This window comes from Somniosus microcephalus, chromosome 8, assembly GCF_052327205.1.
Source record: "Somniosus microcephalus isolate GS21.2 chromosome 8, FLI_Smic_1.0, whole genome shotgun sequence".
In the NCBI taxonomy this organism is placed as follows: domain Eukaryota; kingdom Metazoa; phylum Chordata; class Chondrichthyes; order Squaliformes; family Somniosidae; genus Somniosus; species Somniosus microcephalus.
The window spans coordinates 23,808,336-23,880,424 of NC_140994.1; the positions used below are offsets into that span (position 1 = coordinate 23,808,336).

At 45.7% G+C, this 72,089-nt stretch overlaps 1 protein-coding gene across 1 annotated transcript; it reads left to right on the forward strand.

Annotated features, from left to right (window-relative positions):
- Nucleotides 1-15,797: 15,797 nt before the first annotated feature.
- Nucleotides 15,798-17,712, forward strand: adra2a (adrenoceptor alpha 2A). The gene has a single exon (XM_085994368.1). The coding sequence runs from the start codon at nt 16,303-16,305 to the stop codon at nt 17,593-17,595; it is 1,293 nt and encodes a 430-aa protein (XP_085850494.1). The 5' UTR covers nt 15,798-16,302; the 3' UTR covers nt 17,596-17,712.
- The last annotated feature ends 54,377 nt before the right edge of the window (nt 17,713-72,089 follow it).

Consider the following 72,089-nt stretch of genomic DNA (forward strand, 5'->3'; position numbering starts at 1 on the left):
ATACCTATCAATTCATCCAATGAAAAGCGACGAGTTAAGAAAGTAACTATAGGTTTTTATTGGCTAAATAACAGAGCCCACCCTCGTGGGTGATCGGATCCAACAAGGAGGAATACCAGCCAGTCGACCACCTTTATACCTGGGCAGGTAGGTGGAGCCATGGGCGGAGTCAGCAGTGGTCAGCCCAGGTATAACAGCGTGACAAGAGGCGACCTCGTGTAGTGATACAACAGTGTAAACAGTGATAACCATAGTGTAACGATATAACAGTGATAACCATAGTATAACGATAGTGAACGATAAAAGTGGTTTACCACAGCGGTTATCTGGCAAACGTTTCCTTCTGGCTATGAACACACAAGAGATAAAAATAGAGACAGAAACACTCACTCACAAGATTCTAAAGAGAAAGCTGTGAGGGCAAGCTTTCACCAGGCTCAGAAGGAGAATGCAGGAGCGTAGTTAGGAGTTATTTTGTTTAAGTCAAGCAACAATTATGCATTGATGCAGTGTAGCGTGTTCATTATCTTGTATTATTACATAAAGACAAGTTGCATTGATTGAATTAAGTGAATTTGTTCATAACTGTTCATCTGTATGTTCATTTGTGAAATAAAGCAGCTTATTGATTCATATCTGGCCTTATCTTACCAGATGATTTCTCAGTCCATCTTCAAAATGTTAGGAGAGCTACATGGGAGGCATATACAAAAGACATGAACATCCAGTTCAGATCACAAGGAGATACCATTGTTGCACGCCTGGATTACACTGTCGTATGAGTAGATATTGGGCAGTGAGAGTTTACAACAGCTATTCAAGACAAAGCAGCCCGCTTGATTGGCACCCTATGCACCACCTTAAACATTCACTCCCTCCATCACTGGCGCACCGTGGCTGCAGTGTGTACCATCTACAAGATGCACTGCAGCAACTGACCAAGGCTTCTTCGGCAGCACCTCCCAAACCCGCAACCTCTTCCACCTAGAAGGACAAGGGCAGCAGACGCATGGGAACACCACCACCTTCAAGTTCCCCTCCAAGTCGCACACAATCCTGACTTGGAACTATATCGCCGTTCCTTCATCATCGCTGGGTCAAAACCCTGGAACTCCCTCCCTAACAGCATTGTGGGAGCACCTTCACGACATGGACTGCAGCGGTTCAAGAAGGTGGCTCACCACCAGCTTCTCAAGGGCAACTAGGGATGGGCAATAAATGCGATGCCCACATCCCATGAACTAATATAAAAAAAGCAGTATAGGATATATTTACAGGGGTGTCTGACACCGCTGAACCCAAAAAGGCACCTACAGTACACATCAAACTTCTAACACTCTTCTTTGCAAATAGAGTGATCAATATATAGAGTGGACTTGTGAACAAAGTGACAGTGGAAGCTGCAGAATCATTTGAGAAACTGCAATTGGAGGACTTCATGATCTTTCTGAATGGATGAAGTAAGCTGGATAGTCGCCCTCATCTGTAATTATCTTGTGATGAGGAAAAGAGGCAGGAGGCAGGGGATTGAGATCAATCAAAAATAGATGGGATTGAAAGGCAAAATGGTCTTTTCCTGTTAATAACCTTTCTGATTTCTATTCTAATATTCAGAGACCCTCTGCTGCTAGTGCTGTAAGGCACAATTAAACCAGGCTTGAATATCACAAACAGACGTAATCCAACACCATTGATACTTTTGCTATAAATAGAAGACAGGAATATTTAATTACAGAATGAGAGTTTATATTTTATTGATGCATTGTGATGGATCATGAAGTAGCACTAATGATTTTTCCAACACTGTTAAAAATAGTAACATATTTTTGTGAAGAAAATAGATTATGGCCCGGATTTTGCAGTGGTAATGATGGCGAAACTATTAGTGTTTGCTGTCATTACCCCTCTGAAACTGACCGTAACTTCAGGATTTAGCACATGTGCAGATAAACGTGGAAATCCTGAAGTTGTGGTCAGTCATTCCCTGCTCCACCACAAGCTGTGCTGTGGAACTCCCCATAGCCAGCAATCACTGAAATCAGTTGAACTGACAAAAACTTCCCCTTTTCTGCTCTAATATTGCTGTTAAAAACCCCATAAAAAGTTAAGCCTTGTTCAATGAGGTGTAACTGGGTTTTTAAAGGTGTTCTGAGTAATAACCGTTCCTGAACAACCATTCTGGCCCTGAAAAACTGATTTTATATTTGTGGAATGTCAAAGTTCTCCATTATGATAAAAATGACTAGATTTTTAAAATAATAAATGTTTAAAAACAATTTTTTAAGTTTGTTTATAATATTTCAGCTTCTACCTTAACCTCATGGGTACCTCCCAATCTTTATTTCGCTCTCTGTAAAAAAAATTAAAAAGTGAATGATAAAAGCTGATTTTTATTTCCTGGTTTGCAGTTTGTGAGAATTGTTCAATGTGATTGGCTGCTGAGCCAGCTTGATGACATCACTGCTACTGTACACTGGAGATCTAGTTGGTTAAACAAGCACATAAAATGTTGCAAGTTGATAAAAAAAAGTTTTCACATCACAGACATCAAGCAGATATCTTCACTACCCTACTTTGAAAAATAAAGTCAACTTTAAAAGAAATCAACCAAACAACAAGAATTCTGAGCACAATTCTGAACAGAATGAAGAAATAAAGGAATGATAATTCAGTGGGACAATTGGGAGGCAATATTTTTCTTCATGAAGATCTAGTTACTAGGGGTTTGTCCTTTGTTGGCCAGCCTCACTATTGTGGTTTTTGTGAGGATGAATAAACAAGAGCAGAGTGTGAGAGAGGAGATGCTGATAATAGTCCATGTGGGAGTGGTGATCTGGAATAAGCAGTCAGGTGGTCAAAACTTGGTTTAGGTGTGTAACCAGGAGATTCAAAGATGAAGGCTGCAAAGTTGTGTTTTCTGGGTTATGGCCGATCTTTTGCAGATGTAGAAAGTTCCTCGGTGGAATCATAGGTCCCTGTTGTTTAAATAGAACCTCTTCCACTTTGTGACTATTGGGATAGTCCCACTTCTAAATAGTCAGGGAGATTTACTGCTTTGGTACGCCCCATGTATCGGGAAATTGCGCTCCCCCAGCCCATTCGATAGACCGAATTTATTCCGGGGTACTGACATTTCGTGATATGCACCCTTCCACGTGCATTAGGAGCACCAGAGTGGAAAATCGACCCTACTATTGCTTAGAAGGAGACGGAGCCCCATCTCTGACAACATTTGTCTTGGGCGGACCATGAATGGATGCCCACAGACTTATGAAACAATAACTGGGACAAGGGCTGCGGATAAAGGGGAGGAGGGCCACAACCGGCTACTATGGTGTTAGGAATCATTACTACTAGGATTTGGTTGACTTTGTTAAAAGACAGATTGCAGAGGCCTTTTTATTGAATCATAGAATGGTTACAGCACAGAAGGAGGCCATTCGGCCTGTCGAGCCTGTGCCGGCTCTCTGCAAGAGCACTTCAGCTAGTCCCACTCCCCTGCCCTTTCCCCGTAGCCCTGCAATTTTTTTTCCTTCAGGTACTTATCCAATTCCCTTTTGAAAGCCACGATTGAATCTGCCTCCACCGCCCTTTTGGGCAGTGCATTCCAGATCCTAAACACTCACTGCATTAGCAGACCCTTGTTATTGGCAATATTGCAATTAGTCATTAACCCAACGGCGATGGGCTGAATGGCTTCCTTCTGTGCGGCACAATTCTATGATTCATTTAAGGGGACGCTAGGTGAGTACATGAGGGAGTTCAGGAGAAATGGCTTTACCCAAAGAATGGTTAGAATGTGGAACTCGCTACCACAAGGGCTAGTCCAGGTGAATAACAAAGATGCATTTAAGGGGAAGCTAAACACACGAGGGAGAAAGGAATAGAAGGATATGCTGATAGGGTGAGATGAAGAGGGGCGGGAGGAGGCTCGTGTGGAGCATAAACACCGGCATGGACTAGTTGGGCCGAATGGCCTGTTTCTGTGCTGTAAATTCCATTCTATGTCACTTCATTTTGTTCCTTTCTTCTCCTTTGTTACCATTCGCCACTGCGCTGTGTCTGTGTTATTAGTCCCATAAATTGATAGAGCGGTAAATCTGAACGGTTGTAAATAACATCCAGTTGAGTGGGTAAACATACTGAAGGCAATAAATTAAGCAGCACTGGATCAGATTATTGGATGCTGGTGGGGTTTGGGTTAAGTGTACAGAATTATTGTTGCATAACTATCGAAGGGTGCATTTATACGGTGACTTTAGCATCCCTGCAAAGCAGTGTCCCCTCTGTGGGTAATGCTGAAGTTGCTTTATAAATCGGAGTCCGGAGACAGGCGGAGTGACACCCCTTGGAGAAGGCAGCCTCACAGCAGTTGGGTCTGACGCCTGGTGGAGTGTAATTCCAGCGGGCGTCAGACCAGGTTTAAAAAGACCTTTTTAATCTCCCCTCCAGTTCATGTCGAGACTGCAGACGCTGCTACCCGTGCTCTGTAAACAATCCAGTTGTAACTATGGGGAGAGGAGAGTGACCTGGAGCAAAGCGCTGGGCAAAACAAGAGTCCCAGCCAGGCAGTGTAAACGGGGCACTGCCAGATTTTAACTCGCACTGCAGTTACCGGTCTCCGTTAAAATGCAGAATAAAGTGCTGAATGTGTGACCAACACTCCCACTTCTTACTCTGCACACCTATATTTAATCTGGGACACAGAGTCGGTATCTATGCCTTGCAACAGCCTTCCCCCTGAAACTTCTGCCCACACCTCTTTCAGCACGTTCAGTTTGCTGCTCCCAGCCCTGGTATTTACTGATTTCACTCAGCTCGTCTGTTACTCTTAACTGTAACGGGCTGCCGGCTGACTTCGAATCAGGATCATTCGTACCGGTATCGGCCCTTTGAGAGAGTTATCCAATTCGACTTGTATCAGTAGATGGCCCTTTCCCTTCAATTCACTGCAGCAGCGACCCTGTTGCTGGTGAACTGTATGTGCTCAGTGCCTCGCCCGGGGGGATATTTCACCTGCTGTTTTTTTTTGTAAAAGTAATTTAAATGAAGCTGATGTCAGGAGACAGCAAATCTCTTAATTCAGACAAACGAATTTGCCCAGCCCGCCGCTACTTCTTAATTTGTCTAGTTGAATTAAGACCATTTTCCGGGATGTCAAACATTTTAAAGGCTGCAATGACAGAATATCCCCGAATATAAAACATCCATTCATCCTCCTTAACCTGAAATCTCGTTTCCCGCACTGTGTGAAATTAACCCATCCTTTATTATAGAATTAAACAAATCTTTTAATTCACAGGATGTATATAATTTGCCACATTTTATTATTTGCCTGCCTGTCGGGTATTTTCGACTTCAAAGTTTCCAGCTGTACTTGTTTTTATATGAAAATAAAGGAAACACAAAGAGATTGTATCGTTTCTCCGCAGCAACTTGCTGTTATGGATACAATGGAGAAGGGGGGCGTTGTTCAACACTGTGCCCGGTAGATGGCGCTCTGCCTCCCCCAGTCTCGCCTGCACTGTCGCTGTTGGTCGCCAGGTGGCAGCAAACCCTCGCTCTGTCCGCGGTGCTGAAAACCCCGGTCAACGCGGCGCTGTTGGTTCATCGGAGTTTTAAAGAAACCGTCTAGAAATAATTAATGCAAGAACAACAAAGGAACCCCGCATTTTTTAAATGCAAAGGTTAGATAGAACAACAGGCTCGCATAATCTCTTCGCCCGTCACCGGCAACAGCCTAAATAACCTGCATGAACCAACAATTGGGGGTCTCTCATTCCTTGCAACCTCCCCCAGCGAGCCGGAGCTGCAGGGACCCAAACCCCAGAAAGGTGATTCAGGAGAGGTCACCGTGCAGATAAGCGGCCCCCGCCGGCCCACCTCACAAAGCACTGGGAGTCGGAGTGACAGCTCCGGCTGTTAGTCCTTCAGTTTGGGGCTGATGGCTTCTCCTGTCTGGGGGGGGTGGTTGGGTGCTCATTCCTTCTCATTTAGGTCTCCTTGTGTTTGGGGTGGGGAGACCCGGCTGGGGGTGAGGATACCCGGCTGGGGGTGGGGGCACCTGGCTGGAGGTGAGGACACCTGGCTGGGGGTGGGGGCACCTGGCTGGAGGTGAGGACACCTGGCTGGAGGTGAGGACACCTGGCTGGGGGTGGGGGCACCTGGCTGGAGGTGAGGACACCTGGCTGGGGGTGGGGGCACCTGGCTGGAGGTGAGGACACCTGGCTGGGGGTGGGGACACCTGGCTGGGGGTGGGGGCACCTGGCTGGGGGTGAGGGCACCTGGCTGGGGGTGGGGGCACCTGGCTGGGGGTGAGGACATTTGGCTGGGGGTGAGGGCACCTGGCTGAGGGTGGGGACACCTGGCTGGGGGTGGGGGCACCTGGCTGGAGGCGGGGGCACCTGGCTGGAGGCGGGGACACCTGGCCGGGGGTGGGGACACCTGGCCGGGGGTGGGGACACCTGGCTGGGGGTGGGGACACCTGGCTGGAGGTGAGGACACCTGGCTGGGGGTGGGGGCACCTGGCTGGAGGTGAGGACACCTGGCTGGGGGTGGGGACACCTGGCTGGGGGTGGGGGCACCTGGCTGGGGGTGAGGGCACCTGGCTGGGGGTGGGGGCACCTGGCTGGAGGTGAGGACATTTGGCTGGGGGTGAGGGCACCTGGCTGAGGGTGGGGACACCTGGCTGGGGGTGGGGACACCTGGCTGGGGGTGGGGGCACCTGGCTGGGGGTGGGGGCACCTGGCTGGGGGTGAGGGCACCTGGCTGGAGGTGAGGACACCTGGCTGGGGGGGGGTGAGGACATCTGGCTGGGGGTGGGGGCACCTGGCTGGAGGTGAGGACACCTGGCTGGGGGTGGGGACACCTGGCTGGGGGTGAGGACACCTGGCTGGGGGTGGGGACACCTGGCTGGGGGTGGGGACACCTGGCTGAGGGGTGAGGAGACCTGGCTGGGGGTGTGGACACCTGGCTGGGGGTGTGGACACCTGGCTGGGGGTGGGGAGACCTAGCTGGGGGTGGAGACACCTGGCTGGGGGTGAGGAGACCTGGCTGGGGGTGTGGACACCTGGCTGGGGGTGAGGACATTGGTTTACTGGGGTGGTGGCTCGGAGTTCTGAGTACCGGACCATCTCACTGAGCAAAGGTTATGACAATAATCTGTAAGTGAATCATAAAACATTAACGGCACAATGTAATCTTTTCATCCCACCTGTTGTCTGAATCATGACTCCAAAGGTGGACCTGAAATTTACAAACACAAACCAGCCTCCCACTTAGTGGCTGCTGTGAATGGGTCGAATCCGGAACTCCTGCCTAAAGTTTCGCTGTGTTTCGTTGCTCAGATCAAAAGCGTCTCAAACTCTTCAGTTCACATTTCAGCAGCCAGGACCGTGTGTCTAAAACTAATCACAGTGGCTGGAACTGAATAATACAACAGGCACTGGTTCTACATCCAGAACCCAGTGCTCGCTCTGTCCTGTACATCTGTCCTGTTAGGGCTGGAACGAGTATCTGGGGTTAATGTCTGGGGTTAGTGTCTCGAGTTAGAGTCTAGGGTTAGTGTCTGGAGTTCGTGTCTGGAGTTCGTGTCTGGGGTTAGTGTCTAGGGTTAGTGTCTGGGATTAATGTCTAGGGTTAATGTCTAGGGTTAATGTCTAGGGTTAGTGGCTGAGGTTAATATCTAGGGTTAATGTCTGGAGTTCGTGTCTGGAGTTTGTGTCTGGAGTTCGTGTCTAGGGTTAGTGTCTAGGGTTAGTGTCTAGGGTTAGTGTCTAGGGTTAGTGTCTGGGATTAATGTCTGGGGTTAGTGTCTCGAGTTAGTGTCTAGGGTTAGTGTCTGGAGTTCGTGTCTGGAGTTCGTGTCTGGAGTTCGTGTCTGGAGTTAGTGTCTGGGATTAATGTCTAGGGTTAATGTCTAGGGTTAGTGTCTAGGGTTAGTGTCTGGGATTAATGTCTAGGGTTAATGTCTGGGGTTAGTGTCTAGGGTTAGTGTCTAGGATTAATGTCTAGAATTAATGTCTAAGGTTAGTGTCTAGGATTAATGTCTGGGGTTAATGTTTAGGGCTAGTGGCTGAGGTTATTGTCTAGGGTTAGTGTCTGGAGTTAGTGTCTTGTGATAGTATCTAGGGTTAGTGTCTGGAGTTCGTGTCTGCAGTTAGTGTCTGCAGTTAGTGTCTAGGATTAGTGTCTAAGGTTAATGTCTAGGATTAGTGGCTGGGGTTAGTGGTTGGGTTTAATGTCTAGGGTTAGTGTCTAGGATTAAAGTCTAGGGTTAATGTCTAGGGTTAGTGTCTAGGGATAGTGTCTGGAGTTAATGTCTAGGGTTAGTGGCTGGGGTTAATGGCTGGTGTTAGTGTCTAGGGTTAGTGTCTAGGGATAGTGTCTGGAGTTAATGTCTGAGGTTAGTGTCTGGGGTTAGTGTCTACGGTTAGTGTCTGGGGTTAGTGTCTGGAGTTAATGTCTGAGGTTAGTGTTTGGGGATAGTGTCTAGGGTTAATGTTTGGGGTTAATGTCTAGGTTTAGTGGCTGGGGCTAGTGTTGGGGCTAGTGTCTGGGGTTAATGTCTAGAATTAATATCTGGGGTTAATGTCTAGTGTTAGTTTCTGGGGTTAATGTCTGGGGTTAGTGTCTGGAGTTAGTGTCTGTGGTTAGTGTCTGGGTTTAGTGTCTGGGGTTAGTGTCTGGGGTTAGTGTCTAGGGTTAGTGTCTAGGGTTAATGTCAGGGATTACTGGCTGGGGTTAGTGTCTAGGATTAATGTCTAGGGTTAGTGACTGGTGTTAATGTCTGGGATTAGTGTCTGGGGTTAGTGTCTGGGGTTAGTGTCTGGGGTTAGCGTCTGGGGTTAGCGTCTGGGGTTAGCGTCTGGGGTTAGCGGCTGGGGTTAGCGGCTGGGGTTAGCGGCTGGGGTTAGCGGCTGGGGTTAATGGCTGGGGTTAGTGTTGGGGTTAATGTCTCGGGTTAATGTCTCGGGTTAGTGTTGGGGTTAATGTCTGGGGTTAATGGCTGGGGTTAGTGACTGGGGTTAGTGTCTGGGGTTAGTGTTGGGGTTAGTGTTGGGGTTAGTGTTGGGGTTAGTGTTGGAGTTAGTGTCTGGGGTTAGTTCCTGGGGTTAGTGTCTGGGGTTAGTGTCTGGGGTTAGTTCCTGGGGTTAGTGTTGGGGTTGGTGTTGGGGTTGGTGTTGGGATTGGGGTTGGTGTTGGGGTTAATGTCTAGGGTTAGTGTCTGGGGTTAGTGCCTTGGGTTAATGGCTGGGGTTAATGTCTGGGGTTTGTGCCTGGGGTTAGTGTTTGGGGTTAGTGTCTGGGGTTAGTGTCTGGGGTTAGTGTCTGGTGTTAATGTCTGGGGTTAGTGTCTGGGGTTAATGTCTGGGGTTAATGTCTGGGGTTAATGTCTGGGGTTAATGTCTGGGGTTAGTGTCTGGGGTTAGTGTCTGGGGTTAGTGTCTGGAGTTAATGTTGAGAGTTAGTGTCTGGGGTTAGTGTTGGGGTTAATGTCTGGGGTTAATGTCTGGGGTTAATGTCTGGGGTTAGTTTCTGGGGTTAATGTCTGGGGTTAGTGTCTGGGATTAATGTCTGGGATTATTGTCTGGGGTTAATGTCTGGGGTTAATGTCAGGGATTAGTGGCTGGGGTTTGTGGCTGGGCTTGCCATCTGCTTTGGATTGTGACTACAATGACAGCTTCAAATAAAAAAATGCATTGCGAGATTGGTAATGAAGAAAGTAAAACTACATGTTATCTGTAACTATTTATTTGTCAAAAGGTTTAACTGTTCTAGTTTTATATTTTCATGGTAACTGTTTTACTGATATTCTCAGGAAGTTGCAAGGACCATCCACCACTGACTAATCCACAGCTTCTAACCTGTTTTCACAAGGTCTCAGCGTGTGTTTAACCACAGTCATTATTGTTTTAATGCAGGGTTTCTATTCCACCTCCCATTCTACACATTATGCAGCCAGTACACAGAGTCACAGCATAGACTCACTGTTATTACAACATTCACCAAATTAACTCCCTATACTAGAGCATAAACATTTACTACAATCACTATGCGTAGTGTACTTATAGATGCATTATACTGCTCTAATAAACTCACTGTATAGGCTGACTGGACTGTAATAGATTCACAATATAGACTTTGAATTGTTTTAATTAACTCACTTTGTGGACTGTAGCAATCTCAGATTCACTATTTAGACTTACTAATCTGTTACGCACATTATATAAAACATTCAAGTGGGGGGGAGTAAAAAGAAATGTTGTAGTGGTAGGGGATAGTATCATTAGAGGGATAGATAGGGTTCTTTGCAGCTGAGAGCGAGAGTCCTGAAGGTTGTGTTGCCTACCCGGTGCCAGGGTTAAGGACATCTCCTCTGGGCTGGAGAGAAACTTGGAGTGGGAAGGGGAGGATCCAGTTGTCGTGGTCCATGTTGGTACCAATGACATAGATAGGACAAGGAAAGAGGTTCTGCTGAGGGAGTATGAGCAGCTAGGGGCCAAATTAAAAAGCAGAACCACAAGGGTAATAATCTCTGGATTACTACCTGAGCCACGAGCAAATTTGGCTAGGTAAATAAAATCAGAGAGTTAAATGTGTGGCTCAAAGACTGGTGTGGGAGAAATGGGTTTTGCTTCTTGGGACACTGGCACCAGTACTGGGACGGACTTCACTTGGCCAGTGCTGGGACTAGAATCCTGGCGAATCGAATAACTAGGGCTGTAGAGAGGGCTTTAAACTAATTAGTGGGGGGGAGGTTTCAAGAGAGCGAAAAATAAAAATGTCAGCGGAGAAGGCAATAGAGCAAGGTGGCAGTGGGGGAATTAAAAACCAGAGCGTGTCAGGAAGGGACAGAATATATAAAGATAAAGGTAAAGTAGTAAAGGGGGTAAAAGCAGGAATAAATTGTCACAAAACATATTTAAAAGTTCTTTATCTGAATGCACGCAGCATTCGTAACAAAATAGACGAGTTGACGGTACAAATAACTACACATGGGTATGATCTGGTGGCCATTACAGAAACATGGCTGCAAGGTGACCATGACTGGGAACTAAACATCCAGGGGTATTTAACTATTAGGAAGGACAGACAGGAAGGAAAGGGAGGTGGGGTGGCTATGTTAATAAAGGATGGAATCACTGCAATAGTGAGAAATGATATTGGGTCAAAGGATCAGGATAGTGAAACAGTTTGGGTGGAGATAAGGAATAATAAGGGGAAAAAGTCACTGGTGGGCGTAGTCTATAGGCCTCCTAACAGTTGCAACTCTATTGGTTGGAGTATAAATCAGGAAATAGTTGGGGCTTGTAATAAGGGAACAGCTATAATCATGGGAGATTTTAACTTTCATATTGACTGGACAAATCAAATTGGGCAGGGCAGCCTTGAGGAAGAGTTCATAGAGTGCATTAGGGAGGGGTTCCTTGAGCAGTATGTTACTGAACCAACCAGGGGGCAGGCAATCTTAGCTCTGGTCCTGTGTAATGAGACAGGATTAATAAAAAATGTCCTAGTAAAGGGTCCCCTTGGAATGAGTGACCATAATATGGTTGAATTCCAAATTCAGTTGGAGGGTGAGAGAGTTGGATCTCAAACCAGCGTACTAAGCTTAAATAAAGGAGACTATGAAGGTATGAGAGCAGAGTTGACTAAAGTGGACTGGGAAAATAGATTAAGGTGTAAGACGGTACATTAGCAGTGGTGTACATTCAAGGAGATATTTCACAACTTTCAAGATAAATATATTCCACTGAGGAAAAAGGGGCGTAAAAGAAAAGACAGCCATCCGTGGCTAAGTAAAGTAATAAAGGATAGTATCCGACTGAAAACAAGGGCATATAAAGTAGCCAAATCTAGTGGGAGGATAGAAGATTGGGAAGCATTTAAAAGCCAGCAAAGAATAACTAAAAGATTAATTAAGAAAGGGAAGATAGATTATGAAAGTAAACTAGCAAAAAATATAAAAACATAGCAAGAGTTTCTACAGTTATATAAAAAGAAAAAGGGTGGCTAAAGTGAATGTTGGTCCCTTAGAGGACGAGACCGGGAAATTAGTAGTGGGGAACATGGAGATGGCAAAAACGCTGAACAAATATTTTGTATCAGTCTTTACAGTAGAGGACACTAAAAATATCCCAACACTGGACAAACAGGGGGCTATAGGGGGGAGGAGCTAAACACGATTAAAATCACTAAGGAGATGGTACTCAGTAAGAAAATGGGACTTAAGGCGGATAAATCCCCTGGACCTGATGGCTTACATCCTAGGGTCTTGAGAGAAGTAGCGGTAGGGATTGCGGATGCATTGGTGGTAATTTTCCAAAACTCCCTGGATTCAGGAAAGGTCCCAGCAGATTGGAAAATTGCTAATGTAACGCCCTTATTTAAAAAGGGAGGTAGACAAAAGGCTGGAAACTATAGACCAGTTAGCCTAACATCTGTGGTTGGTAAAATGTTGGAGTCCATTATTAAGGAAGCAGTAACAGGACATTTGGATAAGCATAATTTAATCAGACAGAGTCAGCATGGTTTTATGAAGGGGAAGTCATGTTTGACAAATTTGCTTGAATTCTTTGAGGACCTAACAAACAGGGTGGATAAAGGGGAACCAGTGGATGTGGTGTATTTGGACTTCCAAAAGGCATTTGATAAGGTGCCACACAAAAGATTACTGCACAAGATAAAAAAATCACGAGATTGGGGGTAATATACTGGCATGGGTGGAAGATTGGCTATCTAACAGAAAACAGAGAGTTGGGATAAATGGTTCATTCTCGGGTTGGCAATCAGTAACTAGTGGTGTTCCGCAGGGGTCAGTGCTGGGACCCCAACTCTTTACAATCTATATTAACGATTTGGAGGAGGGGACCGAGTGCAATGTATCCAAGCTTGCCGATGATACAAAGATGGGAGGGAAAGCAGTGAGTGAGGAGGACATAAAAAACCTGCAAAAGGACATAGACAGGCTAAGTGAGTGGGCAGAAATTTGGCAGATGGAATATAATGTTGGAAAGTGTGAGGTTATGCACTTTGGCAGAAAAAATCAAAGAGCAAGTTATTATCTAAATGGAGAGAAACTGCAAAGTGCTACAGTACAAAGGGATCTGGGGGTCCTGGTGCATGAAACACAGAAGGTTAGTATGCAGGTACAGCAGGTGATCAGGAAGGCCAATGGAATCTTGGCTTTTATTGCAAGGGGGATGGAGTATAAAAGCAGGGAAGTCTTGCTTCAATGATACAGGGTACTGGTGAGGCCACACCTGGAATACTGCATACAGTTTTGGTTTCCATATTTAAGAAAATATATACTTGCTCTCGAGGCAGTTCAGAGAAGGTTCACTCAGTTGATTCTGGAGATGAGGGGGTTGACTTATGAGGAAAGGTTGAGTAGGTTGGGCCTCTACTCATTGGAATTCAGAAGAATGAGAGGCGATCTTATCGAAACATATAAGATTGTGAGGGGGCTTGATCAGGTGGATGCGGGGAGGATGTTTCCACTGATGGGTGAGACTAGAACTAGGGGGCATAATCTTAGAATAAGGGGCTGCCCTTTCAAAACTGAGATGAGGAGAAACTTCTTCACTCAGAGGGTAGTAAATCTATGGAATTTGCTACCTCAGAGAGCTGTGGAAGCTGCGACATTAAATAAATTTAAAACGGAGATGGACAGTTTCCTAGCTGATAAGGGAATTAGGGGTTACGGGGAGTGGGCAGGGAAGTGGATGTGAGTCTAGGTTTGGATCAGCCATGATCCTATTGAATGGCGGAGCAGGCCCGAGGGGCCGTATGGCCTACTCCTGCTCCTACTTCTTATGTTCTTATATATTTATAAAAGCATCCTTGCAGACTCACTATATAGGTTCTTTGGACTATAATTGTAGATTCAGTATATGCATTTTCTATAAAGTTCTTATATAGACCCACTAGTGTTCTTATAGATTAACTATACTCATTAGACAGTTATTACAGATTCATTAATACTCACATTTTAATAGAAGCTGCCGATGGAAACTTCCATACTGTAATTACACTGTCTCACCAGTGGAGGCACTGCAGCGCCACCACAGTTGGGAGGGTAGAATGACAGTGTGACAAGTTTACATGGGGAGTCTCCAATCTAAATGTGGACAGAAGAATTTCTATAAAATAAAAACAGAATGTATGACTTTAGAATGGGGACTCAACTATCTACATGTCATTCCCTACCCTGTGTGGATAGACTAGAGAAGCTGGGGTTGTTCTCCTTAGAGCAGAGAAGGTTGAGAAGAGATTTGATAGAGGTGTTCAAAATCATGAGGGGTCTAGACAGAGTAGATAGAGAGAAACTGTTCCCATTGGCGGAAGGGTCGAGAACCAGAGGACACAGACTTAAGGTGATTGGCAAAAGAACCAAAGGGGTCATGAGCAAAAACTTTTTTACTCAGCGAGTGGTTAGGATCTGGAATTCACTGCCTGAAATGGTGGTGGAGGCAGATTCAATCGTGGCTTTCAAAAGGGAATTGGAAAAGTACCTGAAGGAAAAAAAATTGCAGGGCTACGGGGAAAGGGCGGGGGAGTGGGAGTAGCTGGAGTGTTCCTGCAGAGAGCCGGCACGGGCTCGATGGGCCGAATGGCCTCCTTCTGTGCTGTAACCATTCTATGATTCTACCCTCTAACCCCGTTTCATCTGAAGACTACACTTGGTCATGAATCCCCAGAAGCACACCACGAGAGATGGACTGGTATATAGAAAAAGTCTTTTCGCACATTCATTCTGCGGCAGATGCCACACTTCCAAGTATGAAAACTATCACAAAAACAGAAAGAAAGCCAGTCATTTCCTGATGGTGTTTCTCAACTTAGTAACCTGGCTTCCTTCCAAGGGCAGGGACAGAGATAAACAACTGGCAATTTACACACACTTCCCATAACAATTAGCACTGAATTAACCTCAGGATGTGTCTGTTTGGACTTTTTTTTCCTCCAGCGAGAGCCTTAACATCTAACATCAGAACTGCATTATAAATCCCAGCCTGCCCGCGAGCAAAGCCCTGAGCAATCAACTATACTGTTCCTAGAGACTCATTCTAGTGTCACCATGGACACACTATAGAATTGTTGTAGATTCACTACACCGACACTGTCATGGATCTATTATGCATACTAATCTGCCGTGGTGTTCTTACAGACAATACGTGGACATGCTATAGCCCTCTTATCAACTCACGATTCACACTCAGTAGACTTTTGTCAATTATTTACTGTCGCAGACTCACGAGACAAGCTCAGTCTGTATTGTGACCTGCACACAGACTCGCCAAAGTGTTACCGATTCACTATAGTACTGCTGTAGATTGGTTGTGTTAGGGACTCGTGTGGACTCGCTGCAGTGTTTCAATAAACTCCCCATATTGTGATAGAGTCACTACATTGAATGTCTACAGTGCTGTTTTAAACTTGCTACACAGAGTCTGTGGTGTTTTCTACACATAGCCTGTCCCCTGTCCTAAAGTCGCGCTGTGGGTTCCCTGGTGTTACTATAGATTCACTGTACGCGCCGCCTCACTACAATCACTGTATCAATACATGAAGTTACAGACCCATGAAACACGGCACTCCGGAGTTACAAGCTACACATTTTCGGAATAAGGTATAAATCCACATTTAACAAAACCTCTTTCCTCCCACCCCGCTGCTGTGCTCGAACGAACAAGATTGAAACGCGACTCCGGCTGTTTGAGACCAGCGCAGTTTGTGTTCACCATCCAGTTGAAGTCCACGCCCCACATGTTGGGAGGGCAGCGCCGGTTCAGGGTGGAAGGGACGGCTGTCACTCGCGGACTGAGCTCAATCTCCAGGCAGTAGCGGAAGGGTAAAAACCTCCTCCTCCGCCCGACTTTGCTCCTGTTTGAAGACAGCGAAGGAGCCCACGTGGTGCCCTGACGATCTGCTGCCCGGCAACACATCACTCGATGCGAGCGGCTATAAAAGGGGGCAGACGGCACGGGAGCAGGATGCGAAGAGGCTGAGCCTGGTCTCGCCAAGCGCCGACTGCCTGGGCTCTCGGCATCCGCCCAGCACAAGCGGCTGTCTTAACACCAGCCCCGAGCCGAGCCGAGCCGGCTATCCCAGCCTGAACCGGACTTTACTCCGCGACTGTCCTCTCGCAGGAGAGCAGGCGGTGCCTCCCCTGCCAGATATCGCCAGACTCTGTGGCCAGCTGGGCGCCTCGGCTCTTCCAAGGTTAAGCTGCACCGATCGCCAGTGATGGACTTCCCTTTTCCCTTTGAGATGCTGCTGGCCGCTGGTGTGTGATTCATGTTTTACCTCCTGGAGACGGATGGATTAGAGAGTGGGGCCATGGCCGAGCTGGCAGCCAGCCCCTGTAACTGGAGCTGTAACGGCTCCGACCCCAAGGATGCCCGTCCTTACTCCATCCAGGCGGCCGTCACCCTGACCTCGGTGGTGAGCTTCATCATCCTGGTCACCATCTTCGGAAACGTCCTGGTCATCATCGCCGTCTTCACCAGCAGAGGTCTGAGGGCCCCCCAGAACCTCTTCCTGGTCTCCTTGGCCGCCGCCGACATCCTGGTGGCCACCTTGGTCATGCCCTTCTCTCTGGCCAACGAGCTCATGGGCTACTGGTACTTTGGCAAAGTTTGGTGCGAGATCTACCTGGCTTTGGACGTTTTATTCTGCACTTCTTCCATTGTCCACCTCTGCGCCATCAGCCTGGACAGGTACTGGTCCATCACCCAGGCCATTGAATATAACTTAAAGAGAACTCCGAAAAGGATCAAATGCATCATAGTGACAGTGTGGCTGATCGCTGCCGTGATTTCGTTCCCTCCCCTCATCTCCATTGGGAAGGAGACGGGTTTGGAAGAGTACCCACAGTGCATAATCAGCGATGAGAAATGGTACATCATCTCCTCCTGTATAGGCTCCTTTTTCGCCCCTTGTATTATAATGATCCTGGTTTATGTCAGGATCTACCAGATCGCCAAATTAAGAACCAGACGACCCCCGGGCAGGAAAAGCAACGGGGAGCTGGACAACAAGCAGAACGGCTTGCGCCAGAAGGAATCGCCAAAGGCCATGAACGGGGACCAGAACGGGACCAAAGCGGCGGAGGCCAAAGCGGCGGAGGCCAACGGCTTCGACCTGGAGGAGTCCTCCTCCTCGGAGCACCGGGAGAACCACTGCACAGTGAAGAAAAAGAAAGCTCCGCCCCAGCCAAAGGCCACGGGGAAAGTCAAGTCGGTCCAGGGCAAGGTGGTGAGCAGCCTGGAGAGAGCTGAGGACGGAGGCAGCTCCAAGGGGGGCCGCTGGAAGGGCCGCCAGAACCGGGAGAAAAGGTTCACCTTCGTGCTGTCGGTGGTGATCGGGGTCTTCGTGGTCTGTTGGTTCCCCTTCTTCTTCACCTACTCGCTCAGCGCTATCTGCGCCGAACTCTGCGCCGCCCCGGAGAGACTCTTCAAGTTCTTCTTCTGGTTCGGCTATTGCAACAGCTCCCTCAACCCGGTCATCTACACCATCTTCAACCACGACTTCAGGAAGGCCTTCAAGAAGATCCTCTGCAGAGGCAACAACAGGAGGCAGAAGGTCTAAAGACGTCTAAGTAGGGCACCTGTACAGGGATTGTGTGGGTTATCGCTGTTCCACGCCGGTCTTTGTATATTTATGACTGTGAGTTTGATTTCAGAATAAAAGGGAACTTTGTGTTTTTTTTGCATCAAAGTCTCTTTATCATTTTAACGGTAGTTTTCGCACCGAGACCCACCTGCACACGGTGTAGACACGTAAGCAGGCTCCTAGTGGAGTGCTATAGTCCACCTTAAACCAAGAGACTCACGATCGACAGCCGCCACACTGACACCTTTTACCTGTAAATTCATATCGAATGATCATCCCCCCCCCCTGCCCACACTCCTATCTTTTTCAGTTCAAGTTGCACACAGCTTGCTCCCGTTTCCTAACCTGGATGGTGATGAGGGAAATGCAGTCACAGAGTCTGTAGCAGGAAGTCCGTTCACTTTCCCGATAAGAGGCTGTTGACACAGCAAGCTTTTTTTGATTTCCTTTTTGCCCAGACCTTTTACAGAGAGCGAGAATTTACAGTCCTGAAAATGGGAATTGTACCTTTAAGATCAATGGCCCTCAGATTGATCCCCCCACCCCCCTGTAACAACAGTCTGCCGGGGGTAAGGGCTGTAGCTGGGGGAGTTCTCATTCTCTACCTCGTGAATATAGGGCAAACATCTACCAGTCAGACATACAGCACCTAACACAAGCCAAGGATCGGTAAAAGATCTGACCATTAAAAAAAAATACACATTAAAAATTGGGATTAGTTGATGAACAAGCTTTCCCTAGAATGATTTTTTTTGACAAATTCAGTTAAAAACCCCAGCAATACTTTGCCCCTGGAAATCCTCCAAGGGTCACCTCTGGGACTGACCTTCAGGTGATCTGTTTTTTGTCTTATAGCACTCCTGTTTTTTTTAATTCGTTCCTGGGATGTGGGTGTCAATGGCAAGGCCAGCATTTATTGCCCGTCCCCATGAAGCGCCTTGGGACATTTTACTGTGTTAAAGGGGCTATATAAATGCAAGTTGCTGTTGTTGTTGCCTGGAGGGGAGTGTGCCTTGCTCGCTTTAACAGCATGTCATTTTGAACACCCACAAGAGAAAAAGCTATTTAAAAAGTCCTTTATCCTTCAAAAAATAATGCTTATACCATTGTGTTAGGTAAGGCTAAGAACCACGGAGTCAATATACAATATCAACTAGAATAGTTTGATCTGAATGTTGACAGTGGGCTCAATCCTGATCTTTTGGGCTTGTTAAACAACTTTTTGCTGCACTTTATTATAATTGTCAACAGTGGTATCAACCCGTAAGCTTTCGGTGAGCAATATGGCAGATTTAATTCCAGTCATTTAGTTATTTCCCTCTTTTCCATGCTAGAATTATACTGTGACATGCGAGTTAGATAGAACGAAATTCAACCCTGCGTTTCATTTGAAATGAACAAGCAATTTACAAGCAATTGAACACCCAGAGGTGACCCTTGGAAGATTTCCAGGGGCAAAGTATTGCTGAGGTTTTTAACTGAATTTGTCAAAAAAAAATCATTCTAGGGAAAGCTTGTTCATCAAGTAATCCCAATTTTTAATGTGTATTTTTTTTTAATGGTGAGATCTTTTACCGATCCTTGGCTTGTGTTAGGTGTATGTCTGACTGGTAGATGTTTGCCCTATATTCACGAGGTAGAGAATGAGAACTCCCCCTCTCTAATCCATCCGTCTCTAGTGCCTCTCACATACAGAGAGATATCTCCGAACACTTTACAGGGCAGTTGATACAGATTTGAACAACACGCAGAGAAGTTGGGGCAACAGTACAATTGAAGAGAAGGGTCTTCAGGAGGATTTTCAGGGCAGGGAGAACAGGTGACAAAAGAGGAGATGCTGAGGGATGGAGTTCCAAAGGACATGGGGATAGTGATTGAAGCTGACGAGTGTGGGGAACAAGGACTAAGCTGGTACTAGAGGAGAGTAGAGTCCCTGCAGGGACATAGGAACATTAGAAACAAGAGAAGACCATTCATCCCCTCAAGCCTATGCCATTCCATTAGATCATGGCTGATCTGCACCTCGACTCTATTTACCGGCCTTTGCTCCCTATCCTTTGATACCCTTACCTAGCAAACATCTATCGAGCTCAGTCTTGAAAGCTCCAACTGTCCCCCAGCATCCACAGCCTTTGGGGGGAGAGAGTTCCAGATTTCTGCCACCCTTTGTGTGAAAAAGTGTTTCCTGATTTCGCTTCTGATTGGCCTAGCTCTAATTTTAAGATTATGTCCCATTGTTCTTGAATCCCCCCACCAGAGGAAATAGTTTGCCTGCAGAGACACATGGCTGGAAGAGATCGTTGAGGTAGGGTGAGGAGAGGCCATGGAGGGATTTAAAGGTGAGAATGAGGATCTTAAAATCAAATTGATATAGGACAGTTTTTTATTTTTGCTCATGGAGTACTAGCACAAACCTAATATTTTTCCTTAATTGACAGACCAAAACAAGATGCCAAGTAGCACAGTGCAAAACACCATTAAAATTGAAAACAGTAAAGGAGGTGATAAATTCTAAAGTATTGATTAGCTAAGGCCAAACTTGGATTTAAAAAATGTGAGAATTGAAAGGAGAAGGAGTTTCATACTTTTTAGGTCTTGATTTTGACACAGTGGGGTGTAGGGCCATATAAGCGGAGCTTAGAATGAATTTGCAAGGGGAGGTTAAAAAAGCTCTGACTATTGACCTCTATTTATAAAGCACTGTATCATGTTTCTCAGTAACATATCAAAGCACATCACATAAAATTAACTATACTATAGTCAAACATTTGTGCACAGCAAGATTCGATAATTTACAGTAAGGTGAATGACTATTTTATTTATTTTGGGTGGTGGCGAATGAAAGAGGACATGAGGAGAACTTTCTGCTGTCCCTCAAATAGGGCCACTGGTAATGTCTATCTCAACAGGCAGATGATGCCCTAGGTTTAATATCTTATCTGAAGGATAGCACCATGAATGCAGCACTCCTTCAGTACTGCAGTGGAATGTCAGCCTGGATCCTATGCTGAAGTCTGGGCACTGGTCTTAAACCCACAATTCTCTGAATTAGGAGAGGGCTATCAACTCAGCCAAGCTGGCACACATAAGACCACAACACTATCACTTCAAATAGAGAAGGGAATGTTGAAGCAGATGGAGAGAGAGGTTGGAAGCTAGAGGTGAGAGAGGGATCACCCATCAAGATCAATTTTTTCTTGCATCCTGTACAGGAAACTGTATTCAAATCTTGGATAGACTTGGGCTTTCCCGCGAGTTGAGAACTATTGAGAGGAAACAAAGTAAGTGGTTTGACAGGAAAGAGGAAACCGGGCTTCTTGGAGGCAGCTTTAACAATAGAGGAGATGTAAAAATAATGCTTAAAGTCCTAAAGGATGGCGAGGCCAAGAGTGTTTATAGACAAAGAATTCTAATCATACATCAAATGCCCTTATTTGGAGATGTGCATTCAGAGTCTTTATCCCAAGCCTCATTCCTAAATGTATTCTTGTCAACCTTTTATATACAGATGACAGTAACATGGACTTGCCATTGTTTTGGAATAATATATAGAGAGAAACAGACAATGGAAATGGCCCAGCTAACAGATGTACATATAAATAACATCACTACCACCATCATCCTCCACAATATACACAATGCAATTTGTGCCTCTGGTAAATTCCCCTCTACCCATTCGATTCCATCCAAATAAATAATTTCTTACCGTCTCATCTTAACATATCTTTTTCTAGCGAAATGTGGGGGATTTGGTGCAAAAGCTGTTGAATTATTTGATAGATTTTTGTTGTTGTTGTTTTGATTGTTAATGGAGCTAGGAATCAAATGTGGAAGAAATGTATGATGTGTTCCACAGGAGCTCCATTCTCCACAGAGCTCACAGCTATATATCATACCTGTGTGCTGGGATTGGGATTTTATGAATTGAAGAGAAGAAGTAAAGATGTTAGAAGCCTAGTAACATCAATAAACACTTGACGAGGAACACATTGTGAAATCAGTGCCCCTGAGTAATGGTTACTAAAACCAACCAGTGTAATTGAGCCAGAAAAAAACTTGTCCCAATAGCTCACATCACTTATTTGGGGAAAAATTCTTTCCATAGTATTTTTGTTATCCAGAATGCCATGTTTGGAGGGTTGCAATTGTAAATTCAGAACAGAGGGAACGCAGAGCTTCCTGATACCTAAAGTTGCAGTAATACTGCAACTACTAATCTGAGACTGGTACTCACCCTGCGATACACATAGGCAGACCTGTGTTATACAGCAGACTGACATCAGGCTGGCTGGTGTCAAGGTGCAGTGGCAATGTTGCTCTCTGTAAGCATGGTATGACGGATACGCAGGGCTCTGTTGCTTAGGCCATTGTTAACGTTATGAGAGATTTGGGGGGAATGTCCTAACAAATGAAAGTTTTAAAAGCTTCCAAGCAGGCCTAGGCACCTTTAAAATCTGGCCAGAGGGAACTTGCCACAGTGTGAGATGACCTTTCGGAAAGAGTGTCGCACACCGCTTGTCTTAAGTGCACTTGAGTATCAGGTCCAGACCTGACACGTGAGATATGCTGTTACTTGTTACATTATGCATGCCCCAGACTGCTTTCCAATGACACGATAGTGGCAGTATAACAGCGCCCTAATATAACAGCGCCCTAATATAACAGCATCCTAATATAACAGCGTCCTAATATAACAGCGTCCTAATATAACAGCGCCCTAATATAACAGCGCCCTAATATAACAGCACCCTAATATAACAGCGCCCTAATATAACAGCGTCCTAACATAACAGCGCCCTAATATAACAGCACCCTAATATAACAGCGCCCTAATATGACAGCATCCTAATATAACAGTGCCCTAATATAACAGCACCCTAATATAACAGCACCCTAATATAACAGCACCCTAATATAACAGCACCCTAATATAACAGCACCCTAATATAACAGTGCCCTAATATAACAGTGCCCTAATATAACAGCACCCTAATATAACAGCACCCTAATATAACCGTGCCCTAATATAACAGTGCCCTAATATAAAAGCGCCCTAATATAACAGCACCCTAATATAACAGCACCCTAACATAACAGCACCCTAATATAACAGCACCCTAATATAACAGTGCCCTAATATAACAGTGCCCTAATATAACAGCACCCTAATATAACAGCACCCTAATATAACCGTGCCCTAATATAACAGTGCCCTAATATAAAAGCGCCCTAACATAACAGCGCCCTAATATAACAGCACCCTAATATAACAGCGCCCTAATATAACAGCGCCCTAATATAACAGTGCCCTAATATAACAGTGCCCTAATATAACAGCACCCTAATATAACAGCACCCTAATATAACAGCGCCCTAATATAACAGTGCCCTAATATAACAGCACCCTAATATAACAGCACCCTAATATAACAGCACCCTAACATAACAGCACCCTAATATAACAGCATCCTAATATAACAGCACCCTAATACAGTAGAACAGTATGACATCTGATTTAGGCAAGTTTTTGGGTTCCCACACCTTCATCACATCGCAGCTGACTGCGACAGTGGGTTATTCACTATTGGGCCTGAATTTGCGGTCGGCGGTAGCTAAGGAGTACGGCGCCGGCATTGCAAGGAGACTCCGCACCTACCTTGTGTGATCCTCCCTGCGGGAACTTCCTTTCAAATGTTGCCGAGTTCGGCACAGCGTACTCCCTCACGGAGCCCAGGAGTGCACCGTTGTGCATATGCGAACCTGTGATCACGTGGGGCAGTGCTCCTTTCACTTCCTGACTCTTAGCCAATTGCCAAGACAATACTTGCAAAGTGAAATTTTGGGTAAACTCCAGGGATGTTTCTTTATACAAATATACATGACTCAAAAAAAAATGCTATCATTCTCTCATAACAACAAACGTTTATTACAAGCCTCCTTTTAAAACAAAGTATTGCAAAACTTTCATTGTGCCAATTTTTGCTATTACAAACTTCTCATTATAACAATCAGTGCAGACCACTCATCATATTAAACTCTGTTATTACAAACTATTTGTTATGTAAAAATTCATTGTAAAAATATCTATCACTAAAAGGCTGCCATTATAATAAATTCTGTAACTGCAATCTTCCCAAGGTAATAATCTGTTATTGTAAATCTCTCATTAGAACAATGTATGTTTATTCAAAATTCACAAGCATCAGTTGTTACAAACCTCTTATAACACATACTGGCAATACAAGTCTCTCATTGCTTTACACTCTGATTATTAAGCTCTCATTAAAAAAGGTTACAAACCACTCCTATAATGCTTTATTCAGTGTACTTACAAACACTCCATTATGAGAACCTTTTAAAACAAAATCTCCCATTATAGCGTGGTCTTGTTTACAGATCTTTTTGTTATTACACTTTTCTCATCCGGTCCCCTTACGCTGGGCTTTCAGCGCATGTTTGCACAAGACTTAAAGATTTTCAGCGTAAATACCTTGCAGTAGGTGGGCAATTAGCCCAAATCTTCGCCAGAATATTGATTTGAATGGGGGGGGAATGAAAGACGCAGTGAAACCTACGTGTAGCCTGAACTTCACAGATTGCAAGTTTGGGATTAAGTGCAGGAAATCCCGAACTTGCGGTCAGTTTCAAAGGCGGTATGGCAGCATACTTTGAGAGTACGCCGTCATATCGACCGCAAATTCAGGGCCATTAAGTTTCCATCACCGCAGATGCTAAATTCAAATTGCTGTTCAAAAATGGTTGGAAATGTAATGAAGTCAACAATGTCTAATTTGGACAAATAGACATTAATCCCACTGTGTCATTTAATTAGAGACACCTATAAAGGTTTGAGGAGCTCCTACCGACTGTGAATTATGTTAATTAAGTGAGCTTAAGAACATAAGAACATAAGAAATAGGAGCAGGAGTAGGCCAATTGGCCCCTCGAGCCTGCTCCGCCATTCAATAAGATCATGGCTGATCTGATCCTAACCGCCAATCCACTATGACAGGACTATCTCCTGAATCTAACAGAATTAGACACACGAAACAGGAGCAGGATCAGGCTACACAGCCCCTGGGCCCGCTCCGCTACCCACAGGGCCATGACCGATCCGCACCTAAACTCATGTCCAAATTCCTGCCCGCTCCCCGTAACCCTTAATTCCCTTTTCTTCTAGGAAACTGTCTATTTCTGTTTTAAATTTATGTAATGATGTAGCTTCGACAGCTATTTGGGGCAGCATATTCCATGGACCTACCACCCTCTGAGTGAAGTAGTTCCTCCTCATCTCAGTTTTGAAAGAGCAGCCCCTTATTCTAAGACTATGCCCCCTAGTTCTAGTTTCACCCATCATCTGGAACATCCTCCCTGCACACACACTCTCTCACTGACAACTGTAATAGTCTTAATCTTCAGGGTGGTTTGGGAATTCAAACAACACTTCTAAATCTTCAAGGTATCTCTGTCACTGTTAGTTTGCTGTTTCCATTTTTTGGCTAATGTTACAGAATTCTATTATGTGAGTTGGAATTTGCCAAATTCTTATTTTTCTTCTGGAGTGACTGTGGCACACTAAACTTAGTGAATATTTTTGTAGAACATTTGCTTGGCCAATATTCAAGGTTATAAATTATTTGAAGTCTTCCGTTGCCACTTGAGACTTTGTAATTATGTAGTTAAGTCTTTCTGATGTTTATCTCAGTGGCAGATTTTGCAGTTACTGAAAGATAGGTTAAGAGTTAATGTTACTGTTTGAGAGTCACTGCACCATTTATTGATGTCCTTTCGCACTGCAGAGCCAAGCAGTGTATGGGGCTGACTGAGTCTGTGCCTTGGGATGGGGTACGGTTAAGGGGGTCCGTCTGGCTGAGGTTGAGGCAGGAATTAAGAATCACTGGGAAAATGGGAACAGACATTGGGTTTGATTGTGGCTTTGGGAAAGGGGCTGGTGCAGTGTTAGGAGTGCGGGGCAGAGGAGCCGCCAGCTGTTGGTGTTCTGTCTGTTGTCCACAGGCACGCAGTCTTCACATCAGGGCTTAGGCCACTGGTCCTGAGGTGGGCTGGTTACTGAAGTACAGAGATGTGGGTGCTGTCTGATTATGAGGGAGGGTGCACTGGATTAAAGCTTTAGCATGGCACTTAATATCAGAGCAGTTGGAAAATGCGATGGGAAAGTTTATGGATATATGTGTGGTTTCTACTTCTTTTTATTTGTATATTCTGTTATAAACCATATTTTTAGAGGTCTTTGGGGATGGTTGAGGTACCGTAATGGTTGCTATATACCACAGAATAATCAGAAATTATACCAGAGATGATTCTGGGATCTGATTGATTGATTGACGCGACAGTGGTTTGTGGCGTCTGACTAGTTGAAATTCTGGAAGGTGATTAGTTGATCTTTGGTTCTGTAATGTTGAAGGGATTCTATGACACTACTCACACTATGCAATTACTTTTGCACAGAAACAAGAATGTTAATATTATAGATGTGTGGTACAAGAGCACACCTAATTGAAGCCAGCCCTGTATTTATATTCAAGTTATAGTGGCAAGCTGAAGCATTCCAGTTTCTGATTTTATTCCTGGCACTAGGCTGTCTTTATTTCATATCTTCAAGTCACAGAAGTGACTGCAAATCTTTGGCGTAGGTTAAATTGAAAAAATGAACTTTAACTCCCATTCAGTTATTTCCATAGTTCGCAACCTATTCATATAGAAAACACCAAAATTTATAGATTTCACGGCATGTCTCCTCGCCAGCTTGTTAGAGACCTCCTTAAACTGCAGCATAAAAGAAACCTAATTGTATCCTATTTAAATATTTGTAATTGTTTCATTGCACTCATTTCCTTTCAAGGGTGGATTGCATTGAATTACAATAAGACCATGAAGGTCCAAGGTTCAATCCCTGATTTGTGTTGAGTTACTGGATCTCGGATGGGGCAATGGTGGTGGTGCTACAAATGGCCCCAGTGCCCCTGGGTTGAGGGCAATCACATGATGGCTATCCAGGAATGCCTGCTGGAAGTGGGTATGTGTGAACATCAGGTCAGAACAGGATCGGTCCTAGTTGTGATGTCTGCCATGGTTAAATAATCTAGCGACACTCAAGTATGTTTTTTTTAAATTCACACACAAATAATGGCCACTTGTGAGGTGCTAGAGTATGACCCCAGTGCCTCTGGAACTGTACCCCAGCAAGGACTTAATAACTTCAGGAGAGGAGGAGCGAAGAGAAAATTGGTGGAAGAAAACTGGCAAGTAAAGAAAAATGAGTTGCAGGACTTTGTTTTCTGATGCCCACCCTCTAAACTGCTCTGAGGATATGCAGATCACTTTGTCAGATGAACTGTCCGACACTGATGTGAAGCTGTCAGGCAGATCAATACATTTTACTTAGCATTTGGAATACCAGCAAAAAGAGAATATATAGGCTAGCGCCTAATTACAATAATGTATTGGATGGAAGATCTACGCATTTCTCGTATCTCAGGGCACAACATTTTAATTGCTATTATTTTTATTTGTTCTCAGGATGGAGGCAACATTGGCATAGTTGCACATATTGTCCATGCCTAGTTGCCCTGAGAGGGTGGTGGTGGTAGGCCTTCTTCTTGAACCCCTGCAGTTCTTGTGCTGATGGTGTTCCCACAAAGGTGTTAGGTGGGGAATTCCAGGACTTTGGCACAGCGATAGTAAAGGAATGTTGCTGTATGCTTGAGTCAGGCTGGTGGGAGGCTTGGATGAAGACTTGGAAGTGATGGTGTTCCCATGCTGCTCTTGTCCTTCTCAGTGTAGAGTCTCAGGACTGGGAGGTGCAATTGAAATAAACTTAGTACGCTGCTGCAGTGCATTCTGTAGATAGCACATATTGCAATTGTATTATAGTGCATCGCTGGTGGAGGGGGTGAATAATATTTATTTTACATGAAATTTACCTTCCTAGAGTCCAGGAGCTGATCAAGTGGACGACTCTGTCCTTGGTGGCGCCGACATTCTTGAGTGTTGTTGTGGCTGCACCCATCCAGGCTTGTGCCTTGTAGATGGCGGAGAGGCTTTGAGGGGGCAAGAGGTAAGCCATTTGCCGTATAGTACCCTGCCTCTGCCCTGCTCTTGTGGCCATGGTGTTGATGTGGCTGGTCCAATTAAGCTTCAGGTTATTGCTGACCCCAAGATGTTGATGATGGGGGACTTGGTGGTGGTGGCACTGTTGAGAATTGGGGGAGGTGGTTGGCTTTATCTTGTTGGAGATGATCATTGGATATGGCAAAATTGTTACCTGTCACTCATCACCCCAAGCTTGAACACTGTCCAGGTGCTGCTGTAGGCTGGCATGGGCTAGTTCATTATTGGAGGACTTGTGAATTATGTGATGAAGGTGGGGAGGGAAGGAATAATCTGATGGAGTTCAAATTTCATCTGGTTTAACATTAGCCCCTCAAGTCACGTGGCATTTTCCTGAATAGGTAGGGCACAGTAAGATTAAAGTCACTACAGTGGGATACAATAGGATTGAAATAACAACAGAAAATGCTGGAAAAACTCAGCAGGTCAGGCAACATCCGTGGAGAGAAATTTGAGTTGACGTTTCGGGTTTGACCCTTCTTCAAAACTGGAGAGAAAAGGAACTAGATCGAAGGCAGGGCTGCGATCGGACAAAAGAATAAAAGAACCAAAAGAAGTAAAAGAGATTAGAAGCTAGACGAGATGGTAATAGGCTGGGATTAGGTGTAAAGTGTACTGGCAGGGCAAAAGATAGCTGCCAGGTGTGAGAGAGAAACAAAAGGAAAGGGGGGGGAGGAAAGGAGTGGAAAAATATAAGTAAAAATGAAATAGGGGCCGAGGTTATGATCTGAAATTGTTGAACTCGATATTGAGACCGGAAGGCTGCAGAGTGCCTAATCGGAAGATGAGGTGCTGTTCCTCGAGTTTACGTTGAGCTTCCGTGGAACAGTACAAGAGGCCAAGGACGGTGAGGTCCGAGTGGGAATGGAGCGGTGAATTGAAATGACAGGCGACCGGAAGCTCGGGGTCACCCTTACGGACTGAACGGAGGTGTTCCGCAAAGCGGTCACCCAATCTGCGTTTGGTCTCCCCAATGTAGAGGAGACCGCATCGTGAGCAGCGAATACAGTATACTAGATTGCGAGAAGTACAAGTAAATCGCTGTTTCACCTGGAAGGGGTGTTTGGGGCCCTGGACAGTGGGGAGGGGGGAGGTATAGGGGCAGGTGTTACATCTCCTCCTCTTCCTTTTTCCGCAACCGAGGATTCCCCTCTACCGTGGTTGACACTGCCCTCGACCGTGTCAGTTCTATCTCCCGCACCTCTGCCCTCACCCCTGCCCCTCCCTCCCGGAACCACCTTTCACCCCACCAGCCTCCACATTCAACGGATCATCCTCCGGCATTTCCGCTACCTCCAAAGTGATCCCACCACCAAACGTATCTTCCCCTCCCCTCCCCTTTCAGCATTCCGCAGGGACCGCTCTCTCCGAGACACCCTAGTCCACTCCTCTATCACCCCAAACAGCCCTTCCCCTTCGCCTGGCACCTTCCCGTGCAAGCGGAGGAGATGTAACACCTGCCCCTATACCTCCCCCCTCCCCACTGTCCAGGGCCCCAAACACCCCTTCCAGGTGAAACAGCGATTTACTTGTACTTCTCGCAATCTAGTATACTGTATTCGCTGCTCACGATGCGGTCTCCTCTACATTGGGGAGACCAAACGCAGATTGGGTGACCGCTTTGCGGAACACCTCCGTTCAGTCCGTAAGGGTGACCCCGAGCTTCCGGTCGCCTGTCATTTCAATTCACCGCTCCATTCCCACTCGGACCTCACCGTCCTTGGCCTCTTGTACTGTTCCACGGAAGCTCAACGTAAACTCGAGGAACAGCACCTCATCTTCCGATTAGGCACTCTGCAGCCTTCCGGTCTCAATGTCGAGTTCAACAATTTCAGATCATAACCTCGGCCCCTATTTCATTTTTACTTATATTTTTCCACTCCTTTCCTCCCCCCCCCCTTTCCTTTTGTTTCTCTCTCACACCTGGCAGCTATCTTTTGCCCTGCCAGTACACTTTACACCTAATCCCAGCCTATTACCATCTCGTCTAGCTTCTAATCTCTTTTACTTCTTTTGGTTCTTTTATTCTTTTGTCCGATCGCAGCCCTGCCTTCGATCTAGTTCCTTTTCTCTCCAGTTTTGAAGAAGGGTCAAACCCGAAACGTCAACTCAAATTTCTCTCCACGGATGTTGCCTGACCTGCTGAGTTTTTCCAGCATTTTCTGTTGTTATTTCGGATTTCCAACATCTGCAGTATTTTGCTATCACAATAGGATTGATGCTAGCACAGTTGGGTATAGCAGGATTTATATTGGTACAGTAGAAACAGTTAAGATTATCTAAGAAGATAAATTTCATGTAAGATTTTTAAAAGTTATTCATTTCAATGCAAATGATCACAGTTAAAATTAATTACAGGAATTTGGTGAAACCCTAATTCAAATAAATTAGGGCCCAAGTGTAGAATAAGGCTCCTTCTACTCTGTTCCAGCAATGTATCTTACCTCTAACCTCAGATCACCACCCCCTGCTTCAGTCTGAATATTCCACTTACCACAGCAGTCGCTCTGAACAAGATTGCCAAATTGTGAGCAATTTTGCTGCATTTCCCATTAAGAGATTTTCAATGAAGGAGGAGGACGTGCTGCTTCGTGCAGCCCTGGTGATATTGTATTGTGTAGACCCTGCACCTCCTTAACCTGACAGAGGAAACCCAATTATTCTCATTCAAAGGGGGTAATTTTAACTCTCAGTGGTGGCGTAAAATGGGCAGTATTGGATCAGCCACCCGTTATACACGCCGTCGGATTTTCTTTCCGTTGACTTTAGCAAAATATCGCCATAATGATTACTTTCAGCAGTACAGTCTCCTAATGCTTACTCCAACGTTCAGGCTCAATTGGTATTTGCTTCCCAGCCAATGTTGCTTAAAGGCTTTATTGGTATTTTCAAATAATTATTTTAACTTCCCGAATCGAAAACATTTTTACAATATATTAATTTTGACCTTCTCACTGCCCTTCATTATCAATGATTAGATCTAACTGCAGAGGAGACTTGTGCGAGGAGTATAATATTAGAGGGTAATGTTGCTAAGACAGATTATTTTTCCAGATTTAGGAGGTTTGCAGAAGCCATCACTGTAACAGTAGCCTGGGGTCATTGAGATTTTATTCTAGTCACGCTGGCTTCTCATGGTCTCCCAGTGGATGAGCTACAATACTTAAATAACAACTTTGAGCTTGGGTTTGTTGCTTTGCTAATGCACCGCACAATGGGTTGGTAAAACATAGTTCTCTCTTGTGATCTCTGCAATTCATTGCTGTGTGTGGGATTTTGCTTTGCACAAAATGGCAATAGCATTTTCACTTCAAAGTAATTCACTGGGGGCGATTTTGCCAGCCCTGGGAAGGCGGGTTTGGAGGCAGGAGTGTCGGTAAAATGGCAGAATCTGGGGGCGGGTGCCCATCCCGCCCCCAACCTGCCTCCGTGCCATCTTCCCAGGAGGTGGGTACATGACCCGCGCCGGGTCCCGTCTCCCGGAGGCGGGAAGGGGGATTACATCCACTTAACTGCTCGTTAACAGGTAGCTAACAGGCAGTTAAAAGGATTATCCCCATTTTTCCAGCAGAGGCGCAGGCTTCCCAACGTCGGAAAACCCCGCCAGGGTCACCGAGGTGAGCAGTGGGTCTGCGGGGGTAGAAGGGGTCCAAAAGTGCGCTGTGGAGGTGAGTGATGGGTGCAAGTGTGGAGAGGTAAGTGTGTGAGGTGAGTGAAAAGTGATAGAAAAAGTTTCCTTACTTTGCAGGCTTCAACCGTTGGGAATCAGAAGGCTCTGGCATCTCAATGGCAGAGATGATAGTTGGCTGCTGCATTCTCCGATGCAATGGCCATTTGTTTTCTGCTCACAACAGAGGTTTGGTGAGCACTGAGTACAAGAACTCACCAAATAACAGAGAATGTCAGTGTTTGACAGCTAATGTAGCAAATGCTACAGTTCAGAGGGACCTGGGGGGTCCTTGTGCATGAAACACAAAAAGTTAGCATGCAGGTACAGCAAGTAATCAAAAAGGCAAATGGAATGTTGGCCTTTATTTCAAGGGGGTTGGAGTATAAAAGCAGGGAAGTCCTGCTACAACTGTACAAGGTATTGGTGAGACCACACCTGGAGCACTGCGTACAGTTTTGGTCTCCTTATTTAAGGAAGGATATACTTGCATTGGAGGCAGTTCAGAGATGATTCACGAGGTTAATTCCGGAGATGAGGGGGTTGTCTTATGAAGAAAGGTTGAGCAGTCTGGGCCTATACTCATTGGAATTTAGAAGAATGAGAGGTGATCTTATTGAAACATATAAAGATACTGAGGGGCTCAACAAGGTAGATGCAGAGAGGATGTTTCCCCTCGTGGGGAAATCTAGAACTCGGGGGCACAGTCTCAGAATAAAGGGTCGCCCTTTTAGAACTGAGATGAGGAATTTCTTCTCTCAGAGGGTCGTAAATCTGTGGAATTCTCTGCTTCAGAGAGCCGTGGATGCTGGGTCATTAAATATATTTAAGGTGGAGATCGACAGATTTTTGCAAGATAAGGGAGTGAAGGGTTATGGGGAGCGGGCAGGGAAGTGGCTTTGAGCCCAAGATCAGCCATGATCTTATTGAATGGCGGAATAGGCTCGAGGGGCCAAGTGGCCTATTCCTGCTCCTATTTCTTATGTTCTTATGTTCACAGAGCTGTCAAACGATGACAATTCATCTTTTGACAGATGAAACATCATACGCTGACGTTCTCTGTAACCGGATTCCCCTTAATTGGCCTGCTAAGCCCGCTGGGCGGGCTTAACAAAGTCAATCAAGGGAAAATAGCGTGGGTTGGCCACAAGTCGATGGAGGCGGGACTAAAACCCGACAAGCAGCAGTCCCGCCTCCAACGTGCCCCCATTGGCAAAATCGTATTCGATTTGCTGTGAGGTGTTTCTGAGAGACATGATAAGGTGCTATAGTAATCAATACTTTCTTTCCATGCAGTGAGTCTAACAATAGAGTGGAGCGTGGGCACCAAGAGGTTTGCCACACAGCCCCCATGTACTGCGCAGCAACTGGCACTGGCAGAGGCCTGATATCACATCACCAGCCTATTTTCCTAGGCTAGGAAATGGTGCACAGTGAAGGGGGAAACATATTGAATGGCAAGGAACAAAAATAAGATAAAAGGGAAAGGAAGAAGAAAAGTTATTAGACAAAAGCCATGGCCAAAATCATTGCATTTATCTATAATTACAATAAAGCTACCATCTGGTTAATTGCACTCACAGTCCTGTTTGAAAAGTTGCAGCTCACAGTGAGAAGCTGTTGGAGAAAAAAATGTGTGAAAAGTTTTTAAACTTTAAAACTACTAAACATCGTAGAATCAAAGTAAAGAACAGCCTTTTTTTCATTTCATTTGACTTGTTAAAAAATGTGAATAAAACCTCTCCACAGAAACTGTTCTGACGTCTTTTCTCCTGGACTTTGTTTTTTTTGAGGCAGCACCTACTGCAATCCAAAACTGAAACAAAGGTTCAAACTGTAAATCATTCCAAATTGTAACTATCCAAACATAATGTGATGACAATACAGGTCTGAGAGTAACACAATGAATCTCTTTGAAATCTGAACAGTGTTGGCCTAAATTTCCTATTTTCAAGCCATACTTATGAAATATTATATTTCTCATTTTTAAGTGTCTGGTATGTGACAATCTGCTTTTAGTATGTAGCCACATAATTTAAAAAGTACATTTTTAATAAGTGCTGTCTATTATTTTTGAATCTGTGGTGAATCAGTTGGTAGCGCTCTCACCTCTGAGTCAGAGGTTGTGGGTTCAAGTCCCACTCCAGAGACTTGAGCACAAAAAGCTAGGCTGACACTCCAGTGCAGTGCTGAGGGAGTGCTGCACTGTGGGAGGTGCCGTTTTTTGGATGAGACGTTAAACCGAGGCGCTGTCTGCTCTCTCAGGTGGACGTAAAAGATCCCATGCCATTATTTCGAGGAAGAGCAGGACAGTTATTCCCCCGGTGTCCTGGCCAATATTTATCCCTCAATCAACATCACAAAAAACAGATTATCTGGTCATTATCACATTGCTGTTTGTGGGAGCTTGCTGTGCGCAAATAGGCTGCTGCGTTTCCTACATTACAACAGTGACTACTCTCCAAAACTGCTTAATTGACTGTAAAGCGCTTTGGGATGTCCTGATGTTGAGAAAGGCGCTATATAAATGCAAGTCGTTATTAAAAAAATTAGACAGAAGCCCTATTTGCTAGATAACTAATATCCGGTTATACTTTTGGAATTCAACTAGATTAAATCTGGTCGATTAATATAACAAATCGACGTTACTGAAAACCTGTTTAATGAGCTAGTTCTACTGTCGGTTGATTCAATGTGGTTTTCATCTGCAGTAAGTTGGAATCTATGCACTTCGCACACTGCGTTCAGTTTTCGTGACTGAGACATCAGTCAGTCAGTCAAACCTTGGAGGTGGTGCAGAGAAAAGCCGCAAGGATGATCCTCAGCTCCAGAAGACTGAAAAGTGAGGAAAGGCTGGAGAAACTTGGCTTAGACAGCTTCGAACAGGGGGGTGACGATGAAGTCACTGGATGGAAATGGTTAATGCGGATCAGGGATTCAGGCTTGTTCCCCCTGGCGAGGCTCATCTGAAACATCTCGGCTCACTCAGTGTACCGGCCTCCTGTCCGATTGAGCCGGGCAAGCGGGAATTCCCAGTCAGTGTCGAGCCCCTGACCCTGGGGCTACTTTCTGTTGTCATTGACCTTATAAGGGCTGGGCGGAGGTTCCAGCCTTTACAAGGCTGACTTGGAGAATTCCGCCATTCTCATGGGCTCGGCGCAAGTGGGTCGCAGCTGTTTTCCGGTGGCTTCCACTGGACTTCTGGCGAGAGACCGACGGAACCCCGAGGAATTTCGGGGCCAATAATATTCCGTTTATTGGGATCTACGCGACGAGCCTTCAGTGCTCTGTTACAAAATCCACAGGCAGTAAGGGCAGGAAACTCGAATGAGTGATGAACCTCGTTTGTAGTGTGTTTAATTTCTTAAATTGCAGATTGTTTCCACATCACAGCAATGGTGAACTTGAAGCAGGCCCACCTGCTGTGCATCAATGAGCTTATTCTACATTTCAGCACAGCAGACTCCGCTGTATTAGCAGGGCAAGCTCAGTTCTGAAGTAGACACCCAGCGTTGCTGAAATTTAGATAAATGCATAACCGAGTCTGTTATTTCTGTCCATGCATATTCATTATCTTTAGTACAGTCGATTAATTTTCTTTCCTGGTGCCCTTCTGATGCTGTTGAGTTCACAGCAGTAGCTGTGGCTGGAGAATGAAAAGCCTTTTCAAAGAGATTGAGTGAAAATGTGAAGCTATCATGATTTTAGGACAGTCCCAAGCCAATAGGGCACCGTTTACTCTAAAATAAGATATCATAAATAGGAATTCAGACAATATTTCAATCCCTGTGCTTTTTTTTTAACAATTGGTGATCAAGAAAGACAGTGGAGTAGACTGAAGCTGCAGGTATGATGACTAAACATGTTCAATGGGACGTGTGAGGTACTTTAGTCAGAATGCAATCCCTGGTAGCAGTGTTTGAGGACTGGTTTGAGGACTGTAGTGGAGGCCTTGTCATTGTAATAACGCCTATTTGTCCCAACTGCTTTTAAAAAATACCCTGCTCCTCAAAGTGTTGCTCGCTTGCTTGCTTCACACGAGCCCATTTGGTATTCAGGCAGTGACTACAGCCTCCTGGTTGCCCTTTTAAGCATGAGTGGAAGAATAACTGCGACAAATGCCTCTGGCAACCTATAGCAAATATTACAGTCATGGTGCAGAGAAAGTATTGGACTTGTTTTTAATTCATATGCTCTCACTGGAATGGGAGTCTTGTCAAACACTGCAATGGCAGTGGGGTGGGGTGGCGGGGAGGGAGAGGAACTGTTCTTCTCTCGCTGATCAATAGGCTTTACTGTGTGAATGAACTTAATTTGCCTCCTTGAATTATGGTTGGTAATGGTAATCACTGTCCATGGAAGTTACTGCCTCATTTTTGACTAACAATGGAAGAGGAATGCTACAGAGAAGTTTTGCCCAATTTTGTCAAAACAGGGATTTTTGTACTTTATGTTGTATAATATTAGATAGGATTAATCTATTTGTTTAAAAAAAGGCTTCTGCCAGCTGTATCTCTAAGGCATTCAGATTATTCTTGTGGCATTGTTGACCAATACACATAACTGCCCTAACCTATCAGTGCATTCAATGAAGAATGTTGTCCTGAATGAGTTCTCTTTGTTTATGGCAATGCCTTTTGATTAGAAATTAATTAAGCTAAAAGAAAAGTTTAGGTGCTGGTCCTTGGTAACTCCCTTCCCTAAGGTTGGAACAAGGTTGGATTTCCAGCGGCATGGGTCAGGCAGGCGCTAGAGATGCGTCCAAAGTAGCTTGTACCCACCTGTCCTAAACAAATGAGGTGACCTCTCATCGACCCATCAAACACTGACGCATTCAGTCCTGGAGAGTTCGGTCAGGTTGAATCATAATGTAACTGCCCGGATTGTGACCCGAGCAATTTCAGGGGCCCTAATGTACATTAAGAATTCCTCTTCTCAGTATGTGCAGCAACATCATTACGTGGAGATTTCCTCTGCTATCTCCTGTGACGTTAGGAACGCTTCCTATGATTTTGCTAGAAACAATGATCGGAGGAAACTGTCACAAACAATTGATGACATCACTGATGATAGACCACAGTTTACTTGTGCTACTGTGCTACATGGACCAGGGTAAACAAGACTGCGCCATGATAGGAACCATTCCCCACCACAATCAATGAGATTAGAGCCTCACTAGCCAGACCATACTTATATTATTGGGTTTTGATGCAATCACATCACAAGTCTGTTGAAGGAATGCATTTATTTTCTCTCAGACAACATTAAATGCTGTACAACAGAAGAACATTCACTATGTGTCAAGTGGAAGGATGATGGGCTGTTCATATTCTAGCCATTTAAATTTTTTTATTCGTTCGTGATATGTGGGCGATGCTGGCAAGGCCAGCATTTATTGCCCATCCCTAATTGCCCTTGAGAAGGTGGTGGTGAGCCATCTTCTTGAACCGCTGCAGTCCGTGTGGTGAAGGTACTCCCACAGTGCTTTTAGGGAGTTCCAGGATTTTGACCCAGTGACGATGAAGGAATGGCGATATAATTCCAAGCCAGGATGGTGTGTGAATTGGAGGGGAGCTTGGAGGTGGTGGTGTTCCCATGCGCCTGCTGCCCTTGTCCTTCTAGGTGGAAGAGGTCGCGGGTTTGGGAGGTGCTGCCGAAGAAGCCTTGGTGAGTTGCTGCAGTGCATCTTGTAGATGGTACACACTGCAGCCACGGTACGCTGGTAGTGGAGGGAGTGAATGTTTAAGGTGGTGGATGGGGCGCCAATCAATTGGGCTGCTTTGTCCTGGATGGTGATGAGCTTCTTGAGTGTTGTTGGAGCTGCACTCATCCAGGCAAGTGGAGAGTATTCCAGTACACTCCTGACTTGTGCCTTATAGATGGTGGAAAGGCTTTGGGGAGTCAGGAGGTGAGTCACTCGCCACAGAATACCCAGCCTGTGACCTGCTCTTGTAGCCACAGTATTTATGTGGCTGGTCCAGTTAAGTTTCTGGTCAATGGTGACCCCAAGGATGTTGGTGGGGGATTTGATGATGGTAATGCCGTTGAATGTCAAGGGAAGGTGATTAGACTCTCTCTTGTTGGAGCTGGTCATTGCCTGGCACTTGTGTGGCGCAAATGTTACTTGCCACTTATCAGCCCAAGCCTGAATGTTGCCCAGGTCTTGCTGCATGCGGGCACGGACTGCTTCATTATCTGAGGAGTTGCGAATGGAACTGAACACTGTGTAATCATCAGCGAACATCCCCACTTCTGACCTTATGATTGAGGGAAGGTCATTGATGAAGCAGCTGAAGATGTTTGGGCCTAGGATACTGCCCTGAGGAACTCCTGCAGCAATGTCCTGGAGCTGTGATGATTGACCACAACCATCTCCCTTTGTGCTAGGTATGACTCCAGCCAGTGGAGAGTTTTCCCCCTGATTCCAATTGACTTCAGTTTTACGAGGGCTCCTTAATGCCACACTCGGTCAAATGCTGCCTTGATGCCAAGGGCAGTCACTCTCACCGTACCGCTGGAATTCAGCTCTTTTGCCCATGTTTGGACCAAGATTGTAATGAGGTCGGGAGCCGAGTGTTCCTGGTGGAACCCAAACTGAGCATCAGTGAGCAGGTTATTGGTGAGTAAGTGCCGCTTGATAGCACTGTTGACAACCCCTTCCATCACTTTGCTGATGACTGATGGGGCGGTAATTGGCTGGATTGGATTTTTCCTTCTTTTTGTGGACAATTGTTCCATTGCTGCAAAATCAATTTAAATGTAATCTTATAGAAGTTAGCAGGGGATGTTCACAAGCTGCTTGGTCAGTATGGAAAACGTTTATGTTAGAATACGATGTTGTCATTTAAGCTGTTGGGAGGTTCTGAATCCAAAGTTCATATAGGTCTACAGTCAAACAGCGCACAGAATTGAACTTGGTATTATGGACTCAATGAGGAGGTAACAGGCGAAGATGACCCTGAACTGAAATTCAGCATTGTGTCGAGTTGAGTTCCATCCAAACCTCTCATTGTGCTGCAGCAACATAATACAGGGAAGAGTGGACTTTAATATACTGATGTCATTCCAGGCATTGGCATCCAAGCTGTGCAAACATGGAAAGTCTGCATCGAAAGTGAAATGAAATTGTTGCATTGCACGCATGCAAATACTTCACTAGATATTTGATTGATTCAGAAAGCTGACTTTCATTTATGACGCTTCAGTCTAATCAGCTGCGAATCTTTCAACAGGAAGTTTGGAGTCTCCATTTGCAGTTTTCTCCTGTACTGTCAGTTTCCAACACATGTGATCTTCTAGGAGTCAACCAAAATTAATTTTGATTTAATAATAGACTAACGGGAACATTTCCTCCGTTCGCTAAACAAACATTTTTACGATTTTCCTGGTGATACCATTGAGCGGAAAATCAGGTCCGCAATACAGCCTGATTATGTTACCAGATGCCTGTGGGTGATTGTTGCTTTTGTCTGGATGGCCCACATGTGTTGCTAGACAGCTCGAGAGACATCAGCATGATCTATATCCACCCTCCCTAATTTTATATACGACAGGAAAATCAACTTTCAAGGCAAAGTCTAGTAATTTTATCAAAATGCCTATTTGAATATCACTCACTTCACCAGAGCAAATATATGGAAAATGCTTCACGCATCGCTACAAAATCCCTCTTTGTACCTTTCTTACTCACCAATAACCTGCTCACCGATGCTCAGTTTGGGTTTCTCCAGGACCACTCAGCTCCAGACCTCATTAAAGTGGGCTTTTCCCTATTTGTTTTAAACACGGTGGGGGAGAATTTCCATTGGGGGGAATTTTCTGATCTCCCGCCCCAACTTCAGGCGAAGATCGGTGGAAACCCCGGAGAAACAGCTGCTTTTAGCCATTTACACGGTTTCCCCAAGGGTTCCGCCGAAGTTACGGTGAAGTGATCGGGAGCATTCCCACGGTAAATTGGGCTGATCCAAGAGCACCAGCCTCTTGGAGAATCACTTCCACTTGTAGGTGGTCTGGAATATAAAAGGGGTGCGAAACAACTTTTAGTTAGAAGTGCTAAATAACTTTTTTTTTAAAAACCTAACAAATGGATAGCTTATCTTAGTAAATCAGATTTAGCTTGCACTTAATTAAAATCAAATTTATTTCACGCTGATGTTTTTCAAGACTGTAAGCTTGTTATTCTTGATTTGTCAATGTAGCATATCGAAATCTACTAATGAAGAGGCTGATCTTGCCCTGGATGGTATTGCATCGGAGACTCTGTTAAGTAGCAGCCCCTTCATTAACCATTCACAACAATAACAATGAATAGCTAGCTATGCCCATGTCAAAAATAAACGTTATCAAATTTCATATCGCAATTGGAATTTTTGGTTGATGATCACAGGCAATTGAGGTGAGGAGTTGCTGCGTTAGATGCGCCCATGGAAGGCAAGTCTCAATTAATTGGAGTCATTTTTGAAGATGTGAAACACAACAGTTCACTTGGCTGTGACTGTGCTTGATGCCTATGCATGCTACTGGGCAAAAATAAATTTTCTTTTTAAAATTAAAAACAATGGCGAGAAGGTTGGAAATCAGAGGACACAGATTTAAGATAATTGGCGAAATAGCCAGAGGGGGGATGAAGAGAATTTTTTTACTCAGCGAGTTATGATCTGGAATGCACTGTCTGAAAGGGTGGTGGATGCAGATTCAATAATAATTTTCAAAAGGGAATTAGATATAAACTTGAAAAGGAAAAATGTGCAGGGCTATGGGGAAAGAGCAGGGGGAGTGGGGCTAATTGGAGAGCTCTTTCAAAGAGCCGGCACAGGCACGATGGGCCGAATGGCCTCCATCGGTGCTTTATGGTTCTATGATTCTATAATTCATAATATGCAATTTCTGCCATCCATGTACTTCGAATTAGATTTTTTTCCTCTGCCATGTGTTTATGTAGCTGCCTGGGTTTGGAATTTGAAGTCCCGCTTGTTTTGCAGGAGAATATTCTCATCCTTTTTGGTGTATTAAAGGGATTGGGGGGGGGGGGAGGGATTTTCCTCACGGTTTCACCATTTTAACTTCAGTGGAAGCCTCGTTTATGTGTGTAGATGGGGTTTCTGCTAAATCTTCACCAAAGTTAAGGCAGTGGAACAGGAGAAGCTGAGGAAATTCACCCCATTGGTTTTGAACCGACTGCCTTTGAATTTTTTTTCCTTCCTCTCCCGAAGGTGCTGACTCTTGCTAAGGTCAGTTCCCATGGCACCGGTTGCCTGCCAGTAATCTACCCGAGTGGCCATTCTTCTTGACTGTGCCCAGACAGTAAGAGTTGGCAGACTATTCAACTGTAGAAGGCATCATAAGCATGATCCTGCCCTCCACTGACTCCACTGTCAACAACTTATCCCTATCTCTGTCACCTCCTCCAGCCCTCCAGCCCTCCGAGATCTCTGCATCCCTGATTTTCCTCGCTCCACCATTGGCAGATGTGCCTTGTAAGGTTCAAAAATTTCTGCACAATCCCAGAACACAAGGAAAGTCATTTTTAAAATGATTTTGGAACATTACAGAAGGAATCTGCAAAAAGGATAATTGTAGTGGTTGAGCCAAATGGATTGATTTTAAAGAGATTGTTTAAGGAAGAGATTTTTGGACTGTTTTCAAGGTTATTGGGCAAAAGGGATTTAAAATATAAAATCCCAGGAAGTTTTGGCTGGTTTAAAAGGCATGTTCAGGCTTGCAAAAGGCTGGAACAACGGGGAGGCAGCGTGGGCCCCCGAGGTTTGGATATTGGCCTGTCTGAGGAATGTCCAGGGCCACCCCAATTTGACATAAGGACAATGAAGCCTGTTTTCCCGCCAAGCCAGGTATCAGGTAAACAGGACATGTCCCCAGCCATACAAAGGAACGAACATCCACCCTACAGTTACTATAAACAAACCACAGTCCAACGTCAATTTAAAAGGATTGACAAACGTTTAGCATTTTAAATTGGTTTCAAGGCAATCCCGAAACCAGTTAAAAGCCGATTAAGTTTGGGTGAGCCATCCCCAAAACTCGTTAAGTCTGGATGGGCCATCCCCGAAGCTCGTTAAAGTTTTAAAGGACATTAAAAATAACAAGCCCGCCAAATTTAACAAAGGAAACCGAGATTTGGCGGTCAGATAAGCCAGGCCCCAAATTAGTATAATTGAGGCCTGCCTTTCCACAGTACAGGACAGTCGAGTCAGCACAGTCAAGTTCAACGGAAGAATACAGTCAAAGTCGAGTGCAGTACAGCTCAAGAGAGAGATCATCATTGGAGACTCGAAGGAAGAAAGAAGAAACAGAGATCGCGGCAACCAAAGGCCTACAGAAACCAACACCAGCCAATATTACCACCAACCAGGTAATATTGGGCCACCGCGACCAACAAGAAACCAACTGCCGAAAAACTCACGAACCAAAGACTTGTTTCCACTCTACAGGCTAGTCTGACTTACCCCTGGGTAAGATTTGGACACAAAAGACTCTAAAACTAGCCCTAACCAAAGAAATTTGGGTACTTACCCAGTAAGATCCAACAGAGCAACTAACCGCATCAGCGGACTCAACCCAACTGAAGACCCAACGCAGATGCAGTCTTCTACCACGTCCGAGGCACAGCAGGCCCCAACCGCCACAACTAAAGAGAACCACGAAATCGTGAACCTCTACAACTGTCAAGAAAGTCGGTTTTGGTGAGCATTTCCTGGTCCTCTGGATTCCAGCCTAGCTAGGGTAGTGGGGTTGGGAAGGAAAGGGATTTTGTACATTGTAATTCTCCCTCGCTTATTCCGTGTGTTCCCCATCCTTTTAAAGTGTAAGTTTTATTGTATTGTATATTTTCCTGTCTCAAAATAAAGATCTGAATTCTTTTGACTAACCCAGGTGTCTGTTGCAAGTTTATTACAACCCCTAAATAAGCCCAAAGACTAGAATAAAAGGGAGTGGGAGCGATTCGAACCACTCAAAGGAGTCAGAGGTGAAGCTGACAAACAACCCACACACCACCCCCTACAGCCTTCAGCTGCTGAGGCCCTAAGCTCTGGAATACCCTCCATAAACCTCTCCGCCTCGCTACCTCTCTCGCTTCCTTTAAGATGCTCCTTAAAACCTACCTCTTTGAGCAAGCTGTTGGTCAGCTGTCCTCATATTTGCTAATGTGGCTCGGTGTCAAATTTTGTTTGAAAGCGCTCCTGTGAAGCACCTTGGGATGTTTTACTATGTTAGAGGTGCTATATAAATGAAAGCTGTTGTTGCTGTAAAGAGAAGTTATGGCCTGTATGGTTTGCAGCCATTTTAACAACATTGATCTAGAGGCTCAAGCTTTATTCTAAATATTAGCTTCCTTCTCAGAGTACTTGGGTGGAGTGGGTTCGATTAATGTGTGGAGTGCATACTGGGCTGGCGGTAGGCCGAGTGTCTGTTCTGCCTTCCCGATGGGGTCGGCGGGAGACCCGATCAATTTTTTGTGGTCGGGCTTCATTTGAAAGCAAGAGGCAAGCTGCCAGCGCCAATCACATTCCTTGTAGGCAGCTCGTGGACTGGGAGGGTGGGGGAATCTGGTGGGGTGGCTGTTACTTCAAGGCAGCCCCTTAAAATGGAGAGGGAGTTATTGATGCCGCAGGCAGCATGAGGTGGTTCAGGGCCTCCCAATTCTCAGTGTAGAGCTAGAGTTAATTGTGAAGGAGGTTGTCTTCCTCTCTCTCTCAAATTGGCCGGCAGCAATAGAGAACGGTGGCTCTGAGGTCAATGTCACCAGCGGTGTTCCCCGGCCCTGGCTGCAGTGCAGGAAGAAAATTAATGACCTCACCAGGACTGTCACGATAAGTCTTCCCTTTACAACTCTCTTACACTCTGTACAGCCGTTTGGCCGAACCAGTTTGTCTCGGCGTTTATGCTGCATACGAGCAAAAAATTCTAACCACACTTACCCATCCTGTTCCCATATTCCTTCATCTTTTTTTCATCCACCTAGCCAATCTAATCCTGAATGTTGACATAGTTTCTGCCTCAAACACTAGAAGTGAATTCCACAGCCTCACAACTCTTTGTGTAAAGATATTTCTCCTGCGCTGTGTTCTATATCACTTATATTTATTCTTGTGTCTGTGGCCCCTCATTCTAGACCTCTCAACTATTGGAAACAGTCTGCTTCTATCTACCTTGTCCCATCTTTTCATAATTTTCAACACTTCTTATTACCTGATACAGTAATCTGCTTTGCTCTGATGAAAATGCTTTTTTCAGTGCATTGGACTGCCTGCCAGGGAGCTTGCAGAACATGTCAAAGAGTGTAGAGGAGTCCACCACCAACTTGTGTGGAGTTCTGGCGCATGGCATTGACACTCGGCAGTCAGCCATGGAGCATGTGGTCACCTCAATGGATGGGCCCTCCTTGCAGGAGTCAGTGGCACCAGTCGTAACGTTTCTCTGGGATGCTCATACTACAGCCATGCAGGCTCTGGGCTCCACCATCTCCTGTGATAGCTGGGACAGTTATGCAATGGGAAAGGAACGTGCTGCCCTCTCTCAGGATGACAGCAGGTCTGCATCCTTGCCATCCCCTGAACCAATGCTCGCCCTGGTGCCAGAAAATCAGCTGGGCCAGACTGGCCCCTGGCAGATGCTGAGCCGCTGCCATCTGCTGCGGGATCCTCTTGGACCAAGCTCCTGGAGATTGCAGACCGTGAGTATCTCACAAGCCTTTGACCAAGCCCAAGCATTGTTCCACCTCCAATGCTGAACCCACTGAGTGTAGAAAAGGGAGCAACTAAGACAGGCAGTAGTGGCTCTCAGTAGTGTCAGCTGTGGCTCAGTGGGTAGCACACTCGCCTCTGAGTCAGAAGGTTGTGAGTTCATAGTCCCACTCCAGGGACTTGAGCACACTAAAGCTAGGCTAACAGTCCAGTGCAATACTGAGGGAGTGCTGTACTGTCGGAGGTGCCATCTTTTGGATGAGACGTTAAACCAAGGCTCTCTCAGGTGGACGTAAAAGATCCCATGGAACTATTTCAAAGAAGAGCAGGGGAGTTGTCCCCAGTGTCCTGGCCAATATTTATCCCTCAACCAATATAACAAAAACAAGTTATCTTGTCATTATCACATTGCTATTTGTGGGAGCTTGTTGTGCGCAAATTGGCTGCTGCGTTTCCCACATTACAGCAGTGACTACACTCCAAAAGTACTTCATTAGCTGTAAAGCACTTTGAGACCTCCGGTGGTCATGAAAGGTGCTATATAAATGCAAGTCTTTCTTTCTCTTTCCGATGTTGATTGAATAGAATTGCATTTGCAGCATTTTCTGTTTGATTTCGACAATCAGCTTCTTTTAATCTTTGAAGATTATAAGGATAAGTAGAGATATAAAAGATGAAATAGCCTAATGCATGCAGTAGTCACTGTGCTGCTGCAGGACACATAGATGCCACCTGTAGAATGAAATGGATCACACTTGAGTAATGCAGGTAATCATGTTAGCCGGATATCCTGAATCAATGACTGGAGGTCAGGGAGTTTACCTTCTTGAAAGTTTTACCTGTGGTTACTTGTCTCCGTCAGGACATTAAATATGTCTGTGACAGTGCAAATGATACATGATCTGTCAAAGGACTTTCTCTTATTCTATGCTGTCTTGCAGTCTTCATTTGTAAAGGCTCACAGGAGTCATGTTGGAAAGTTCCTCTAAAATGTACCTCCTTTGCCACTCCTTCCCCTGAATGTCAGTCGGCTGTTTAACAGAGGGGAACCATTGCACAGACATGGAGCTGAGCTACCTCAACCTGCCTTTCACACTCAAATACTTCCAGCAGGTGGTAAGGAGAGCATACACTGGTTAATTCTTTCCTGCTCTGTAGCTCACAGGCATTGAGATTAATTGCGGTGTCATTACCACAACCACTCTAGCTGAGGCTGGGCAATTTAACACGCACCAGGGAGTGAATCTGGCATCTTGTGGGCACCTTCTGAAACTGGCTGCGTGTCACATTATGTCGCACTAAACTTGCCCACTGAATCTTTGAGGGAGCTGATCGTAATGATGGCACCGGGCCAGGCACATGGAACAGACATTGTGCGTGCGGTGAAACATAATTATTAACAGAGGAAAGTTTCCAGTTCTTATTTAGAAATATTTCCATTCGTTGCATTGTAAAACGTGATGGTCTCCAAAATCTGTGTGTGGAGGGGGTGGATTGTGGGGTAAGTGCCTGGCACCCCTGCCACTCACCCATGGTCAGGGGAGGTCCACTACTTAACGTGGCAATGCAGGCGGCTGCACCGCTATGGGCACATCTGAAGCACCTTCCACATTAGAGGCCGGAAAGTCTAGCCCAGATAGTTGGGTCTGGGTGGGGTGGTAGCAGGTTCCAATCCCAGAAAGCAATGCTCCCCCACCCCCATCCATTGCTTGCTAGGAGATAGACTTCATCTTATTGTTATTGTCCAGTCTAAGGAAATCTGCCAATCCACAAAACTGCAAAACAGAATGACTCCTGGTATCCAGAGCTGTCAAAATCAAGGGCAAAGGAGGCTATTTCCAAGGAATGTTTTTGTAGTGTTTTTATATTTTGTTGGCTGCAGTGTACCTGTCAGCTGATAACTTCGTACTAGTTTCTTGCCCCATTATACACTAAGTAAGTTTCAATACAATTGCTACCACCAAAATCAAATACGGATGTCCTGTCCAGTCCTTCTTGTATGCATATTACCTGCTTGTAGATCTCACTCATCCATGAAATCTTTGATTATATCTCTCCCTGGATCTAGTTTCATTCTGATTCTACTGGTAATAGGCTCATATGCTTAGCAAACACAAATTACCTTTGAAATTCTTAAAATGTTAATGATGATATCTGCCTACAAAAACAGCACTCAACGAAATGCCAGAATCAACTAAATATGTGTGACTGCACGGGCAGTAAACATGCAAGCAAAGAGCTGCGTTGTGACCCTCTTATATCCCTACAATTGCCCAGTATAATTAGTTTGACTCAAAGATCTGCTCACGTGGGATCAGAACCTGGGGCTGGTGTCGAACTGTCATTCTAAGAAGAACGGGGGTTGGGGGGTAGAAAAGGCAGTGCTGCCCAGTACTATATATAGTACAGTGCGGATAACGATGTGCTGTAACTAAGTTTAACAAAATGGGAGCAATTCTTTAGACAGTATTTACAGTGATGAGATTATGTTGTATTAATATAAACTCTTCAATCATATCCCAGCCTCCGTCTCACTGCCCTGCAGCCTGTGGCTAATGCAACGCTGTGGGCTTAGACTGAAATGTGGTTTCAACTGCAAATTTGTCAAAGAATCACTAGTTTGATATGTTTTATTTTTCAAAGTGATTTACTTTGGTATTAGAAAATGGTACATTAGGGACAAGTAGGGGGACTGTCTCTGATGATCTTAGAATTTAACTTGATGCTGTACACTGGATGACAAGCAACAGTTCTTTTGAAATCTTAAGGAAATGTTGGCTTTGCCCTCTTCTCTGATTACTTATCTAGGTTAGCAAAGCAGCACGATGTTAACAAGAGCCAACCGATTATCCTGGCTCGCCAAATAGCTGGCAACCTTGCTCAGCACCTGTGGTCGATTCACCCTTATAAAGTAGCTGTGTCTGAATGAGCTCAAATTTGTTATTTGAATGCAGAAGCTGAAGAGCGGCCCAACAAGAAAGGAAGATACCTAAGAAACTGGAAGGAAAAAACAATAATGGGAAAAGCCATCTTATAATATTTGCTACTCCATGGCTAACTCCAAACATGTTACATGCAGTGGAAAGGAGAATAAAATGTTATTATTTCTTCTTCAACTTATAGTAATTCATTTGTTTATATTATAAGGCGCTGGAAATAGAAATGAAAGCACATACTGTACCACACATGTTCTATTGCGCAAGTTGTTTAAATGCTCTTGAATACTGGTGTACTGTCTGCTGAATACAATGTAATTGCTTTTAATTGGTGAAACTGATAGTTAATTGTGCACATTGCACTCTAATTATGGGCCTCAATGGGTATCGTCCATTAGTACTGTGTCGTTATAAACTCCTGAACTAATTTAATTCCTGTTGCATCTCACTGTATGGAAGCAAAAGTGTATTTCCTAAACTGTCAGTTATCCTACCCATATGGTTCACTTTAAATGCCAGCCTAATGTAAAAGCGTAGAGTAGGGATGAATGCTGAACCTAATTCTGAAACCAAAGCACTTCGAATTGGCTAGTGTTGAATTAACTTGCAGAATACCTGGATTTGGATCTGTTTGTCACTTGTGCCTTTTAAAACAAAGGGCCAAATTACTGCTTTGCTACTGTCTGCCACCGTTTTGCATATCAAGTAATCGTGGTGGATTCTGAGGAAGCAGCTGCCATCTGTGTCTAGCTCAAGAGGTCTGAAGGTCACTGCAAGCACTGCTCTCTCCACCACCCCCCTCCCCTTCCCTCCCCAGACTGTGGCAATCCCAATACTGAAGGAATGGGCTGTTATTCTCTTTCCACACTTTCTTGTATTCTAACTGCATGCCAATGGAAACATTTTGTACCCATGCTTGATACTTGTTTTCAGCCTTATTACTTGCTGATGTTCAAATCAGTGAGGTGCCACACTGGTTCCAGGCTACATCTCACCATTGCTGTCAGGGTAAATGGAAATGGGCAGACTAATTGAACCACACACTGCTTAGTTAATTCCAAAGTGATAAATTTAATGAGGCCAATCGCACGCTCACACACCATTGAGAAGAAAATAGGATGAAAGGATCATAAAATATGTCGTGCATGCGAGAGCCTGTCCAGTTTGAATTCGTAAGAACAGCATTGCACCCGTTGTGGGGTGGAAGCCTGGTGTAAAGGGGACCTGCTCCAATTTGCAGGCCTCATAAAGTGAAAACACTGCACATATTCAAAGAAGTTAGGCAAGGGATAGCAGAGGCACTATTACATATCCATAACAATTAATTAAAAAAGGGAATAGAGCCAGAAGACTGGAGGACAGCTGATGTGATTCTTATATTTAAAAAGGGAGATAGAACAAGACCAGGGAACTATAGGCCAATTAGCTTAACGTTGGTGGTAGGAAAGATGATGGTATCCTTACTCAAAGATGTAATAGAAAAACATCTAGAATCTGAAAATAAAATAGAGTAGCCAATATGGATTTCAAAAGGGGAGGTCATGCATGAACAACCTTATTGAATTCTTTGAAGAAGTAACAAAAATGGTAGATAAGGGTAACATAGTAGATGTAATATATTTGGATTTTCAAAAGGTCTTCGATAAGGTACTGCATAGTAAACTCATGAGTAAGGTCAGAACATGTAGAGTCAGGGGATAAGTAGCAGAATGGGTAGCAAGCTGGCTACAAAACAGAAAACAGAGAGTAGGGGTTAAAGGTAGTTACTCAGATTGGCAAAAGATGGGAAGTGGTGTTCCACGAGGATCGGTGCTGGGACCACTGTTGTTCACCATTTACATAAACGATTTGGACTCTGAAATCAAATTTCAAAATTTGCGGACGACACCAAATTGGGTGTTGTCGTTAATATGGAGGAGGACTGCGACAAAATACAGGAAGACATGAATAAACTTGCAGAATGGGTGTGTACTTGGCAAATGAACTTCAATGTATATAAATGTGAGGTGGTACATTTTGGTAGGAAGAATAAGGAGGCCACATATACCCTGGAAAGTAAGGCTGCGATTTTGCGTTTGGTTTCGGGATGGGTGCGGGTCAGCTGGTTTCCGGGTTTCGGTCCCGCCCCCAGCTGCCTCCGCTCCACAGACATGATTTTCCCTTGATTGACTTTGTTAAGCCCGCCGTGCAGGCTTGCTGGCCAATTAACAGGAAGCGGGTCTGATAATGTAATTTGATGACGCGTCATCTGCCGGTTTCCTTAAAGGGACCACGCACAATTTTATTTTGACGGTTGATTTCTCAGTGTTTGACAACATTGAAAACACTGACAATCACTGCACAAAGGTGAACTCTTGCACCCAGGCTCTCCAATGATGCCCTCCATATGCTGGAATAGATGGCAGCTGCAGGTGAGATGACAGGAGCGATCTATCACTGGTGCGAGAGGTTCTCCGAATGAAGTGGCACTGGACATATAATTGGATTTAAAAACTTGTAAAGCTAAAGAAATCTGTATATATTTTTAAAATGCAGTAACCAACATTTTCTTTGCTCTGAAACTCACCATGTGCAACATTGCATCCTTCACACCAGGCCCGGATGAAATGTATCCCAGGCTGCTGTGTGAGGCAAAGGAGGAGATTGCGGGGGCTCTAACACATATATTCAGGACCTCTCTGGCCACAGGGGATGTGCCAGAGGACTGGAGAACCGCTAATGTAGTACCATTATTCAAGAAGGGTAGTAGGGAAAAACCGGGGAACTACAGGCCAGTGAGCCTAACATCAGTGGTAGGAAAATTATTGGAAAAAGTCCTGAGGGACAAAATTTGTCTCCACTTGGAGAGGCAAGGATTAATCAGGGATAGTCAACATGGCTTTGTCAAGGGAAGATCATGTCTGACTAATTTGATTGAATTTTTTGAGGGGGTGACTAGGTGTGTGGACGAGGGTAACGCAGTGGATGTGGTATACATGGATTTCAGTAAGGCCTTCGATAAAGTCCCGCACAGGAGACTGGTCAAGAAGGTAAGAGCCCATGGAATCCAGGGTGCCTTGGCACATTGGATACAAAACTGGCTTAGTGGCAGAAGGCAGAGGGTGATGGTCGAAGGTTGTTTTTGTGACTGGAAGCCTGTGGCCAGTGGGGTACCACAGGGATCGGTGCTGGGTCCCTTGCTGTTTGTGGTCTATATTAATGACTTGGATATGAATGTAAAGGGTATGATCAGTAAGTTCGCGGATGATACAAAAATTGGTAGGGTGGTAAATAGCGAGGAGGGTAGCCTCAGTCTGCAGGACGATATAGATGGGTTGGTCAGATGGGCGGAACAGTGGCAAATGGAATTTAACCCGGAAAAGTGCGAGGTGATGCACTTTGGGGGGACTAACAAGGCAAAGGAATACACAATGAATGGAAAGACCCTAGGCAAAACGGAGGGTCAGAGGGATCTGGGTGTGCAAGTACACAGATCCCTGAAGGCGGCGGAACAGGTGGATAAGGTGGTAAAAAAGGCATATGGGATACTTGCCTTCATTTGCCGAGGCATTGAATATAAGAGCAAGGAGGTTATGATGGAGCTGTATAAAACACTGGTTAGGCCACAGCTGGAATACTGTATGCAGTTCTGGTCGCCACACTACAGGAAGGATGTGATCGTGTTAGAGAGGGTGCAGAGGAGGTTCACCAGGATGTTACCAGGGCTGGAGCGCTTCAGCTATGAAGAGAGACTGGGCAGATTGGGTTTGTTTTCCTTGGAGCAGAGGAGGCTGAGGGGGGACATGATTGAGGTGTACAAAATTATGAGGGGCATAGATAGGATGGATGCTGAGGAGCTTTTTCCCTTAGTAGAGGGGTCAATAACTAGGGGGCATAGATTCAAGGTAAAGGGCGGGAGGTTTAGAGGGGATTTGAGAAAGAACTTTTTCACCCAGAGGGTGGTTGGAGTCTGGAACTCACTGCCTGAAAGGGTTGTGGAGGCAGAAACCCTCACAACATTTAAGAAGCATTTGGATGTGCACTTGAAATGCCATAGCATACAAGGCTACGGGCCAAATACTGGAATATGGGATTAGATTAGGCAGGGCTTGATGGCCGGCGCGGACACGATGGGCCGAAGGGCCTCTATCCGTGCTGTATTACTCTATGACTCTATGACACCACTTCTGCAGCTGTCATCTTTTCACAAACATTACACCAGACTCATAACACGCCACACTTACCTGGCGTGGTATCCGGACATTGTGAAACTCAACCCAGAAGCAGGAAAAATGAAAAACAGGCTGAAAACTGCTGACAAGCACCTGTTAATAGACAGGTAATTGCCTTTAATCCATTTCCCGCCACTAGGTGTCGGGTCCATTCGCAAATTGGGGATTCGACACTTGGGAAGGCTGTTTGGAGGCGGGCTGATGGCGGGTTCGGGACCTGCCGTCAATCAATAGGACTTTAACCTCTGACCCGCCTCTCTGAGCGCTGGCAAAATTGCGGCCTAAGTGTCTAAATTGGGTAGAGGAGCAGAGGGATCTGTGGGTACAGATACATAGATCACGAAAAGTAGTGATGCAGTTTAATAAGGCCATAAAAAAGCAAGCAAAGCATTGGGGTTCATTTCTAGAGGGATAGAATTGAAAAGCAGAGAAGTGATGTGAAACTTGTATCGAACCTTGGTTAGACCACACTCGGAGCACTGTGAACAGTTCTGGTCTCCATATTATAAAAAGGATATTGAGGCACCGGAGAGGGTGCAAAAAAGATTGACTAGAATGATACCAGAACGGAAAGGTTATACCCATCAGGAAAGATTGAACAGGCTGGGGCTCTTTTCTCCAGAAAAGAGAAGGCTGAGGGGTGACCTGATAGAGGTCTTTAATATTATGAAAGGGTTTGATAGGGTAGACGTAGAGAAGATGTTTCCACTTGTGGGGGGAGACCAGAAATAGTGGCCATAAATACAAGATAGTCACTGATAAATCCAACAGGGAATTCAGGAGAAACCTCTTTACCGAGAGAGTGCTTAGAATGTGGAACTTGGTACCACAAGGAGTAGTTGAGGTGACTAGCATAGATGCATTTAAGGGGAAGCTAGATAAACACACGAGGGAGAAAGGAATAGAAGGATAGGCTCATGTAGAGCATTAACACTGGCCTGTTTCTGTGCAGTAAGTACTATGTATATGCAAGTACTGTAATACCATTCCAACGCTGGAAATTATGTGCAACTTTGGGACTCTGGTCCTAACTGGTAGGACGGGTACAATTGTCATTAGCATCCCTAGGTTGAGGAGAGGAAAAACCCAGGCCTAAAAATTCGGTTGCTTTGTGCCTGTCAAGCAACTAGCGCCCGGGTGCGGAGCCATCCACGCCTCCCGTGAAATTCAGCGGGAGGTTAGTGGCGCGGTAGCCATTTGCGCCACGTGGTGCTGGGCCACCTGTGATTACATCATTGCCGTGCACAGCGCCCCGCTCTTCGGTAGCGCCCCCGACTTACCGTCGGACGCTATGTCCGACGGGGTCGGGGGGGCCTACCTGCGGCCGGGGCGGCGCTATTTAAAGGTGAGGTGAAGGGTGGCCATTTTTGTTGCTGGCCGCCTACCAGCACCTACCCCCGTTGCCGTCCCCGTCCTCCTGACCCGCCCCCACCCCCCCACAGAATGCCGGCTGCGCTCCGTGAGCCCAGCACTTCTCTTGAGTGCCGGGCTATTTTGCCGGCACTCCAATCCCTGGTGGCCCAGCTGGGCCCCGGGTCGCGCTGCACAAGGCCCCTCTGCTTTAAGAAGGGGAGGAAGGCCTGCAGTAACACAGCGCGACGCGCTGCAGTGCGTGGCGCTGTGGCATGTAGCACCGGGATATTCCCTCGCAGCGCCCCAAGAGGGAGGCGGGACGCTTTCAGTAGTGCACCGCTTCCCTCTTGGTGCGCTACCAATGAATTTCGGCCGCGGGGACGCTAATTCTTTTGGGGCACTAAAAGTAGCGCCCCGCCGAAGTTAACGCCCAAAAAGGGGGTGCTACTCAATTTTCCCCCCCAAGCCTGCGTCCCTTTTCCTGTTGCTATCCAATGACCTCCTGTTGGAAAAGGTGTCCAGAGGAGGACAGGATCAAGCTCCACTGTGATGCCCTTAAAGTTTGGATAACCTGCCAACACTCACTAGGGCAAATTCATCCAGTCTTCACTCCCAGTGAAAAATTACTCTTGAAGGGAGTGTGGGGTGGAGAATTGATGTCATGGTGTTAAAGCCTTGTCTCCGACCCGCATGCCCTTTGAGCATGTTGTGTATGTACCTTTAAGAGAATAACTGGTCTCAGACTGCAGTACCGGCAGTGACCACCCCTGTATAAAAGGCGCTAGTGAGCCTCTGTGTTTTTAGTTTCACTATGGACTTCCAACAGTAAAGACTTATTTTGTTCACTCCTGCTGTCCGTGTCTCAATTATTCACGGACGTAACACTGGCGACGAGTAAGAAACGAACTTACCTGCAACTCGGCAGCACCTCAGACGACGTTATTGAAGGTCGAAGCCAGAAGAAAGAAAAAAATAAATAAAATAAATAAAATCCAAAGAAACTCAAGAAACGGGCGTCGACCGTGGGCAACCGCCCTCCAAATCGTCGGATTGGAAACTTGCAGGAGAGACTGTCCAGAGCCAGGCTTGGTTCCTCGGTCTGTGGTTTCCCAGCTAATCGGGCTGGTGGCAGGTAGTGCACTGATCCTTCCTGGGCTGCGGCGGGCTGAAGCTCGATCGGGTGGCTTTTCAACGGGGCCGGGCAGCGAGTTGGGAAGCAAAGAGAGAGAGAGAGGGTGGAGCACACAGGGCGCGGCCGGTGCTTCGAAGCCGGGCAGCGTTCGGACCTAAGAAGAGGGAGGGAAGTGTCCCAGAGGGTCCGCTCCACGACGGGAAAATAATAAAAGAAAAAAATCAATATTAAACGCGCAAGAAACCGTGGAAAGCAGCGCTAACAACAGCGGGGAAGAAGGCAAAGCGCGGGAGGCGCCATTTTGTTAAATCGGGGAAGAAGGCAAAGCACGGGAGGCACCATTTTAGATTTGCAAGATGCCGAAGACTGGCTGTATCACTGCTTTTGATAATACAATAGAGGACTGGACCATGTATGTGGAAAGAGTCGAGGTATATTTCGAGGCAAACGAAATAGCGGAGGGGAAAAAGGCATTGATATTGCTAAACTTAATGGGCGCTAGAATGTACGGCTTATTGCGGGACCTGATTACTCCAGCCAAACTGAAGGCGAAGAGTTTTAACGAAATTGTTGCTGTCCTACAGGAACACTTAAACCCTGCACCGCTGTTGATAGCAGAAAGATTTAAATTCCACAGGAGAACTCAGCACAAAGATGAGAGCAATGCTGAGTATCTTACGGAACTACACAAGGTATCAAAGCACTGCCAGTTCGGAGCAGGACTGGCAGATACCCTACGGGACAAATTTGTCTGTGGACTCCTGAGTGAAGGAACACAGAAGAAGTTACTCTCAGAGAAAGAGCTGCTGCCAGATAAGGCTTTCAGCGTGGCAGTATCGTATGAAGCAGCAGCCAGGGGAGCTGCAGAAATTCAACAAAAACCACAGGAATACGGCACCCACGAAATGACACGGGGATTTGCAAACTGTTATCGCTGTGGCAGAACTAACCATGACCAGAAGGACTGCTGGTCCAAAGACAAAATATGCAGGCAATGCGGGAAGATGGGACACATTGCACGAGTTTGCAGGTCTGGGAAGAAGACCAGCGACAACAAAAAGGCTACTAGGGAACCGTACAAGAAAGTACAAAAGATGACGGACAGTAGTTCCGAAGACCAGATGAGCGATAGTGAATCCGGGAACAGGAGACTAAGCTGTCTCAAAATTCACAATGTAATCGCAAAAGAGGATCACCGAACCATTTGGGTCACCCTCATGATAGCAGGGTCCCAAGTTAAAATGGAATTGGATACAGGATCAGCGCTAACCGTCATGAATCGACGAGACTACGAGCGGCTATTTTCACACATACCCTTGAGAGAGACATCCATCGTCTTGACGACGTATACGGGGCAAAAAGTATACCCCAGAGGAAAAATAAGGGTGCCTGTCGAATACAACGGCAAGAAAATACGGAAATTGTATCTCTACATACTGCCAAATGGTGGACCACCGTTATTGGGATGGGAATGGATCAGGAAGATAAACTTAGATTGGCACTCCATTCATGCAATGACGGTGGACAGTAAAAAAGATGAAGACGTCACTCCTGGACGATTGTCAACAATCTTAGCTAACGCCAAAGAGGTATTTCAACAAGAACTGGGCACGCTTAAAGGCGTAACCGCCTCGCTAAAAATAGAAGAGAATGCAGTTCCCAAGTTTTTCAAAGCAAGACCGGTACCATATGCAATTTGCCCAGCCGTCGAGGCAGAGCTGGAGAATCTGGAGAAGGCGGGCGTGTTGTCTAAGGTCGACTGGAGCGAGTGGGCAACACCCATCGTTCCTGTCATGAAGAAAACGTTAAGCAATAAGTCCGGGGAGCCAAGGAAGATTCGCATCTGTGGGGATTTCAAGGTGACGGTGAACCCAGTCCTTCACACAGTACAATATCCTCTTCCAAGGATAGAAGACATCTTCGCCTCACTGTCTGGAGGGAAGCGTTTTACAAAAATTGACCTAGCACAAGCATATTTGCAGATGGAGGTTGAGTAGTCCTCTAGGAAGTATCTCACAATAAACACTCACAAAGGTCTTTACCAGTATCATCGATTGGTATTCGGAGTAGCATCGGCTCCGGCGATATGGCAAAGAGCGATGGAACAAGTCCTGCAAGGGATTCCGGGGACTCAGTGTTACTTGGACGACATCCTTGTAACAGGTGAAGATGACAGTGAACACCTTAACAACCTAGAACAGGTGCTCACTAGACTACGGGAACATGGGCTGCGAGCCAACCGCCCCAAGTGCGAATTTTTTAAGAAACAGATATCGTATTGTGGCCACGTGATTGATGAAGAGGGGTTACATAAGTCCCCTGACAAAATTGAAGCGGTTGTTAAGGCCCCAGCGCCTGAAAATGTGTCGCAACTGAGGTAATTCCTCGGATTGGTGAATTACTATCATAAGTTTTTGCCGAATTTGTCGACAATTCTGCACCCACTGAACGCCCTGCTACGAACGGGGGTAGCATGGAAATGGAGTGATGATTGTAAGCGTGCTTTTCAGAAGAGTAAGGACTTAATCACTTCAAGGGAAGTATTGGCTCACTACAACCCAGCACTGCCAATCAGGCTGGCGTGTGATGCGTCTCCCTATGGCATTGGGGCGGTACTGTCACATAAATTCCTTGATGGTTTAGAGAGGCCGATAGCTTTTGCGTCACGCTCGTTAACTTCTGCCGAGCGTAACTACGCCCAGATTGACAGGGAGGCCCTCAGCCTAGTGTGGGGGGTGAAGAAGTTCAATCACTACCTGCATGGTCAAAAATTTACTCTACTAACCGATCATCAACCTCTTGTCTCCATTTTCAACCCTCAGAAGGGCGTACCGATAATGACAGCACAACGGCTGCAGAGATGGTCCCTTTTCCTAGGGGCACACCAATATGACATCGAGTACAAAGGAACTAAACAGCATGGAAATGCTGATGGATTGTCACGTCTACCGTTGCCGACGGTGGAAGAAGAAGACCTTGCAGTGGATCCAATGGAGTTATTCCACTCGACCATAGTCGAATGTCTCCCTGTGACGAATGCAAACATAGAAAAGGAAACACGGAATGACCCGACATTATCACGGGTCTATGATTTAACGGTGAAGGGATGGCCAGCACATGGCGAACCACTGCTGCCAGCATTCTCGCCGAGAAGAGAACAGCTGTCAGTGTGCAGAGGAACCTTGATGTGTGGATCCAGAGTAGTAATTCCACCTAAGTTGATGGATAGAGTGCTCAATGAGCTTCATGAGGGTCATCTGGGTGGGGTAAAAATGAAGAGCTTAGCCAGAGCGTTTGTGTGGTGGCCGGGAATCGATAGAGAAATCGAAGAGATGACCAAGAGCTGTGCAGGATGCCAGAAGGTCCAAAACGCCCCACCACAAGATCCCCTGCATCCATGGGAGTGGCCCTCATCTCCATGGCAAAGGGTGCACATTGATTTTGCTGGTTCCTTCATGGACTCGATGTTTTTAATTGCGGTGGATGCACATTCAAAGTGGCCAGAGGTAATAAAAATGTCCTCAACCACCATGGAAAAAACTATCACAGTTTTACGGACCATATTCGCCAGGAATGGGCTGCCTGAACAGATTTGCTCTGACAATGGACCACAGTTTGTGTCTGAAGAGTTCCGGAGGTTCTTAAAGAACAATGGTGTTAAGCATTACACATCTGCCCCATATCATCCAGCCACTAATGGATTGGCCGAGAGGTTTGTCCAAACATTCAAGAAGGCTATCAAGGCAATGTGTAATGAAGATATACCCCTACAACACAAGGTGGACAACTTCTTGTTTGCCTACCGGAATGCGACACATGCGGTTACCAACCAAACTCCAGCCATGATGTTCTTCAATCGAAGACTACGATGCCGCTTGGATTTGGTTAAGCCAAACGTCCGAAGAGATGTGGAGAACAGGCAGTTTCAGAATATGAATGAAAGGCCGACCAGGAGTTTTAAGATAGGTCAACCAGTTTTGGCCCGGGACTACCGCACTGAGAAATGGCAGCCAGGAACGATTTGTACACGACAAGGACCTCTCATGTATACCGTGGACGTTGGGGAGAGCATTGTAAGACGCCATGCTGACCAGATTCTAGAGTCACTGGAAAACGTCAACTCCACACCACGATCTGATACACCCGGTGATGAAATCGACGTTCCAATTGCAGCTACCGCAGAACCGGTAATATTGGAAGCAGATGAACCAAACAACAACATTGATCCCGACTCAACATTGCCAGAAGAACCTGATACCCCAAAGAGGCGTTATCCAGACAGAATCAGGAAGCCTCCTCAAAGACTGAACTTATAATTGCTTAAACTTAACCAATGTATCTAGCAACAGTAATTGTGATTGTAATTAGTTACCATTTAGTTGTTAAATGAATGTTATGTACTGTTTATCTAAAAGGGGAGGAATTGTTGTGTATATGTACCTTTAAGAGAATAACTGGGCTCAGACTGCAGTACCGGCAGTGACCACCCCTGTATAAAAGGCGCTAGTGAGCCTCTGTGTTTTTAGATTCACTATGGACTTCCACCAGTAAAGACTTATTTTGTTCACTCCTGCTGTCCGTGTCTCAATTATTCACGGACGTAACAGAGCACGGCTCCCAGCTTGGGAGCATGGGATCGGTGAACTTATAGAAACATAGAAACATAGAAGATAGGAGCAGGAGTAGGCCATTCGGCCCCTCGAGCCTGCTCCGCCATTCAATGAGATCATGGCTGATCATCCAAACTCAGTACCCTGTCCCTGCCTTCTCCCCATATCCCTTGATCCCTTTAGCCTTAAGAAATATATCTAACTCCTTCTTGAATATATTTAATGAATTGGCCTCAACTGCCTTCTGTGGTAGAGAATTCCACAGGTTCACCACTCTCTGGGTGAAGAAATTCCTCCTCATCTCTGTCCTAACTGGCTTACCCCTTATCTTTAGACTGTGACCCCTGGTTCTAGTCTCCCCCGGCATCGGGAATATCCTTCCTGCATCTAGTCTGTCTAATCCTGTTAGAATTTTATAAGTTCATTGAGATCCCCTCTCATTCTTCTAAACTCCAGCGAGTATAAGCCCAATCGACCCAATCTCTCCTCATACGTCATTCCTGCCATCCCAGGTATCAGTCTGGTGAATCTCCGCTGCACTCCCTCCATGGCAAGAACATCCTTCCTCAGATAAGGCGACCAAAACTGCACACAATACTCAAGGTGTGGTCTCACCAAGGCCCTGTACAACAGCAGCAAGACATCCTTGTTCCTGTACTCAAACCCTCTCGCTACGAAGGCCAACATACCATTTGCCTTCTTAACCGACTGCTGCACCTGCATGCTTACTTTCAGCGACTGGTGCACAAGTACACTCAGGTCTCGTTGTGCTTCCCCTTCTCCCAATCTATTGCCATTCAGATAATAATCTGCCTTCCTGTTTTTGCCACCAAAGTGGATAACCTCGCATTTGTTGTGTATGTAACCTGTTCCACCTTAAGAGAGCTTAAGCCTGTTCCACCTTAAGAGATGTACTACTTTCTCAGGCTGCTGTAGACGTAATACCAGGGGTGAACACACCGGTATATAAGCACTGTGCAGTAATCTTGTATTCAGAATAGTCCCTACCTCCAACCAGTAAAGACCTGTTTTTGATTGTTATTAATTAGTCTGTGTCTTAATTAACTAGATAACTCACAGATTTAACACTGGCGACGAGTCTGATTCGGACCCTGCGGCAGTGACTCCACGGCAGCTTCGTCCACAGCCAGGACGTTGCAGAGAGGTTTCCACCCTCTCCACCCCACTGGAAGACATCCTGACCTCAGAGCCTCCATCGGCGACCGTCAGCTTCTTCTCCAGCTTGGTGGTGGGTAAGCCGTTGTCTGAGCCGGGCAGCGACGCGACAGGCAGTCGACCGCGTTGGCCGCACGAACGGGGCTGGGGGAGCCGGAGGAATAGGGCGCGAGAGCCGCTTCGAGCGGGAGGCGTTTCAACAGAGCGATCGCATCTCCTGATAAGGGCCGAGAGCCGCGAGAGCGATCGCATCTCCAGATAAGGGCCGGGAGCCGCGAGAGCGATCGCATCTTCAGATAAGGGCCGCACTCGGGCTGACAGCGTCGGGGGACGGGTGAAGACCGCTAAGCGCGGGAAAACCGCCATTTTGGGGGCGGAGGACGACAGCAAGAGCGGGAAGCCGCCATCTTTGATTGTAAAAAAAAAATCTGAGGAATTACAAATCTGATAAAGTACTACAATGCCTAAACACGGGAATATTAGCACCTTTGATAGTGACATCGAAGATTGGGCCATATATGTTGAAAGAGTAAAAAATTATTGTAAGGCCAATAAAATTCGTGACCAAGATAAAGCTCTAACATTATTAAATTTAATGGGTGTGAAGACATACGGGCAATTGAGACACCTGTTATCACCAGATGAACCGGCGGATAAGACGTTCGATGAGATTGTTACTGTCCTGAAAGATCATCTAAACCCCACGCCGCTGATGCTAGCGGAACGATTTAAATTTTACAACAGAAGGCAACTACAGAATGAAAGCAATGCTGAATATTTGCTGGAATTGCGTAAATTAGCGAAATATTGTCGGTTTGGAACGGGACTGACAGATGCACTACGAGACAAATTTGTGTGTGGTTTATTTAAACAAGATACACAAAAGCGGCTGCTCGAGGAGAATGAGCTGACGCTTGAGAAGGCGGTCACTATGGCAGCAGCACACGAAGCCGCAGCAAGAGGCACGGCAGTAATGCAGCTACGGTCACCGGAGCTCAGTGCAAACAAATTGGAGTGGAGTTCTGTGAAATGTTATCGTTGTGGAAAGACAACGCATGATCAGAACCAGTGTTGGTTTAAAAACCAAGAATGTAGAACATGTGGTAGGCTTGGACATATAGCTAGAGTATGCAGGTCAGGGAAGAAGACCAGCAACAAGAAGTCACCGCAAGGAAAATACGCAAAGGTACACAAGGTGACCGAACAGGAGTCCGATTCAGACGCTAGCAGTAATGAACTGGCTAGCTTAAGCTGTAATGAACTGGCTAGCTTAAGAGTACTCAACGCTGGTAAGGGTGCAGACCTCCAGACAATTTGGGTCACTCTTCAGATAGAAGGAGTCCAAGTAAAACTGGAATTGGACACTGGATCGGCATTGACGGTCATAAATAAGAAAGATTACGGAAAGTTATTCCAACATATTCCCCTACAGGATACGGGGATTATATTGAAAACATACACGGGGCAAAGAGTGTACCCCATCGGGAAAATAGAGGTTGCAGTGGTCCACAAGGGCGAAGACAGTCAAATAATGGACTTATATGTGATATCTGAAGGAGGTCCTCCACTACTAGGACGGGAGTGGATTAGGAAAATGAATATGGACTGGCATTTCCTACAAACAATAACGAGTGAGAACTCGGTGAAGATAGTCGGCCCAGACTCTGGAACGGATGATGGTAAGCCCAACTCAGGTGCAAAAGACAAAGTTTCAGCACAGAATTCCACTGAGCAACAACAACATAGTTTAACTGTGGATTCTGAGTCTGGCAAGTCTACTGATGTGCCCATTTCTGAGGGACACCGGGCTCGAACTCAACTCCATTTCAAACTACAACAGCAATTAGAACAAATGCTTCGCCATTTTGAGCAAGAGTTGAATGCAACGAAAGAGTTCTTTGATATAGAGTTGGAGAATCTGGAAAGACAACAGAAGCAGCTGATGGAGAAAATGGAGCAGGAGCACACAAAACGTCTGATGTCAGAGGAGTTAACGGTCAGCCAACTCCTGCATATGCTGAAGGACAGGACTCTGAAATGGGAAAAACTTGAACACGAACTTCAATATTCAAACGAAAGGGGTTCGGAGCTCTCAAAGGTTATTGGAAGAGCTGAGGTGGCAACACAGACTGAGATGACTGCAACAGAGCAGCCCTTGGATGCCAAAAGTACGCTGACTCACGTCAACGTAGAACAACAGACCGCTGAAACAGCTGCTCCGGTAGAGGGATTGAATAGTCCGATCAATCAATCTCCAAAAGAAGTTGAAGTAGTAAAATCTCAAATGAGGTCATTAGTAAACGACTTGCTGAAAGCCCAGAAAAAGCTGGATGAAGAGGTACGCATGAAGAAGTCTCTTCAGGAAAGATGTCTGGACTTGGAACAAAAGCTGGCTAACGCCCAGCTGGGTATGGAGGAAATAGAAGACCCTCTCGCTGGCCTAGATCAGGACGACACCGAATATTACCATGACCTATTGAGTGACACTGAATATTATAGTGACCTGGTCTGCCCAGCTTGTGATGAAAACTCCCAAAGTGCAGAAACCATGATGAATCACAAAAAGTCTAAGAAACACCGGGAGATGGTGGCGCTACTACTGAAAAAGGAGGAAGGGAAGGAGAAACTTTGCATGCAGCTGGCAGCTGACAGTGGAGCCCAGAGAGGATCCAAGAAGCAGAAAAGGAAAAGTCGAAACAGAAGATGACCCATCTGAACCATTATCACCTCTACCAGATCACACACGTGGTCCCTCCGAACGGAGCCAAATCAGTTCGGAAGTTCAAGCTGTTAAATCCATGAAAGGACTATTGAATGAGTAACGTGAACCGACTACACCACAGAGATTGAATCTGTGAACTGTTTTCCGCAGAGACTGAATCTGTGATCTGTTTTGACATGAAGTTATATATGTATATATGTTATTATGTTACGTTAAACATGAAGTTATATATGTATATCTGTTATTACGTTAGGTTAAATGGGGGGATGACTATAAAGCTAAGAAGGGAGGAGTGTTGTGTATGTAACCTGTTCCACCTTAAGAGAGCTTAAGCCTGTTCCACCTTAAGAGATGTACTACTTTCTCAGGCTGCTGTAGACGTAATACCGGGGGTGAACACACCGGTATATAAGCACTGTGCAGTAATCTTGTATTCAGAATAGTCCCTACCTCCAACCAGTAAAGACCTGTTTTTGATTGTTATTAATTAGTCTGTGTCTTAATTAACTAGATAACTCACAGATTTAACAGCATTTATCCACATTATACTGCATCTGCCATGCATCTGCCCAATCATCCTCCTCACAGCACACACGCCCACCCAGCTTTGTGTCGTCTGCCAACTTGGAGATATTACAGCTAGTTCCCTTGTCTAGACCATTTATATATATTGTTAATAGCTGGAGTCCTAGGACCGATCCCTGTGGTACCCCATTAGTCACTGCCTGCCACTCGGAAAAAGACCCGTTTATTCCAACTCTTTGCTTCCTGTCTGCCAACCAGTTCTCTATCCAAGCCAGTACCTTGCCCCCAATCCCATGTGCCTTAACTTTACATGCTAATCTCTTATGCGGGACCTTATCGAAAGCCTTCTGAAAGTCCAAATACACCACATCCACTGGTTCTCCCTTATCTATTCTACCAGTTACATCCTCAAAAAATTCCAGTAGATTAGTCAAGCACGATTTACCTTTTGTAAATCCATGTTGACTTTGTCCGATCCTGTCACTGTTTTCCAAGTGCTCTGCTATTACATCTTTTATAATGGACTCTAGCATTTTCCCCATTACCGATGTCAGGCTTACCGGTCTATAATTCCCCGTTTTCTTACTCTTTCAGGCTCACTCATGAAGAATGGAACCACATCCCAACATGAGTAGGCACTTTCGGAACAGTACAGAAGAAAAGTGGAAGTGAGGGGGAAGTAGATACAAACATACGGAAAATGATGGGCAACAACAACAACAACTTGCGCCTTTAATATAGTAAAACGTCCCAAAGCATTTCACAGGAGCGTTATGAAACAAAATTTGACACCGAGTCACATAAGGAGACATTAGGACAGGTGACACAAAGCTTGGTCAAAGAGGTAGGTTTTAAGGAGCGTCTTAAAGGAGGAAAGTGAGGTAGAGAGGCGGAGAGGTTTAGGAGGGAATTCCAGAGCTTAGGGCCTCGGCAGCTGATGGTATGTTTGTAAGTGGTTTTAGATCGCAGAGGTTTCTCACTCTAGAGGCCTCTCTCTCTTGCACAGTAAAACCTTGAGTGGTTCGACCCACTCGCCCCTTAGATTCTATACTCTGGTCTTTGGGGTAGGAACTACAATGTAGAGAAAACTCTTGTAGACCAAGTTTGATGATACGAAATGAAATTTTATTGCATAAGGAAATATAAATCAAATGCAAGCAGATAAGAGAGTACATGGGAGGGAAAAACACAAACAAATCATAATGACACAATACTAACTAAGGCAAATACAGGCATCTTATACTCTACAAAAATCATCATGAAATAAGGAAACACACGGAACATCGAGGGACAACAACTCATGTTAATTGTACCCTTAAATCCACCCCCTTAAACCTATCTAGATCTGATTGTGAAGGGCCAGAAACATGCTCACCAATCCAACTAGGAAGTGCAAGGTTTTGAACCAGCCTGCGTTTGATCCTTTCAGGCGTTCCGTCTCCACGTGGATCGTGGAGCCCCAGCGAGCTGCGCCTCACCTCTCTCCTGAGGTGGGGGTCGGGGGCGGCTGGACACCGGCTGGTTCTGGATGTCGGCGGGGTCGGGGATCGTCGGCTCGACCCCGGTCAGAGGAGCCTTGGGCTGGCCCCCATAATTTCTTCAGTTTATTTTTGTCTCTTCTCCCGAGTCGGGAGAGGGCCTCTCGTTTTCGTCAATGGCCCGGGGTTGGTCGATGATCTCCCGATGTTTCTCCCCGGGGCGGGATGCCGGCTCGGATGGTCTTCTTGATGGTGGCTTGGTCTTCTTCTTCTTCCTCCGATGGTGGAGAGAAGTTCGCTGATCTTCTCCCAAACCAGCTCCTCTTTATCCAGCTCAACAACCGCCAGATTCCACTGCTCGAATTCAACTCTCCAATGACTCGACTGTCCGACAACTGTAACTGTAACTGTCACTGTAACTCTAACTCTCCGAATTCCACTTCAACTCCTCCAGTTATACTTTTCCTTCAGAAGCCTCCACTTCCCGCCCAAAATCAGGTTAGTCTTTGTTTAACTTTTGGCGGGCTGGGAGCACAGCGGGGTAGTTATTATATTTTAAAATATTTTAGATGGCCGGTAAAGGCCCATCTCTGGTCTGGAATGACCTTCATTGTTTTTAATGTCCTGCTGATCTCGTTATCTAGTCCTTGGTGCTGTTCTCATGAATATGAAATTGTCCCCTTTTGTCTGGGTCAACATTTAGATGGCCTCTGTCTGGATCTGCATCTAATCCATATGTATATGTGTGGGTCTGGTTTCGTTCTCTCAGAAACGGCTTCCAGAACTTACTGTGGGTTGAATCCACAAAGCTGTCTGTGGATTCGCAGGAACCATTTTAAAATGTCCCAATAAGCCGGTCACGTGGTATGGTGGCCATTTTGTATGCCCCTTTTCCTGGGCTTCTTTTAAAACAGTCTTTAAAACCCATGGCCTCTTCTGCCATTTGACCCTTTATAATATAAAGTTCAATTTTGCGAATCCTACATGTCCACCAATGGTGGAGCGATGAAAATCGGGGATGCTCAAAAGGCCAGAATTGGAGGAGCGCAGAGATCTCGGAGGGTTGTAGGGCTGGAGGAGGTTACAGAGATAGGGACATAAAAAGACATACTGGTCCATCCAGCCTGTCCCATACAGTTGTGATGCCATCATGATATTTACACTCCCCACCCCACCTGGAAGCCATGTAATAACAAAATTTAATGCAATTTTACACATCTCACAGCCTTGTTACAGGGATTCTTTCAAATCGCACTCTATGACAATTAGGATAAAGCAGAGAAAATAAACCTTTAAATGAGGCAAAGACTGAATTACAAAATTATACTGAAGTGTTCAGTAATCAATCATTAACTACATCAGGCATGAAAGTGAATGCTTAAAGAAAAGTGAGGGATACAGTTATGAGCACGTTGGAATCAGTAAACATCACTTTTTATGGAAGAATAGTGAAATGGTTGAGGCAGACGGTGATTGCGAGGCCTCCCGACTGCAGTTAAGAGCTTTGAGAACAGCACCCAACAGACCGAGACGTGCCCAGTGTGCAGTATGAAGAGTTGGTGATGCTGCATTATTTACTTTGCAGGCAGTATAAATCCTTGTGACAGCTAAAAAAAAGTCTGCCCCGTTAAGTGAGCTTGTGCTGCAGCAGATGATTTACATGCGGGCCAACTATCCTGGCACCCACCACCTCTGTTTGCCAATGCTTAGGCCAGTGAGGCAGGGAATTAGAGATGGAGAATTGACTAGTTGATTGCTGCTATATGAGGCAGCAAGGTGTGGATCTCAGATGCGTGTTATCTATATTGTACTGCAGTCTCTGCCAGGTAACCAAGGTTATGGTCTGAAGTTACGGCCTAGGACTCCATTGTTCAATCTCCCAAACTATACACGTTCTTTGGCTCAGGGTCTGTTTACCAATGCTTCTCTGAAGTGTCTTGGGACCTTTTCTATGTTAAAGGCGCTATATAGATGCAAGTTGTTGTTGTATATTCTTTCCTTTTATCTGCACAACATAGCGATGGTTTGTTGTATTATCTGTGTGTCAGATGACAACAACTTCAAGTGAATTGTGGTGGTCTTTGGTCAAAGGGATGTGCAGGAACATGACCATGTATCTGCTAGTGACATTCATAATGCCCTCATCCTCAGCGATTTTACATAACTATCATTGGGTATTACTGTCACATGCTTGAGGTGTACTGTAATAAATAAGGGGCAGCGATACATATGTGCACACTCTCATTTGTCTGCATTACTTGGTGAGGCAACTTACAAGCTATGAAGTTATGTTAGCTTGAAGAGTTGAGAGAGGCTGGAGCAAAGGCTGGGAAGGGATCGAAGTTGATGCTGAAGAAACCGATTGCAAAGAATGATCACTGTGAGGAGAATGAGATGATGGGGAACAGTTATATTGAATTTGATTTTGAAAAAAAATTGACACCTAAAAAGAAATCACATTTGCTTCTAATTTTAATTATTCAGAAGATTAAATAAATATTTATAGTCAAAGTTTACATGATAAATATTCCCACATTATTTGGACCTCCATCTTTTTTCTAAGGTTAGGAAGCTGATCCTTCTTTGGGATTGAGTATAAGGATGCCTGAGCAGAAAATTTAAGGAATTGGATCACTTCATAGAGGCATCAATGTATGGTTGAATGGCCAACAGGTCGAAACACTGGCTACTAACACTCATTACTGTTTTAAGGAGCTATCTAACTTCATTTCCTGTACATATTCATAATTTCCAATACAGAACCTTCTCTTATTAATTTCCCTTTTTCTATTACTAATTAACCTCATACCCTCCCCATCTCTTCTCTAACCTTCCTCGTTGTATTATTAACTGGCTTCATGCTCCACAAATATTGCTTTTCTAAAGTTCCTCATTGTACTAATATGCCAAGAGAAGCTAAGAGAAGCTGTTAATATAATGCAAGCATACAAATGGGTGATTCATGATAGAGCATGTGAAAGGCAATGAAAAGCACGTGAAATACAAGAAAGAGAAGTTAAAGAAACTACAGCAAAATGCACAAGAGAGGTTAGAGCAAATTATGAGGCAGCTTAGGAATACAATGATGGATGCTCCTGGGATGTTGGCAACAGTAGCATTTACTGCCCCTCTCTGTTTGTCAGGCCATTACAAGTCAACCACAGTGGGACTGGACTAGGTGGTAGGCTTCCCTCCTGGACAATCCAGCAGCATTCATAGTTATTTTTTCTGGTGCCAGCCACAAATTACCAGACTTTTGTTGAATTCAGTTTCATAACTTGATATGGTGGGATCTATGAATGCAAGTTTTAGTTCTTGAATTGAACTCACACCCTCTGGGGTGCTGGTCCAGTATCATAACCGCTAGGCTAACATACCCATAGAGGTAACAAGGTAGGTTGGTAACACAATGATGGAGGTTAGAGAAGGGATAGGGGAGGGTGTAAGGCAGGTTAGTAATATAACGGAAGTTAGAGAAGGACTAGAGGAGAGTGTAAGGCAGGTTAGTACTACAATGATGGAGGTTAGAGAAGGGATAGGGGAGGGTGTAAGGCAGGTTAGTACTACAATGATGGAGGTTAGAGAAGGGATAGGGGAGGGTGTAAGGCAGGTTAGTACTACAATGATGGAGGTTAGAGAAGGGATGGGGAGGGTGTAAGGCAGGTTAGTACTACAATGATGGGGGTTAGAGAAGGGATGGGGAGGGTGTAAGGCAGGTTAGTACTACAATGATGGAGGTTAGAGAAGGGATAGGGGAGGGTGTAAGGCAGGTTAGTACTACAATGATGGAGGTTAGAGAAGGGATGGGGAGGGTGTAAGGCAGGTTAGTACTACAATGATGGAGGTTAGAGAAGGACTAGAGGAGGGTGTAAGGCAGGTTAGTACTACAATGATGGAGGTTAGAGAAGGGATAGGGGAGGGTGTAAGGCAGGTTAGTACTACAATGATGGAGGTTAGACGAGGGATAGTAGAGAGGCTGAGACACCCTTGGATAGTCACAGTAAACCTCCAGATTCCGGTTTGTGGTTGTAAAATAAGAAATTAAATGGGGACAGATTTTAGAGGGAAACGTAATAATGAAGGCAAGAAACCTTTAATAAAGTTGCACATGAAAAATAAAGGAATCAAATAGAGTCAGCAGTTTTTGCCTAAATCTCAATAAACATATAAGGAGATCCAGAACCTATATCATAAAAATATGTAGCAGGTAAGATACCAGTTCCATTAAATTATGACAATGATCAACTATCAGTGTAACAAACATGGTGAATTTCATTGCATAATGTTAAGGACATTAGGAAGTGGTTTCATGGGACAAAAGAATGAAAGAGGTTGAGTTCATCCATGACATAGATTTTGTCCCAAAACAAACTGCCAACATAGCATCATCATCAGGAGATTGTACAACAACCAGATGGTCAAAAAATGTACTTCAAGTCAAACAGAGAATAATGAACAGCAAACAGCCATCGAGTGAAGTTTAATTCTGACAAGTTCTGGGAAACCACTCAGGCAAGAAATAGAGAAATGATGAATAATAAATTGTATATCAGCTTTAATTCAAAATCTGAACAGATTGCGGGGGAGAGTTTTGTGAGTTAATATGCCGGGACGTTTGATGGCGTCAATCCTACATTTCTTTTCTTTTGGTTACAATACACCAAACCCTTTCTATAACAATGGCCGGAATTTTCCCAGTGCCGAGCGTGTGGGTTTGGGGGCGGATCGGCAGTTAAAATCGTGGAAATTGCCAGCGCGTCAGGAACCCGCCGTCACCCTGCCGACTTCCGTATTTAACTCAGGCGCGTTTCCCGGCGAGTCACGGACCCGCTCGGGAGAGGCGGGCGACCTCATTGAAGGACTTAACTGCTTGTTGAGAGACCCTTAAGAGGCTTTTTAACATCAGGTTTTGGCTTTAACTCTTTACGCACAGGATTCAAGCACCTTGGGAACCTCTCCTGTGAAGGGGAGGCAGGAGCTCAGTGGTCATTCTGCGAGTCCATTAAGTGACAGCTGGAAAAAACACCTAAATACTCCCACATTATACCTCATTACTTGGCTAATGGAAACGCTCTTGCTGACTCCATTTTGTGTAGAGATTTAGCTGTCAGGAGTTTGCGGGTCATCTCTGCAACCTCGGAAGCTCCTCTCACCACGTTGCTAGTCACTATCAGAACATTGAGGGATTGGGCCTCTGATTTCCACTTTACCTGCCGTCTATTAGATCAGCATGAGTGTTGCTTATGCTGTCTTACCTTGGCCCTCAGAATCGGACCAAGATGAGCCCCACCACCAACAACATCAGCCACACCAGCAGCAGCAGCAAGCACACCAGCAGCCTTCTCCTCAATGACCTGATGCTCCACAGGAGAGAGGGGGTCAGCACAGGGCTGCACCGCACCGGAGGCGATTCCCCCAACACAGGGTATGAGTTTCCTGGACATGACTGAGCAGCAGTGCCAAAGGAGGCTCAGGCTATCGTGCCAAGTCGTCACACACATTTGTACCTTGCTGGAACAGGACCTGCTGCCCAGAAGGCCTGGTGGACACTCCTTACCAGTGGCTGTCAAAGTCACCAGCGCCCTCAACTTCGTCGCCTCAGGCTGATTCCAGGGATCTGCAGCAGACATTTGCAGGATCTCACAGTCAGCCGCCCACAGATGCATCACCCAGGTGACAGATGCAATGTTTCACAAGTCAGCCAATGATGTAAACTTTGTCACTGATGTGGCCAGTGTTACTGAGCGGGTGCTCGGCTTCCCACAGGTGCAGGGCGACATCGACTGCAGACATGTGACCATGAAGGCACCCCCCACATCACCCAGGAGTGTTTGTGCAGCTCGTCTGCAACCATAAAAAGATGATCATGCATGTGTGCACCAGATTCCCTGGCAGCTGTCATGATTGTTTTGTCCTGCGCCAGTCCATCCTCCCTCAGCTCTTCGCTCCTCCAAACAGACTTACCGACTGGCTGCTTGGAGACAAGGGCTATCCACTGAAGACGTGACTAATGACACCCTTGAGGAACATTATAATGACAACCACATGTCCACCAGATGTGTCATACAGCAAGCAATTGGCATGCTGAAGATGCAGTTCAGGTGCCTTGACAGATCTGGAGGAGCCCTTCAGTATGCACCAGCCAGGGTCTCCAGAATCATCGTTGTCTGCTGCACCCAGCGCAACATAGCACAGCAGCGAGGATTGGAGCTACAGGAGGAGCAAGGTGCAGAGCGCACAGCCTCTTCGGAGGAGGAGGAGGGAGAGGTGGAGATGGCACCAGCAGTGGTGCACATTGCTGCCCGCGAGGCCCGGGATGGTCTCATAATGGCCAGATTTACTTAACTTGCACCAGTGCATCCATATGGCTGCCAGATGATGGAACAACTCCCCCCCCCCCCCACCAACAACACCACAAAGCAATCCTACAATGACCACGTCATTCCTGTCACTCAAACCCTCATAGCTCGAGGTTAAGTAATGTCTCACCATTCACTCCAAGTGACAAAGCCACTTCCCAGGTAGCAGGCAAAAATGGACAAGACAGGAAAGTTGTGCAAAGAAATAAAATTATGTGTATCATAAATATAACTGAAACTTAACATTAACATTTTTTCACCCACCTAAGCGCATACCCTTGTGCATCTAGGATTGTGTCTTTTTTTCTTTTCCACATGCTTCTATGAGGTGCAGCCCCTGTAGCTTCTGCAGAGGTCGAGGCAGGCTGCTCACTTCCCTGCTGCAACTGCTTAGGCACTTTTGGGGGACGACCCCTGGAGCATGTGGGGCTCTGACTGAGGGGGAGGCAACGGGGGAGGAGTGGGAGCGCTTTGGGAAGAGCCCCCACTTCCATGTCCCCTCTCACCATCACGCCTCTCATGGGACACCTGCACTTTCCTGCTCGCAAGGAGCTGGAGAGCGATGAACACCCAAGTTTACGTTAATATCCCTCCTTGAGATGAGGTCAACGAGCGCCTGCCATCTGTTGTTCACAGCAAGCATGTTCTTGTTGGACTGGTGCATTTGCTGCTCCATGCAGGTGGCCATCCTTTCCATGGAGGAGCACATCATCGCCATCACCTGCGACATGGTAGTGCTCATTTTGGAGATGGACTCCTCCATTCTCTGTGCATTTGCACACATTGCGGCTGCAAAAGATGCCAGAGCCTCCTACAATTGTTGCTGCCCCTCCAAGATCACCCTCTTTCTCGATGGCCCCCGAGGTTCAGCATCTGCATGTAGCTCAGCATAGCTGAGTGTCCTGCGCCCTCTGGCGAAGAGTCTCCACTGCTGTCCCTGTCAACACCACCCGCTCTTGTTCACTTGCGATGTGTGAGTCAAGAGGAGACAACACTACCTATCTCGCACAGGACCCACCGAGGCGTGAGTATCTGCGCTGGTGCTGGCTCTGCTTGGGGCTGCTGATGCTGCACCCTCAGAGGCTGGAGCTTCCTCTGAGGAGTCGTCCTCCTCCATCTGGACAGTGGGGGAGGGGCGCTGGGGAGGGGGTGCATTTGATGGACCTGTGGGAGAGTAAAAAGATGAATTAGAAGTGTTATGATAAGAATGGGCAACGTTACCATTATGCACATGATGACATTTCACTGGCTGCTGACATCAGTCACCATATGGGTGACTGTTGTATGCCGTGTGGCTGTATGAGATTTAATTCTGTCACCAGGTTGTTGGGAGGTCCCCCTCTCTCCATCTCCCACTGCCAGCAGCTCTGCAACTCCAGAGATTTCGAGGGCCTCCTCCTCTGCTGGTGTTAAATTACTGAAGACTGGAAGGCCACCTCTGGTTCTCTGCCTCTCCCTGTTGTTCAAGA

Bases quoted from the DNA above. Each gene is read 5' to 3' on its own strand.
- adra2a (XM_085994368.1), top strand. From the start codon at position 16,303: ATGTTTTACCTCCTGGAGACGGATGGATTAGAGAGTGGGGCCATGGCC.